At 34.9% G+C, this 72,089-nt stretch overlaps 3 protein-coding genes across 3 annotated transcripts in view; 1 reads left to right on the plus strand and 2 right to left on the minus strand.

Annotated features, from left to right (window-relative positions):
• The window catches only part of LOC107187568 (fasciclin-3-like), a 55,005-nt gene extending 51,140 nt beyond the window's left edge, over positions 1 to 3,865 (plus strand). The window contains exons 4-6 of the mRNA XM_015575693.1: positions 1,409 to 1,542; positions 2,878 to 3,112; positions 3,683 to 3,865. Of these exons, the coding sequence (XP_015431179.1) occupies positions 1,409 to 1,542; positions 2,878 to 3,112; positions 3,683 to 3,759 (446 nt within the window). The 3' untranslated portion in view covers positions 3,760 to 3,865. The remainder of the gene's footprint in view (positions 1 to 1,408; positions 1,543 to 2,877; positions 3,113 to 3,682) is intronic.
• Positions 3,866 to 4,845: 980 nt separating this feature from the next.
• LOC107187566 (prefoldin subunit 5) lies at positions 4,846 to 5,807 on the minus strand. The gene is made up of 2 exons (XM_015575691.1): positions 5,519 to 5,807; positions 4,846 to 5,387 (listed from the first exon to the last, which is right to left on the minus strand). Exons 1-2 carry the CDS (start codon positions 5,721 to 5,723, stop codon positions 5,107 to 5,109), a joined length of 486 nt encoding a protein of 161 aa, XP_015431177.1. The 5' UTR covers positions 5,724 to 5,807; the 3' UTR covers positions 4,846 to 5,106.
• A 15,845-nt stretch (positions 5,808 to 21,652) lies between these two features.
• Positions 21,653 to 49,752, minus strand: LOC107187457 (probable muscarinic acetylcholine receptor gar-1). Its single transcript, XM_015575562.1, is given in 4 exon segments — positions 21,653 to 23,697; positions 24,461 to 24,658; positions 24,813 to 25,015; positions 49,655 to 49,752. Coding segments are annotated over 4 exon segments (2,544 nt in total).
• Between the last annotated feature and the right edge of the window lie 22,337 nt (positions 49,753 to 72,089).

Below are 72,089 nucleotides of genomic sequence, written 5' to 3' on the forward strand. Positions count from 1 at the left end.
GGGATAATCCAAAAAAATCCGGAATCTCCAGTTATGTAACTTAGGGTGGGCGCATATTGTTCGAAATGGAGGTCAGTATGCAAAGTTTATGAGGGGGTGCGCAGTCAACGGACCTCCTCATAAGTGGGCATTGTACGAGGCATCCTCAGACTGCATATTACAATAGTCGGTTAAATAATAAAATTCCGGACGGGACAATTGGAATACGCTGACCACATTTATATTCCGTGGACAAATAGAATTCTATTTCTGAATTTTTAAATTGTTTTAGAAAATATTTCCGATTTGATTTAATCTGCTTCAACTTCAATTTTCAACGGATTTTAATTTGTAATGTCGTTGGGATCGTCTTTATATAAATTATATGTATATCTAAATGTATGACTTAATTATACAAAATGGAATTTATTTTGTAAAAATTGAAATAGGACCCACTGAATATTTATTTGAGTTCTTCACTCATATATGCAACAAATTTTAGTCAACTGTTAATTAATGAAGTTTCAGAACATTTCAAATTCGTTACTTTCCTTTATACATATGTATACATATAATTATATGGCTATGACATTTAATTTCTCTCTCTTGCTCTCACTAGAAATAGTATATCCAGTACAATTTGCTATTAAATTTTCGAAATTCTATGTGAAAGTTGTAATCATGATTTCATCATGCGTATATTACTATTTTTTACATCGATCGTAACACACTTCATAATTTGAAAAGATTTAGTTCGACAATGATATGAAAACTTGCATGTTACGAAACAGAGATTTAAACAACATTGCATAAGGTTACTTGGCCCAAGAAAGAACGTAGAAAGAAATAAAAGAAACCTGCACGTGCTGTAAGTTTTTTCCAGGAGAGTGAAGAATATTTTATGAATTCATTAAAAAGTTTCTAATTTGCATATAAACAAAAAAACAATTCTAAAAAGAAATACGAAGCAACGATATCAGCTTCCAAGGAAAATGTTCGCAAACACAACAACAGTCGTAACTAAACCAGGACAATTGTTCTGATTCACTAATTCACTTGCAAAGTGATAAAGTTATAGTCGTCACAGTTCTTTTGTTAGCTTACCATATTTTTTTGATATTCACGATTAAATTGAATGTATTTTCACGACCAGAAACACGAGGTTAGTCCGCTTTATAAATATTTTCGACCCATTCGTTGCTCTTGTTTATCGAGGTCACTAAACACCGCAAGGATCGAATTGTTTACGATGGCTGTTTTTCAATGCTGTTGAACAACAGTCTTTATTGGAATATTCATCGACGTTAAATAAACGTAACAGAGGCGCAAGAGAAAACGTAACAACTGACCAATGTACGAACAAAGAGAGTAGCTGTGTCGCGTGGTTCACCAGCTTTCTTCCCTTATTAAGAGTTCCAATAAATTTCAGGTCTTCCAAACGGCGAGCCTCAGGTAAGAGTCGAGAAAAAACGTTACGCTGTTGGCGACACTGTTCGTGGAAACTGCACTGTTCCTTCGGGAAACCCACCCGCGAATGTGACGTGGACTGTCAATGGAGTGCCGGTAAGTTGATGGATGCATAAACTTTTGGGAACGGTGGTCTGATAGTATCGATAAGCTGTCATTATTAGAACGATCAATATTTCAGTACCTTCGCCTCTGTTATAATGCCGAAATTTTTTTTTTTTAATTAGAGCTTCAGTTACTCCTTTTTAATTAGAGCTTTAGACCTATGCGTGAACTACGCAAAGAATATAATAATTATTAGATCATACTTTTGGGATTTATCAGTATTAGTAAAATATTATACTGTTAGGAATTAAAAATTTAATCAAATAGTGAAAAATACTCTGCAAAAATGAATAGATCTCAAATATTAGAATTCTAGAAATATCTTAATTATTTTAGTGAACAACAACATTGAAAAGTGTTTATAATAAAAGTATATTGTAAATTTTACCGATGAATTACTTTCTGACTACAAACAGTCATGTAGAAACGATTAAAGATCGATAAAAGTAATTGAATATATTTTGTCATGGTACAGGCACACATGCAATGTGATTTATGTTATATTTTGTGTTACTGAATTTAAGTTATGAGAAATTTAAATATAAGAATACATACTTGGAGCAGCAAGTAAAGAAACGGACAATTAATCGAAAATGTAAGGAAGTGATAATTTTATCTGAAAATGAAACAATAAATCAACAATTAAATTATGCTTGGGAACTGTATAAAAATAAATCGATTATCTGATATACGTTGATGTATCACAATACCGTTATGAATTTGTGGTCGCGTGGCTCAAAGGATTATAAACAGCTACGGATCATTGATGCATCGGTGTGTTTCCAATTCAGACCTACTTCATTTAATCCGGAACTCTAAGTTTGATGCAAGCTAGCAGTGTAAAACGGTTTACGGATGTTCCAACAATCCGATAAATATTATAGTTATGACCGAATAAACCGCAAATCATTTACAGCTTCGGAACGAGGCGTAACCGCGTAAACGGGAAATAGGAAATAGTAAGAGTACTGTGCCTTTTACCATTCGCCTGCCTCACTATGGAGCAACCGTAACAACGGAACAATAAAAGATACGATGCAACTTCTGACTTTCAGTGAATTAATATTTAATATACAGTTCGTTTGTTCATGGATCTAGTAAAAATGATAACTCGACTTTTCTATGTTAATCACTTTTGGATCACTGTTCTCTGTATACCATACTGTGAAATTATTATTTTACATGACTATTAAATAGAAAATTGCAGCGTGTAGTGACAAATTACATACAGTTTTTTATAGTATTAAAGCATAAATAGTAGTTTGGTCTTAGCATCTGATTTTTGCAAACACTTCGAATTTTGTTAACAGAGATTGTTTATTGCAGGTGAACGCCAGTTTCATGATGAATGTGACGGACAAGCTTGGTGACAATCAGCAATTAATGACTATCGCAGGACTGGATTTCGAGATTATACCAGATAGTTTTAGTAATAGCGGATTACACGTTGTTTGTCACGCTAACGTGTTTCATTTGTATAAAAAACAGGCTGATGTTCTTTTGATCGAGGAACGCCCACGTTTGGCATCTGTTCTGGGAACTCGAGAATCTTCTTATATTGGTATGTTTTGTAAATGGTTTCGCATCTGCAGAATTCAACATGAGTAAATACTTAGTTTATTGGATAAACTATAAATATTCCTGTAATTATGTTACATTTAATAATAAATGTTATGTAATAATAAATTCGATGCTAGCTCAAAACTAACTTATCTCACTCAGATTCCGAATTCCGTAAAATAAGTTTAGTGTATTATAAATTATCATTGGCAAAGAATATACGTTTCAGAAGTGTCACTAAACCCTGTAACTTCAACTTCTTCTTTCATTTTTAGGGACAGAGTACATTTTATATTACTTAAACATATTGACAGTACACATTGATCTTAGTTGATAGCTATTATCTCATTTTTTCCTTCGAAGATATAGTATAGTCTGTCTGCATTTATAATTTCTAAATGCCTTCGGAAACTGTGTAATTATCTCTTAAATCATTTTTTGACGTTATATTAATTGATGCTTAATATTTATAGTTTTGAAAGTCTAAGTGAAGAAAAATGAATATAACAATAGTTGATACAATAATTTATTTATATTCATATTATTCATAGGTATTCCTGTCTTATTTCAGGTAGTGCATCGAAATATATGGAAGGAGGGTTCTACTTTAATGTTGCAGTCACGTTGTTGCTGTGCAGTTTGAGATAACATCAATGAACTAATCATTCAGAGTTTGTGGATGTGACTGTGCTGAAAAGGAGAGGGAAAATTGTTTGTAAAATTTTGAAATTATTAAGTGCGACAAAGAAAGGAAGGGGGGAAATCTTTCGTTAACATAAATATCGACCGTATGTTATTCGTGTAAATAGGATAAAAATTTAGCGAATTATCTACGTGTAATTGCGATCCACGCAATCTCGTTGCAAGCGAGATGAATTTATAATCCGAAATAATATGTCATAATATTATTAGATTGAAGATATGTCGCATCAGGTATTCGGGAAAATTATTTGAACGATAATACACCGTGTTTTCTATCCTCCGACGATGATTTTGATACCTCTTCTGTAACGTTATAGCTACCGAAATGTATGTTACAACATTTCTAGGTAAAAGCTGTTATTATTTGAGAATGAAATTTTGCGTAAAAGAATAAATAATTCACCTTCGTTATTCTTGTCTCTTTACTTCTTGAAACCTTTTACCCAAACACTCCTTTCTAAAACCGTATCTTCAATTATTTTTTTCATACAGATTCCGCCAGTACACAATATAAATATAAATTATAGAAAATGGGTTTCTTCAGTTCATTGCTTAAAAAAATCAACTTTTTTATATTCTTTATTCTGTAATTGTAGACATTCCAACAATTTTTAGGAATCGTAAGTTGGCATTCGGGATAGTGATGTATTTTTGTATTCCTTAAATATCAATGCAATTGAAATATGTAACAGCTACTCTTTTTATGCCTAAAAAAATTGCAGATATTCATGAGCGTAGCCAGCTTATCAGTCAGGGGGGACAAGAATATTGACACATCGACTGCCATAGTGAAAAAGGCTGTACGTAACGAGACACTTTATTTGGTTTTAGTCATAAATTGTTGAAAATGTATGTTTTGTTAATAGAGACTGTTGGTCGTGTTTCAAATTATACTTAAAATTTTCGTGTATATATATATATAAATGTAAATTTTAATATTAAATAAATTTATAGTTTGAAAGTAGAGAAGGATTCCAAACTTATTGTACCATATATAGCACTGTAAAATGGAAGTTATAATTTATTCAGATTGATACTGCTGTACAAAATAAACTATTATATCAATATGTAAATGAATGATATCCTTTCATATGATGTAGAACAGATAATATTACAAAATACATTCCGTATTTTGATTTACATCTAAATTTACTTTCGCCTTACAATGCATAATTATTATTAAAGTTCAACAATAAAATGCAAAGTGATACAATTCAGTAATAGCGGTGATGTGAATTAACATAAATGACAAAGGAAACACATTTAAACACTGAATTTATTAAGTTTAATGTATTATGCATGCTCCGGGACTTCTTTCTGCATCTGACTTTGTAGTTTCATTTCTATCACATCCACTGTTGCGTCTCTTACTTTGCTTTTATCAAGACCTAGCTGCTGAATTTTTTCCATTTGTTCTGTAACATAAGCGACTCTCCTGTCGAAGTAATTCTTTGCATCTGGAACACTCTTCTGAGCATAATACCCAGTCCCAATATCAACTAATACATTAGTTGTGTCTGCTAATTTCCCAGCAACATACATCGAGCCAGTCAACGGTACAAGAATTTCATTGCCTATAAGAAAATCATTTAAATAGAATCATAATAAATACAGCTCATAAAAGTTTCTAACCTCGATAAATATACAGGAGCAAAAAGAAATAGGTTAAAAATTACGTTAAAAACATTAAGCAACCAAACCATACCTTTCATAGTAGGAGTAATCTTCTCCAGACAAGATCCAGACTCTTGAAATTTACTTTGAGCAATTTTTAAGGTTTGCAACGAGTCGTGAAAGACACCCAGCTCCCGATCCAGTTGCTGCTTCAGAACTGTGAGTTGCTGGAGATTTAGGGTTGTTAGATCAACTTGTTTCAGGTGCGGCGATTCAGCCATGGATATTTCTGACATTTTGTTTTATTTATTAGAGTCCACGTTGATTCAATCGCAATGCTCGCTTGACACACACGATCCGGCACAATAACCAAAAACGGTCAACGCTACACCCATGAATTCGTGCAGTAAACAAAGATAGAATATCATGTGATGATTTAAGATATTTGCGAAAGATAGCGCCACCACCCACGTAGGCTGCTACAGATTTCTGTTCTACGGAAATGATACCACCGACCAGGTATAGGATAGACCTATCATCTTATGGGACTTCGTGTCTCATGTTCTGAAATACCGATAGTGTAAAAAGTCAGGGAATTTCTGCTGCCCTCTACGTTATGAGAACGATCAATTTGTGAAGTACTGCCTGGTTCCTTTTCGCGCACAAAAAACTTATTGCCTTTAATATTGTTTTTATGAATATGTATATGTATTATTATGTACATTTGAGTAAATTATTTTATTATTCCATTGTTATTACAACAGTTCAACAGTGACAACGAACCCATGTATATTTTCAAGTATCGGACTAACAGTATATTTTTATTCTATATTATTACATATAAGTAAGTAATACGTATCAAAAACGTAATCGAAACAGATTTTTATTACACCACAAACATCGCATAAAAGATATTTCGTTATATTGACATTTGTAATAATTATGCACGTTGCGGGGAAATCAATATTTTTGACATTATGGAACATGTAACGAAATATCACTGTAACACTTAAAAAAGCTTTAAAGTTCCATTTATATCATTGTCCTGTGAAAATGTTCATACTTCCAGCAGCATTCATACTCCAATCAAAGAATTTACAGAATAAGGAAAAGGAAAATGAAGTAATTTTCAGTAGTTCCATACATCTTTATCTCGAATAATTTTCTAAAACATTCAAAGTACTAGACATTTTTACACATTGAATCTCATATCGATTTCTAGAATAATCCTTGTTCGATGTAATATAGAACGTGATTTTATGAGATAGATTCAAAGCAGCCATTAGCTCGATATTGTCTTCAGTTTACAGTACTTTACCGAAGATAATACCGATTGCCCAGGCCTCACCACGAGGAGGTTGCTGCGAGTGGAGGCCCAAGGCAGGTAGATGGAATCATAAGTTCTACATCTACCTACCTTTCACAATGAATCTTATAAATAACCTAAATCTTAACTATGTAATACTATCGGTACTAACGTCCCTCGGCGGATGACTTCTTTCTTGAGCCTAAACCTATAAAAAACTAAGTTCCCTCGTCGGTTGTCTTCGTTCTTCCGCTTAGAACTAATATTATCTTAATATTCTAATTAATACGAATTAATGCTATTAATACAAAATGACTTAAACTAAACGCAACGTAGTCGCTAATACTCAAAGGAAAGAGATAGACGGAATAGAAAAAGTTCCATCGATCATCTCATCGATGTTTCATGACTGTCATATTTATTCCTTAACCTTAAACTGAAGCATTCTAAATTTTTATTCCCGTCAAATCATATAGATACACGCAATATGAATGGAATATATAACACTTCATTTGTGCTAATAATACTCAGAATTCATGATTTATCGTTAACGTCGGGTATTGACACCAAAATGGTAACATTGTTACGTGGCCCTATGAACGTGAAACAGAAAAAAGCATTGAATGATAGGTCTATTCTATACCTAGTCGGTGGTGTTACAGTCGTCGTTTAAACTGGGGTGGTGCACATGTTTGTTCCCGCCAAATCGTATTACTCGAGGATATACCGCTCTGACCAATCAGCTACTCGGGATCTCCCGAAGATAGCCGAATGAACCGCTCGGGACCGGCCGAATGTAACCGAAGTGTCATTCGTTTCGGAGAATTTGGCGGGATAAGACGTAGAAGCCGTTTGCTCGTATCAAAGTGAGTGTTTGACATTTACCTTTCATCTTTATTCATATATATATTAATTCCTAGACCTTCATTAGCTCTCTATCGTTACTGTCCTTAAATATTTATCCAATTTAGACTAAATAATCCCAAATTAATTCGATATCGTAGGTTTCGGTTTACTCTTCGGTTTCACTGTGTAACAATTAATGTAACATTTACATATTTCTGATCCAATTTGCAATCTTCGCGACACACCACGAGTTCAATAATTCTTAATTTGTAACCTAACTATTCTTAACGTAGTGTAATTACTTAAAGTTTATGTTTATTTTCTGTTTCAGAGTTTCGGTTTGGAAGTACGCACTACCGACCTGAGCATCGCTGAGTGCCTTCAAACGGAATTCGGCAGGAAATTGGTGAATTCTGGTAAGTTATTATAATATTTATTATAACATTTATTATGACAGCAAAGTGACACTTCATTACGTATTTTTATATTGTTTTTAACCGTAAGTGAAATAATCGGGATTTCGTGGTTTGTGTTAAGATCAAATGAGAATTTTTTGGAGCAATTTTTTTAATACATATTGTTATGTAGTTGAAGCATTCAAAATGGCTTCCTTGAATGTTACAAAATTTGAACTACAATACTTTGAGACATTCAAATTGGAAATGTTTGTAATTTACGTATCTCGGTCGTGAAATTGTATTAAAATAGATTATAGATAATTTCTCGTGTCTTTCCATATGAGATTATTGTATTTGCATTTATATACAGTTTTTGGTGTAAATTTGATTAATACAAGCTGCATAGTTTATCATGCTTTTTATTAAAGCATACATAAATAATGCAACTTTGGTACTTGTAATGATTTTATAAATATGTAGAAAAGCGGGACATTGATTAAGTAAAAAACAAACATGATTGCAGCATAGTTATGTATTATGCTACAATGTAATTCATAAATATTATAAACTGAATAATTGGCGTGTCATATTTATCAGTAATAATAATATTGAGTGTAACAAATTTGTCTTGTTTTTTTTTTCAGTTTCTTTAAATGTTGCATCACTGAACATTAAATCGGATATCCTGATGTGAAGTTCCACCAGCAAAGACTGTAAACCCTTCTATCATCGGGTGAGTCCTTGCATGCCTTTTTTATTACTCCAGTCCCCAATTATGCCATAGGATGATTAGTTCAATGTGGCACAGGCAACTCATTGTATATATGCTAAATTTGGGGAGTGTAGTGAACGTGGGTATGCTATCATACCTTTGAGTAGGTAACATTGATCAATTGTATTTCTTAGCTAGGGTAGGGTCTTCTTATACATAGTATTTTCTACTACTGATACAATTAATAAACATTTTATAATTGGACAAAGCAGTTTTAATACTCTTAATATTCAATGCATATTCTTGAGTGCATTGTATATATGAATTTCTATAGGCTAGAATATATTGAATACATATATGATGAATGAAACATTAGTAAGGGAATGTGACCTCAGACTTCTTCTTTGCATAAACCAAATAATCACACAATGATAATACAAAATGGTATCCAATGAGAATATCACTGAATAGCTTGATCTAATTTCATATTTTGCATGATTGATAAATATGATACTTTGCATCAAAATATAGTGTTCCATACAAACATTATATTACAGATCATGTATAAGAAGACATTTTGCGATGGATAGGTTTCTGAGTCAAAGTAACATGTTTGCTAGACTTATGTTATGTGTCTTGCAATGGCTTTGACAATGAGATCACCCGTGGGTTCAATGTGTAGAGTCAAATATCTTATTAAAGAATCATGCATCATTAGTCTTTTTGTCTTTAAAAATGAATTTCCGTTAGGGTCTTTTTCTTAATGACTGAATTCTATTAAATTAATAAGTATCCAATCTTTGCTTTTCAATTGTTATTAACACAAATTTGAATTATTTTAATTACAGATTAAATGAGAAAGAATCAAAGAATATTAACCTGTTAAAAGAGTAGCAACTAATAATTTTTTTCGTTGGATTTTCAGGATAATGTCATCCAGCAAAGCTCATATTCATCACTGAGTACTCAATAAGATGTCCTCGGGCAAAGCTCCACTTGATTCAACATTCTTGTCTTATACGCAGCCTATCATCGGGTGAGTCGCATGCTTTTTTATTCCTCTGGTCCCCAATCATGCCGTAGGACGATAGGTCCGAAGCGGCACGGGAGACTGGTTGTATACGTGCTAAATTTGGCGAGTACAGTGAACGCGGATATGCAATCATATCCGCGAGTAGTAACATTGATCTGTTGTGTTCCTTAGCTAGGCTAGGGTCTTCTTGTATGCCATGTTTACAATTAGTAATGCAATTCATAAATATTTTATATTAAAAGTATATTTATGAGTTCAACTTTAAAAGTTTGATATAGAGGTGAATGTGATGCGAACGAAGTCACATTGCTTACTTATAATTTCAATATCGTCGTGTGGTATCATTTATGAATCTAGAATGAAATACGATTTACATAAGGAAATTTGCAGAATATAGAAAATACAATAAATTCACAATAGTCTACAACTATACAGTCAGCTGGTACAAAAATAGTATTGAATTCATTAATGTGTAAAAGAAATTTAAATAATAGATTTGAATATAGAGTAGAAAGAACGGAACCATACCGGTATGTTTAAAATAAAGGGGAAAACATAGTGGTGCCTTCTTAGATGAGCATGTTGTAGCAGTTAGCGCAATACCACGAGACGCGACAGCACGTTTCAAAAACCGGAACCAGTGTCGCAAGACACAAAGGTATCATTCGTATTTGCAAGTTCCATGAATAGTGGAACACGTGTACTGGGAATCGCAATAAAGTATCGGTGCATAAAAAGAAGACGTATTAAGTTATGTCACCTGTGCATCGATATGCACGCCCTAGTGAAAAACCGCGTGTTATGGAACAATTTAACACGTTGTGCATGTATGACCATTGAAAAGTGCATTGCGATTTCCAGTTATCGTGGCCGGTGTTTTCGTTGCCACTGGCAAAGAACGCATACGGTTACGTACACGGGTAGACTACCGAGACGTACTAGCGTGTACTCACGACCACTTTCATGGAGTGTGAGCGTTAAATGCAGGGAAGGTACTACTGTGTTTCACCAGCATGTATTGTGTCCTACAAACATATTTGTATGGTATACGTATATACTCAGAAGGAATGAGTATTCTGTCTTTTATAAAGGGCAGAGCAGAGGTGTCCATCTATTGCTTATGAGCAGCATTCTTTCCCTCCGGAGGTATCCTCATTATGGGTCTTAGTTTGACTCGTTCGAGTTAATCTGAGGTCGGTAGTGGAAGAAACCCACGAGGGGAGGCTCGAACAGCTTGTGGGTTGTGAGCGACATTTGGACACCTCTGTTATAAATTATATTTTTATGATAGTTACTTGTTGCATATTAAGAAAATTTGATTTTACCCATTAGTGTGTTAATTATTATTTTTAACAGTTGTACTGTCACTTGTAGACAAATAAGAAAATGAATGGAAGTTGAATGTATTTACTAATGTAATTAGTAATACTATTTTTTACTACTTACTATTTTATAATTTGATTAATAAATGCAGGATTTAATATGATACCAGACTACTGCAAAGAAGTTTAAGATTAATACTTGTGAAGAATATATATTATCAGATTAAACTACGCGTATTGAAATATATCAGAAATACGTACTCTCACGTTTCTCAAAGACAGTTATAAAATTTAAATAGTGCATTTTGATACACATAGATTGAGCTAGAACGTAACGTTCTGGACAAATGTGATATTACAGACCATGTACAAGAAGGCATTTCGCGACGGGTAGATTTCTGAGTCAAAGTGACATGATTTGTTACACTTATGTTATCTGTCTTATATTGACTTTGATGACGGAATCGCCCGAGGGTTGTTCAATGTATAGAGTCAAATATCTTATTACATAATCATGATGTATGTCGGAATCGCCCGAGGGTTGTTCAATGTATAGAGTCAAATATCTTATTACATAATCATGATGTAGAGTCTTTGTCATTAAAAATGAATTTACATTAGGATCTTCTTACTTGTTAATACAAAGTCGAGTCATGGTTGTTGCAAATGAAGTGAGAACCAATAAGAACAGATTAGACCGTTAGAAGACCAGAATTTTTGTTCGTCCGAAGATCACATGGAAATTCCTCCTCACGTGACGATCATCATTAGGCCGTGCAGACTTAAAAAATAACTTGTTTCGTTGCACATGCCGTAACCGAATGGTAGGCGGTGTTAGTGCGAGGGTGCTGACATGCAGTCAAAGTAGCCTCCTAGAAATAAATCGTGACAATCGGTATTACACTCGATAAAGTATTGTAAAATTACCAAGCTATAATTACTTCACTTTGCTCGCGAGTTCTTTACACGGACTTAGTATACGGCGCTATGACGTGTAGGTATACTAAGGCTGTTTACCGATCCCTCTGGAGTCTCCGGAGAATTCAGACATCGGTCGCGTTTTGCCTTCCCTGGTGTAGATGCATAAGTATATTTGGATTGAAAGATAATCGTGCCACATCTGTTAATCGCCTCTCGGGAGATTGGTGCCCTACAGCGGAGACGGTTACGGTCTCAGCTTCTCCCATCGCAGATCGGTGTCCATTATTGGCTCCGGCATACGCTTTGGTTGGTCGCTTGGGCTTTAATCGGTCGAGTCATTCACCAAATAGCCAGGGGGGATTTAAGGGGTTTTTGTAACCAGGTTTTTGAAGGCACGTTTTGAATCGCATATTCTTTACATTTTCCTTTCAGTTTACACTTTCATAGTCACAAGTTCATATGTGATGTTTGATTTTCTATTAACATTTAAAATCCCCGTTGGGATTCATTTCTGCAATACAAGATGATATAATATCTTAATTACATTACATATGCTCATTGAGTAAACTTATAACATAGTATGTTCATATATATCTACTGCAGTTTACACTTAATAATAGCTTGGTATTCGGTGTGTGAATGATATGATGAGTGGTAACTCTATTCCGATAAGCCCCTTCGTTTGAACGTGTGTTTCTGCGTTGCGATTAATTTAAGTTATTGTATGTGTGTGTGTGTGTTCGGCGCGAGCGTCTTAAGATTTAAGTTGATTATAACCAGACCAATTGTAAAAGGTTGATAGACGTTGAACTTGTGATTCCGTCCATCTTCCTCGGGTCTCCATTCGCAGCAACCTCCACGTGGTGAAACCTGGGCAATCGGTATTCGATAAATATACCTAGCCAATGGCTGCGAACAAGCTATTATTATTTCTCTTTGCTCGCGAATTCTTTTCACGGACTTAGTATACGGCGCTAAAGCATGTAGGTATACTAAGGCTGTTTACCGATCGCTCTAGATTCTCTCGAGAATTCAGACATTGGTCGCGTTTTGCCTTTAATGTGCCTAATAATAGCTTGGTATTCGGTGCGTGAACGACATGATCAGTGGTATCTCGATCCCGATCATCTTCGTTTGACTAGTTGCGTTTAGTGTATGTTGTCTCGTGTGGATGGTGCGTAATTATTATGATTTAAGTTGTTTAGAATAGGACTAATTGTGTGTGATGACACCCAGCCAAAGAATGCGACTCTGAACGTCTGATGTACGTAACGAGCTATTATTAGTTCACTTTACTCTTGATCATCTCGAATATTGACTGAACGTTACACTTTATGAAAATGTTGAGGCGCGGAACTTAAATGATTTCAAGAAGCACATCTTATAAGATATGTTCTTTTTTTGTGGGGACAGGCTTTGCAGAGATCACCTTGATTTTTTTTTGGCGGCATAACCTTTTTTTGTCCAATAGCTCGTTAGAGTATCAAATTCTAAGTAAAAATGTGTGGGGCTTTTATACATCCTCAACCTAATAGTTACCGAGATATTTACAAAGTAATTTTTAATACGTACTTACTAGGTATCTGCAAGTTATATGTAGGTGCTCGAACTGATGCCCCTCAATTTGAATACACCGACTTTAATACAGTAAATTTATACTACAAAATAGGAAAATAAAATTGTAATTGGTATTTTTTTCTAAATAGAAGGTACTGCAGCCATTAAAGCAAATTTAGTGTGCACGCGAATGTATAATGATTCCATAAAAAATTATGAATTTATATTGTTTATTTATGGCAACGTACAATGTGAATTTCTGAGTTAAGATGTTGTAAATACACTGAAGTTATAATTAAAAATCAGAATCTTTATAAACGACCATCTACAAAGTTGTTATACGTTGTATACAATACATGCACGGTTAATTTTTGCATAGATTTCTCAAAGTCCATATGGAGTGTAATAATTCGTTATTATTTAAAACTGTTTACATCATTTATTAAATAAATAAAATTTGTTTGTTATTTAAATCTGGTGACATATTTAAAGTGTTAAATTATTTTGAATAACTTAACATAAATGAAGGACTATACAATACATTTAAAATAATTGACGGTCCCATGGGTCACTGATATTTCAACAGTAGATGTTGACAATGATATCACATCAGTTCATTTTATTGTAGCTGCTTCTGCATATACCCAAATATGCATCAATGACTGGATACATTATCGCTTATATCTAATGCATGCGCACTGTATGGGCTACGTGTACAATGTATTATACAAAAAAAATGTTCGCTAATTTTATTATTGATGTTTATCTTATTGTACCTACGTCTACGTCATTTACATCGCTACCGTTCGAGTTGTCAATATCGAGTCAACTATATTTCATTTGCCAAGAGTGAACCGCATAAATTAAAAATTATAAAGTTCTGTAAAAACTGCAGAAAATATTACAAAAGCAAAGAGAGTTTGTTGCCCAAGAATAAATTGAAAATGTTTGATTAACAGTATACTCGCATATGAAATTCCAATTTTCTTGAGGACGTATCTTTCAATAACAGTGCCTCATTCAAAGAAAATAATTTTACGGTTTCAATTTAACATCACGCACAAAATCGCATCAATTCGGTTCCCATCATTTGTGGTGTTGTATTAACGTAATTCCAGCGGAAACATTTCTCCAGCAGTAAAAACTATCTGCGTGAAAGTTTAGAGTGTTTATTTACTGTAAAATTCGATGCCAGAATTTAGCAGAATGTACGCAACGTACATGTAACAGCGCAAGATACAGCAGTGTGATAGTAACAATTTTTCGACGCTATTATCATTTACCATAGATGCGTCAGTTTTTTTATTCCTTTATATAACATATATACGCATACTTTATTTCGATATTGGTTTTTGCTAATATAACATTTTTCTGTGACTAACAAGTTGTAGTCTCTTCCTATAAAATTTGTTTACACCTCTGATACTTAAGCGCTTCTATTAGATTGAATGACAGTTTTAATGACATTCTGTTCTGTAGAATGATTTAGGTCGACGGCCTAAATAAATGTCTTCAATGCTTTAAACATGCATTTTACAGAATATTTGCGATATGTTTTACTTGTTTCAAAATTATTCCGCGTGTAATGTGTCTACTAAAGCGAAATGTTGTTATTTATATTATCGAAATTATAGTCTTTGTAAACATATTAATAAAAAATTTTTATTTTATACATGCGGTATATTCAATTAAGGACATCAGTGATTTTCTGGAGAATGAAAAATTCTTGAAAAAATTAGGCCTTCCTAATTCCCATAAAGCATAAAAATTAGAATCAACTTTGCACTTCATATTGCTCAACATATTGTTGAGTTATATTATAAATTTTGATATTTTTAAATCTAATATTTTCCGAAGACGTAATAACATTTCCAATTACATTAAAGATTTATTCATATTGGAATAGGAGAATATTATAACAGAACAATCCATGCTCTGCTTAAACATTTAGAACAGTGATGACCACGAGATTTTCATTTCGCACTCATGTAAAATTTATTTCGAACAAGAAATTTCGATTTTCTTTGTATAATATTGTTTCTCAATGTACTTCGTCTAATGCAAATATACCCTGACTCTTACGATTGACACTAATAATTCGCGAAATAGAGGAATTCTTTTAATATTTTCGGCTCTAGTATTGTACATTGTATATATTTTATTGGTAGACATATATCTGTATATAATATATAATATTTTGTTATTGCATCCGTGATAAAATTATATTATTTGATTACTTTATTCGTTATTGGAGGGTTGTTAGAGTTCAGATTGTCGAGCGAGAGCACGCATAGTATTGACTACAACTTGAATTATGACAAAATTCTTTTTTTTTGTTGATCCCATGGTAATCAAGAATGTCTACGAAATCATACTGTATCCTTATTTGTTTCGTAATACATGTATGAATATCAGACAAAAAATACGTACTTATACAATTTTTATACTTTGTAAGACACATTTGTAGTTGACAATGAAGAAACTACTATATTTTATAATATAGTTTAAGAAATATTCCATTTATAACATAACATATTTGAAATTTTTAATTTAGAAAAATAGGTGATTGTCAAGAACTTATCAATTCAAATATTGTGATACAAATATTGTTCGCACAATAGCATTTTCATTATTGTATTGAGATTTACAGGTCGAGTTCACTTTAGCGACATACAACCCTTGGCAAAAAGTTTCCGATATTGAATAATGTTACAAAATGAAGCGTTGTCAATTGCAAATGTGTATGTATTTCTACGATATATCTACGTTTTTCTGCGTACATTGACACAGCTGTTCTACAAATGAACAGCAGACATTTTAAACTGTGACAATGTAAAGTGTAACAAAACAGATTATTTAATTATATCGAATTACCATATATGTATATACATGATCTAATATCGTAGCAATAAGAGCGATAAATGTTTTTTAAATAATAAATATTCAGTTTAATAAAAAAAACAAAAAGTTTTATGTCTCAATTGAAAGAACGGTATAATTGCTTCTTGGTTTTAGACGAAATTGTCGTTCATAGACCAATGTGAAGTATACATGAATACAAATGTGGATACAGTACGTATTGCACAAATGAGCAACACGTTTCGTAATGAATCAAAAATCAATTCGCCGCATGACTCTCGTATTTTTTTTTTGTATAGAGGACGAGTTGCACATCTGGAACGGGTTATACCTTCTTTCTGTGAAAAACAGGGAAACTACTAAAAGAAAAGTTGTATTCCATCGCGTAGTCTAACTTTCCATGACCCTATTTTATTCCCAGGTACGACGACGCATCTCCAAAGTGCAGCTGCACACACACTCTCTCTCTCTTTTTTTTTAAATGCATCTCCATATAAGTTTTGCCCCAAGGAAAGAATACTTTAAGAGATATCTAAAATTATTTTAAAGTTCTTTTTTTACTGGAATCATATTATATACGTAAATAACTAAGACAGTTTATATATTAAAAACATATAATCAGTAATGAACAATATACTGAGTCTACTCTTGGTAGAATAACAAGATATAAATTGCCTTTAAATTACTCTATAAATTAAGAATAAATTACTTACAATAAATTTAACGTTATACTTTAAAAGAATAAATTACTGAAGGTTTAAAATTTCAATGCAAGTTAGATTATCTTGTAAAATATTCATTTTAACAACTGTATACTCGATCCATGTTTTAATCAAAATCAATTTCTCATCGAAAAACATGTTACTAAAAACCTTCAGCTCTTTGTATCACGAGGAATTAATTTATTTAACAGGAGTCAATCTTTCTTTCTATTTTCAAGCACAAAAGAGGTACAACCAGTTTTAATTACGTAACTCCTCCCATACGTATATTGTTTTGAGGTAGAAAGATTGGAATCCATTGGGGTCATCCTCGTGGAATAATCTTGTACGGGAAACGTTCACTTTTAATTGCTTCTCGATCCCCGCTGATTGAGACGAAACGCGAGGTTTTCGTGGCTCGTTCTTAACGTCTTATAGCTCATTACGGTTCCCGTCTTTTTCTCCTGTCGTTAATGACTCTGCTTCATTGGTAGGCGTTAATGAAGAACGTTACAACGAAAGCTTCGGCACGTAGAATGAAGTACAGTGCACAGACACTTACTCTTCTTCGCGAACAATCAACTAATTATCATCTAAGTTTCATGCGTGTTTATTCATTATTCGTTCGATATTATTTCTACTTTACTTTAACGTTATCGTGATTATTCTCTAAGTACCTCATTGTCCATTGATTTAACTACACATACTTACATATATTCGCTACGTACTAGAGCCCAAATGCAAACGTTTTTTTGATTTTATGATCGAATCATCCGGTTGTTCGGAAACGTAAGCATGAACGTAAGATTCTCTTTATACATATATGAGCACTGAAACGAGGGATGATTGCGTACAAGTCTTAGACCATTCGTTATAAACTGTTGGTTTTCTCATATGTTCTCAATATAGCTTCAGTATTTTTACTTTCAGTGACCATTCAACACCACGATTGTATTTAATGTTCTTACAAAAACCTGAATTGACATATTTTTACATAGTTTTTCTACAATAACCTTATATTTGGAACATCCCACGAATTTCAAATAATTTGTGAAAATAATAAACTATCAACAATTATTGCTTTAATAATACTTACAATAGCGCTTTACATTTTGGAAGACATCTCATAAATAAATAAAACACATGAAATGAAAAATATACGTTTGAAGGATTCTAAAACAAAGACGTGGTTTAGGAAAGATTAAGTAGTCATTATTGTGGGTAATTTATACGCATGTGTAAATGTGACGGTGAATAAGAGGGCAAGCATTTCGACAAAATTGATATCTTGCATTTTACACATTATTTAATAATAACGCTGTTTAATATACTGAAAGGGAAATTGCAGCGCATATTTATCGCGTTGTATTATTGAATATACGAGTTCAACGGACTGCAACTCACGAAAGTGTTTCTACACATGCGATCAACATACGTTAAAATAAACTTTTCATATCAAAATGGCCTAAGACTTCAAGAAAAATATTACATATCAGTGCAATGCACGTGTTATTTTTGGAACTTCCGTTTCACTTTTGTGGAAAATTTGACATGTAGACATGTTACACATTATTTCTACATATCTCTTTCAGTTTTCAGTTAATAGTGATTCTTCACGTGTTCTTACTATTATATATTATGTCCATGTGTCTTGAAGAAATCGAAATCGAGAACGTAAATACTATTATAACGCATACAATTCTTCATCATAAGATTTCATAACTTCTTTTAAAATTGTTTTTAATTAAACGTAAATAATTTTCTCTGAAGCCTTTTAGTTACATAAAACGAAGCTATCGGTTGTGTAACAAAGATTTTTATACGGAATAGGAAGAACAATCGATAATACTTCACGGCGGCCTTAGAGTAGTGAGAGTAACGGAAATGTATGTACAAGATGACTATGGCCATTGGCAGTGAACATTGAAGAATATAAACAACGCTAAATCGATTAAACAAATTTGCTAATTTCGTGTGTCATTACGATGAAATTGTATTCTGATTTTTCTCTGGAGTTATAATCAAATATTGCACACTTATTAAAAATCAGAATAAGTATAGAAGTTATGGTAATTTGTAAACAAAGCAATTTCGTACGGGTGTATTGAATACTTTCTGGAGAGCTACATGTCGAATGAGCAGTTATATACATGTATAAATAAATTGCATACCACGTATTTTCATAATTGATAGGTACAATAGCCGCTGTGGAATTATTAACATTCATAATTGAAATTTAGTGTTGTGTAACCAGTAATTAATGTCTGTTATGTGAAACTGATACACTGTCTAGTGTTATATAAATATTTGAAAAGTTGCAAATAATATTAAATTTCATTGACTGCAAATACATCGGAAATATTATAAAACTCGATAGTTTATAACATACATTATATTTTTTTCCTATAATGACATAGTTCCATGCAATAGTTGTAAATTTTTCTCGTTTTTAAGCCATTGAAAACTATACCCCCGTTGCTAATCTGATACACGAAAAAAAAAACATTTTAAAAAAGCTTTCGTTCATTGATCAACGATTGTATCAGAAACGTCGATTAATAGTATAAAACTATACGCTGTTACTAAAATCAGTTTAGAGACACTATTTCACCCTCCTCTGTTAGTGTCTTCAAAAATATATCTTTAAAAAGCATGTTCAGTCAGAATGGTAAAAGTTTACCTCATTAAATTGTTCAAAACGTACGAAAATGTGTTCCAATCATTTCTTACGAAAGAAATATTAATAAGAGATTAATATATAAATATAAACAAAGTGTGGCGACAATGATAGCATAACCGTAAATATGGCGGATTCTTGTGGAGAAATCAATCGGAGACGTCGAATAAAGTAGTTTTACGATTGTTTTGTAGGTTAATGATTTTTAATCGATCTCTGGCTATACTATAACTGTATTAAAACTTTAGTTTGAACTGATTCGGTAATAACCCCTTTCTAGAGATAGATGTAACTATAAACAATCAATATGAAACTCGATTTTTGTACAATAAATTCTCAAGATTGATTTACTTTCCAACAAAGTGTTTTACCTTAATCGCGATTCTGTTATTATTGTCACCACAGCTTGTATATAATTATAAAAAACTAAAATATCTCGGTATTTCCTTTATTTATTATGGTAATTGACTTACACAGGATGCAACGTTAACTCTTTCAGAAAGAATCTTTCAAAAATGTAATATTGGTATTAATGAAACTTTCTTCCAATTTTAACTGCAGTGAAAGTCGTATAGTAAACGCAAAGAAACTTTTTTATATGAGACAGGAATTTCCTGAAAGAGTTAACGCAGAATCTTTAGTATTAACAATCCTCTGTTTTTCCGATTATTTACGATAGCCAAGAAGGTAGTTAACGAAACGAGGTTTCAATACCTGAATGAGTGACCTTGTTATAGGCATTTATCGTTAACACGATATTAAATTAAAGACTGTATAAATATATAGGATTGTAAACTATATTCACGAAGCGCGGTTCATTAATCATAACGTTAGACACTTTTTTTTATATACAATTTCGTTCCTTTCAAATGTGTAAGTACACGCAATTATCGGGTCAGGTTACGTTTCTCGCCCTCTGTATTTTCTGAATCTGGAACCATCGGATTATCAACTCGTTTACTTTATGAATACTTACTTAAACGATCAAATGCTAAATATTTTCGAAGAGACGAGTAGCTGTCTCGTAGAGTTTGTTCAGCCGCAGCACGAAGAATTCTGTATTCCGTTTGCAAAGTAATTGGTAATTCATGAGAGTTATATAATTCACAAGGACAGCGCCAAACGAAACAGAATAGGAGAAAAAAAGGCCTAGTGTACGAGTAGGCCACTCCAAGGCAGTGCGTGCACGGATAACGAAATCCTTGGTAGGTCTTCGAGGCGAGTAGTTCCAATCTGGTTCGTTGCTCGTAAATAAACATTTCCCCTTTGTACGAAGCATAAACATCAATTTATACCGAAAACTTGCGCAAAAGTGCACCGTATGATCGACTAGTGAAATTAATACGAAAGAAGCCCTCAAGTCCCTAAGGTTGGCTCAAAACGTAGTGATGTTTGTCGATGTCTTGGAACGTTTCACGTTTTTGCCTTCCTCCCGAACAATCCTCTCCATCGAAACTGGGAGAATGTATATTTTAAACCGACACTTAAAGTGTAATACGTTCCCTCGTCACGTGAAATTTCATATCTCGAAACGATTATCGGCGCCGATTATTCCTACAGTACGCACGGTTACCTAAACCTAATCATACGTATGTATGTGTTTCTATGCGGTGCGTGCGTCCCTGCACAGAAGTTAATAAATATTCATACATATACATTATATACAACCGTGAATGGCGATCTAACACTATATCAATGCATCCTATTCCCTATGTACATAAAGCGCGCGCGATACTAAACTCCTCTGTGTCTCGTATCGCCAACTGTTTACTACGTTATTGTCCAGTTTCACCAGAAGCATGGCGTCGTGAATATATAATTCGATATTAACTATGGAAGGCCTTCTTCTTCATTTCAACATTCGTTCCCGAAAATTATCTCCGTTCTTCTTACTTACGTCATGTGCAAATCACCTTTCAATATTCTCGTGAAAGTTTTCTTGAACTGTTGATTGGCTAGAGCGTAGCAGAACGGGTTCATGGGGCTGTTCGCGTAGCAGAGAAAATACGAGAACATGAACAGGTGTCCATTTGTGCACGGTGGGTTCGAACAGAACCCTTCCACCAGCGCCAGAATGTGATAGGGTGTCCAACAAGCGACGAACGCACCCAGAATAAAAGATATCGTTCTGAACGCTTTTCTTGCTCTGTTCTCCGTTCGTGATTTCTGTCGACCAATCAGATGATCCCTTCTCTGCGTTTTACTCTTCAAACGTTTACCAATTGACTTCACGAAGTCCTTCCTAGAGCCGCCGTCTTTGCTCTCGCGTGTATCCTTCTTCTTCGATTGTTTCTTGGTGTCCTGTTCGTTCGCCGTTGTCCCGGAAAACGTGGGCACCATACTACCGCTAGAGGATGAGTTTTGTGGAGGATTGGCTACCTTAGCGATGTGATCTGAAAATTGATCTGTTGCAACGTTGAACTCTTCTACCACGGGCACGTTGACAACCGTGGTAATCGGTTGTTGCTTGGCGTCCTGCGCTTTCACAGTGACCTCCGTTTGCACTTTGCTGACAGTCGGCGATGTCTGAGACGCTGCGTTCGTTTTGTGCGTGATGAACACGCGAGGCGGATGCGTTTGACTGGAGGCGTTCGACATCACCGGTAGAGGTTGCGTCTGTTTGCCCTGAGTATCCACCGATTGTTGATTAGTCGCCTGTTGCGCTGTGGATCTGATTAGGGCAGCTTGCAGCAAAGTGGTATTCGGCGTGGAAGCAATGTTATCTAAAATCGGCGACGAGGGTGTCGTTGACAATGGATTCGCCAGACTGCATGAGAAAGAAGACGGTGGACTCTCGTAAGGGGTACTGGGCACGATCACCGAGCTTTCGTCCATGAACTGCAAGTCAGCCCCATCCAAAACAGTCAGAATATCGAAAGTGCCCGGGCCATGAGTAGTTGTCCATGTATCTGTTGACTCGATAGGCTGTTGCTTGTCGACGCCATCCCCATTCGACTGGACCGACTGTTCAGGTGTTAGGGTATGGCTACTGGATTTAACCGTGTCGCAGGATGGACTGGTGGGCAGAATTTTCCTAGGCACCGGCACGTTCAATTCCGCTTTTACGGGAACGTTCCCATTCAAGCGACCGTTCGTCACGAAAACTTGAAGAGCACCGGATTGAGCAACCAGGTCCGCGACAGAGGATCGTTTTTTAATGTTGCTGAGATGCTGACCCTGACAGAAAGTGCTTTCCTCGTCGGAATCGAACGCTGGGCTACTGGAACGTTCAGACTTTTCAGTTTCTGTTGGCGCCGTGCTCACGCCAGTTTGTTTTCCCCCGGAATCGGTCGCGCCAGTTCCCGATGTCTTCGAGGATGTCTTTTGTCCTGATCCGTCAGCTTCTCCAGCATTCTCCGCGGATGCGCCTACTTTCTGTTTATCCTGACTCAAAAGAGTACTCTGGGTTTTCGACATCCCTATACCGGCTGCCATGCCAGACATCGCGCCAGCGCTGAGAGCGACCATCGACTGCATCTTTCGCTGTTTGGCCTCGCTCTTCTTTTGCATATCGTACGCCGTCTTGTATATACAACCGTACAGAATGAATAAAACAACAAGCGTTGTCCAGTAATATCCTATTATTAGAGCAGTGTTGAAAACAGGATCCGTTAGAAATTGTACGACGCACTGGCCGGGGATCGAGTCTCTGCGACCGGTGAAGTATTCCCAGCCGAAAATGCTGATGAAGAACAGCAGAGCTGGAATGATCCAAGTGATCGTGACCATCCAGATCACACGGTTCTTCGTCCGCCAGCTACGATATTGAGCAGCTATCTTCACCGAACAGAACCGATCGATGGTGATCAGTAACACTGTGTATTGAGACACCAGACACACGGTGTAGTCTACGGATAGCCATAGATCGCAGAGCAGAGATCCGAGATTCCAGCGTCCCATTAGCACGTATACCGTGTAGAATGGCATCGACACGGTACCTGTTCAACAATTGTATCACGCATAAGTCTATTTAAGTCGAAATCTGGTATCATGTTCTGTGTACGAAATTTCTGGGTTAATTTAAATGGAAATTGAGAAAACAATACGGTGGCAATGAGGAGGCAATATTTAGAGGTTATTCCCATTCGGAATGTTAAATTTAGGATTGTTTTAAAGAAAATTATATGTACTTATGAATTTATATCTTAAGAATTCCTTGATCTTAAGAACCATGAGGTGTACTGTAATTATGAAAAATTGATTGGATTTTAATATAATTTTGTGTAATTAATGTGTTTGAAGTGTACAAAATTTCCATGGACATAGTTATTTCTAATTTAATAACGTATGAAAATAGGCAAATGGAAAGTTAAACAGAGATGTTTGAAGAAAGTACACTGGTGGTCAGAAGACTGCTTAAATAACGACTCTTTTTATTTTTCTAATTTCTATACTTCTCATTAGAGACTGTAGTCTCGTAAATGTATCATGATAATGACAAGATAATCTTAATATATTTATTATATTCATATTATTATCTTGAAAAAGGTTATAAATTCACGTTTGTTTTCTTAAAACAATTTACCAATGGAAAAATGATTTCGCATCTAACAGGGTTTTCTAAAAGGGAATACATATTTGAAAATATCAATTTCAAACTTTCTTCTGACTGCTATATATTTTCAAACATCTCCATCCGGCATTCCAGTAATTCTTAAACTAACAGATTATTAAAAACTGCAAAAAACTGGGGACACTTACCAATAAGCATATCGGTGGCTGCTAATGATGCGATGAAGTAGTTACTCGGCTGTCTGATAGTCCTATCTACGATAAACGCCAGAAGAACGAGAATGTTACCGCCGACAGTTAACAGTATACATAATGCAATGCAGACAGCAATCAGTATCGTTTGCCAGAGTTATTTCTTTTACAAATCAATGGAAACATTTATTTCTTCTAATATTAATACCTTACCAATGTGTTCGTCGTGGAAAATATAAAGTTGACTTTAAATTAAAATGTTAGTCTCTATTTGTAAATTATCGAATTTTTCAATGGGACATGTTTAAACTTCGATGATACTATTCGAGGAAAAATTCAATAGAATTACCAGTCGATAAAGCTGTTGTGGTGCCTGTTATCGAGCAACAGTTGGTGTTATTTGTCGGGAACAGGTCTGACAGAAGTTCCACATATTCTCCGCTGCTCCAGCGTGGATCATCCGGGTCAGGCCATGTTCCATTAAACTGGGTGCATTCCGTTAAAACCTGGTTGTACATACGACAAAGACGTTCTCGTTGTCTCTCGCGTTTCCTGTAACAATATTTTACTTCATTTTTCCTTTGCATTTCACGGGTTCAATAAAATATGTCTGTAAAATGAATGAAATATTTCAGCGGAAACTGGAATTTCAATAGATTTAACGCACATTACAACAACTTTATCGCTAATAACGCTCGAGTGTTCGTTTATACTCGTTAAAACGAAGCACGAAACATTTGCTGCATAAATATTATTCATAATGCACTTGTCATGTCATAGGACATCGGTGATAAACATCATCGATTTCTTGTCAAACTCCGTAGATTACTTTAAATTGTCCTTCTTAACTCATGTCATGGAAACAAAGAAAGAAAAGCAGTTCGTAAAATACGAAAAAGAGGAACATTGCGATAATATTAAAATTTCTCATTGAAGAATGTAATCAATACTATACCACTCGAAAATCGCGTGATTTATGAAATCACTTCGTATGTTGTTATTTCTTCCTACTTTTACAATCTGTGATAACATTCTGACAAATGTAGATTGCAAAATTGAAGTTGCAGAGTGTAAAAAATATACACCATAAATGTCCCATAATTTGGTAAACTGGGGATATTAAAGAAATAGAAAACAACGAATGTGATAAGTCCCTCTCCGGCTTCTTCAGGAATGTGTTCGTTAGCGTCAAAGAAAATGTGACACTAGTATTTCCTGATTTTAGCTAGTGACACGTATGCCTCTTGCTTTCTATGAAACATTGCTCCAGTGGCAACACGAGAAGCAAGTCAAAGGCTGAATGCGCCCGACGCACAATGAGCTTGAAATAAGCATGAATGGAACCACATCCATTTCCCGCTTGCGCGTCCCCGTCGCCGGCAGGGAAGAAACGACCGCCCTGTACCTTAAAGAGAGTGACTCGTTTTTAAATAATTCAGTCAGTCGATCGTGACTCCTCCGGGTTAAACGTACCGTCGTGCTTCACATTTCCTGCCCTCTTGCACATGCACCATAGGATTACCATTACTCGTACACGATTTATAGAACGATCCTCTAAATTCTGCTTTCGGTATTGTTCAAATGAAAGGATAACTGCTTGTATGGTCCTCCAAGATTAATAATGATTTTAACACTAGTGGAAGAAGTGTGTTTTCTTCACAAAAATTTGTAACAAGAGCAACTTTTGTCAACAAAGATCTTGTTACAGTAAAACTTCGCGTTTATTCCATTATACAGGGTGGGTCAGAAGTCGCTACCCATTGAATGGCAAACTAATACTTTATTGACATTTCAATAGGCATTGATATGGGCAGTAATTTTTGGCCCACCCTGTGTATTAAGGTTGCACCTTTTCTTAACCGACCCTCGTCAATGCTTCATACCTATACCTATCGAGAGGGATAAGTAACTCGGTGTTTCGATTCCGACGTCAAAGATTAGCAAGTCAATGAGGATCGTTCTAAGATTATTAGAACGGCCCGCTACAAGCACAGACAATGAAGCCACGCGAATAAAAGATAGAGAGATGAGATCCATTGTTTCAATGTTCTCGAGGGTAAATACTTGTCCTCGTTATAGCGAGCTTTCTCTTGGTAGCTGCATCACCGTGAAATGATTCGTAAATACTTGACCTCGTTATGGCGACAATTCTTTTTTACGATTTCGCGTCGCGAGTCAAATGATTCGTAATGGAGTGGCCAACTATCTGTAATTAGCTGGAACTTAGGCGTATAGCTGTTACTGCTGAAAGCACGCGTCAGAATAGTGTAGGAATATGAATATGCAAATTAATATACTTTGTAAACCATACTTCGTAAAGATTGACAACAACATAACCAGACGATTTTAAACATCAAAATAACGAAAACAGTAATTCTAATTAAAGAAATTCTAGTGTTAACACGCTAAAAAGTTTCTTAAACCCTTATTAAACGATTGTATACAAATATACATAAGATTTCAGTATTTGATTTTTCATTAAAACCAAATGTTCAACTTATTGTCATTATAAATTCCCCACCGTATAAAAACTGATTTAAATGCAGTTTTATACATTCATAGCCAGCTGCTCGTGGTGCTCGATCATAATTTTAAAAGTACACGTCCCCATTCTAGCGATAAGCTCAATGATATATTTTATATAGAATAAGTTTGATGAAGAAGTAGCTTCAAGTAAAGTACTGGTACTGTAGTTCAAAAGTAATTTATAGCTTTAATTCTACACTCGACCTACTAAAACTACCGATAGAAAAAAATTACACGAATGGTAACCTTTACTTACTGATCGATTTCTTTAATTTGATATGATGAGATTTTTTTATTAACTCCTTAATATATTTTTTATTACTTTTTTTTTACATTAGACTGTACTTATTAATAGATTGATCGATGGAATTGAAGTTATAAAAATTTACTCAGATGCTTAGAGAAGTACGAAGAGCGTGTAAGAGACGAACGTCGAGGCGGAAGGCGAACGGCAAGGGTGGTTCTAGTGTTTCGGACGAGGAGAAGGGTGCCCGATGGATCGCCGCAACTCGTGCATCGAAAACAAGGGTAAAGTGCCCGTTTTGTCTAATGAGTTGTGATGCCTCCTCATCAAGGCCGTTCAACCGTAATCCGAACAGCCGCAGACACCCTCTTGTGAGGGAGGACTCTGAGCTTTCCATTCCTCTGCATTTCAATATCCTCCGAGTGACGGAAAAATGTTCGAAAATCATTCAATGTCGCTAATATAACATTTAAATACGGAAAATCGATAGCGCTTGTAATGAAGCCCGAGGCCCGTCGAGCGTGTCACATCTATAATAATGATATTTATAGAACGTACACGTCGACGAAGTTAGCTTATTGGTTATAAATTGGCACGAAGTCGATTGCGTCACGTGAAATTGTTAAAGCGTGATGCTTTGTTGAATTAGACAAGCGTGATGTGTGTGTATATAGACAACGTTCGATAAATGAACGATTATAGTTTCGTTAATAATAATATAAATGATTTATTAATTTTGTTGGTCAATAACTAAAGAATTTGTGGTATTTGTCCTGAAATTCGAAACTTAAAAATAAAAATTGACAAGAGTGTATTAAGGGAAGCCAAGAAGCGTATTTGTCACGACGAATATGTAGGAAATATTTGCGGTGTAACTACAAGAATGCTAGTCGCTTCAGTGATGACTGCAACAAATATTCAGGGCGCATGAATCAGACAAATTCTTAAAATACATTATTCTTCTTACCTTGACAGAAAGTGAAGATACATTTTGTAGAATTAGTTTGTAGAAGAATACTGAAGTTCAAAAAACGAAGTTTTAAGTGGATTGTCGTTTCAGATCTCGTAATTCTTTAAATTCCAATAAGGTATTATTATTACTTCGGTGTGTTATATAGCATTTGGGTAAACTTTGCAATATAAATAACAGTGTTTACTGCAACGCAGTACATGTAAACATATCTATTGCGCAAGCCTGATATAAAAGTTTACTTAACTTCTCGCCATAAATACCATTATTTTGATGTTGAAATTCTCTTTTAAGTTTCATTATTTAAACTTTCAGTAACATTTATGTTTTTCAAAAATATGTACGTGACCATATATGGTATTTTGGTTTATTTCGAATACCATTCTAGTGTATAAACTGTCTCTCGGAAACATTTTTATCGATTCATAAAAGCTATGTATAGGGGGCACAAAAAATCCAAGTCTTGTTTTGCAAACATCAGACGTCCTCGAAACATTGCAAAAATGTAGGTTTGCAGTGTCTCGACTTCGTTGTCTTTCTGACGCGGAAGGCTCGAATCGAAAGTTCCGCGAAAAGTCACAAAATAAATGTTACATATTTGACACGTAGTGGTACTTCTTTCGATGACACAGCCCCGTAGTTCAATTCAACTGCACATAGTGTACATTTCTGCGCTGAGGATTTACGCGAGAGTCTCTCTTCCGAATGAATGGCACTCACGTGGCAGATATTCAGTTCCTCTTGAATACTTCGCGATGAAAAGAGAATTCAACGAGGAAATGTTTGAGGGAAGCGAAATAGAGGGCAGAGATGTAAGAAGTGACTATTGACAATATGAAAAAATATTGCTTGATTATGGAAGAACATGTAGATTTTCCGGGCCACGAAATAAGCCGGAATAAATTTTAAGGTTAAAAACGGAGCTGCAGTTCCGTTTTCAGGAACGTTTTAATTACCTCCACTTGCGCATCGAAATATTTTCGGCCGGATTTACCTCGTGTGCCATTTAATAATATACACACACTTTATTGAGCACTTTACTGAAAAAATTTTCGTAATAAAATATACGTTTTTAAAACAATACATTTTCAACTTAATGTCAGTTCGATATAATAATAATGTTACAAAACATGGAAGTTATATTTCGAATATGGTTTAGAGAAACGCATATTTTTATTGTTCACATTTCATGTTTCGCTTTTCGCTGCGCCAACCCATTAAGGACCAATGTTCCGTTAATGCAACATTTGAATTGCAATTTTTTCCAGTCAATTTACATGCTTGAATTCTGTTTATTAACGTCCTTAAATTATGAAAAGGAATTCCAGAGATTTGCTTCGTAATTTTTTCGTCACTATTTCTCCTTCCACCTAGGTATGTAATATCGTAAGAAATAAAAAATTTTCTGCGTGAAAACAGTACCCATTCTTTCACAGCTTGGTCTTTAACAGGTTAAAGAAATAATGAAAAGAGATTGAGGGGAACCGCCTCCAAAACCGTACATAATAATACCTGCATACAAACGGGAAATGGATCCCACATACGTGTGTCCATTTCATCGAAAGTTTCGATCATATGAGGACTGGCGATAAGTACAACGCCAGCAGCGGACGATGCTTTGTCCAGATGTAGCATGTGTAACATATCCGTCCTTCGATGGATGTGTGTACGTCTGTCCGGGGAACGGCGAAGGGATAGCTGACACATAAGCCCTGTTGAGCCGCGGATCATCGCCGTGCAATGGCACGATCATACGGGCGGACGGAGGGGGGAAAGATGAGCGAGGGAGGTGAACCGATACGACGACGCGCAGGGGTGGGAAGGGGTGCTGCCGGAGGAAAGAGTTGAAACGAACCGCGAGGGAAAAAAATTGCGAGAAAGAGGGAAGCCAAGGGTGGAATTCCGAGATCCGAAGTGAACGGTGGCAACAAGTACACTCGGTCGGCATCGTTCCAACATTTCCTCTAAATACATAAGCTTCGTAGCTTCGGCTCTTCAAGGATGAACCGAAACGGGCGGCGGTTCCTCTGTCGTTGTATCGTGTCACAATGAATGACGTCAAGAATATAAGACGAACATCGTCGGTTTTACCGCCCCGCGCTCTATAGCGCGTCATATGAACACAAAAGTAGGTAATGTGATTAGAATACAATAAATTATCGATGAGTGTTCGAAGGCTCCTCGAATATTTTTTTAATAATATTTAATATCTTGAAGACCCAAGACATAAAATGTTTCATATTAATCAATCTAAAAGAAATGTACCAAATTGCAGAAAAATAAACTACTTCTCCAAATGATTCGTATTCACATCTTCCTGAAATAGAAAAGTTTTTATTTATTCTATTTAAAACTGTCAGAATAATTCATAGTTAATTCCGCAATTATACTGTTAAGGAAGAAAGAAATGTTAGGTAAGAAATCATTCTTATGTACACTTTATTAAATTCGAGTTCAGTTATTCAGATTGTCGTATTCACTTATGTTGATTGTGCACAGTTCACTGCGTTAGAAGTAATCAAAATGGAGTGCCGCACTGTGAGATAAAAAAGTTGTTCCCCCGTAAGTTCTCACACTTTAGCCGAGCAATTTGTGTCATAAGTGTTTAAAAATAATATCAAGCACTTCACCAGCTCCTTCGTGTGTTTAAACACGCCGGCAACCACATCTCTCAACGGTAAATAGGTAATAGGGATCCATTCTCTACAAGATGCCTGTGAACTACTTCAGCTACGGTTATGCTTGAACAATGTCATTGAGGAGAAGTTTTCCGATAAAGTTGTTGATCTTCTCTATCGGTCTTGTTCGTTCATCTATACATAGAATGTATAGCTGCTTCTTTAATATTTGAGTAACTATAATTCGGACACAGATGTTTAACAGTAACTAGGTGTTCTAATGTTATTAACACTTGTTAATAGTTAATCGCTCGAATACGTTACGCAAACAGAACACACAAATTAGAAGTAAGTAATTGAATAACAAAATAAGAAAATACTTTTTCTTTAGAGTATAAGTAAGTCTTCGTTTTCAAAGTAAATAAAATTAAAAGCGAATGTTAATAAATTATATATTGAATTTGTAGTAGAGTGGTTCAATGTATGATATTGAGGAAAATATCTTCAGATCTTAAGAGCACTGCATGTACTCGGGATAAAAACTACCCCATTGGTGCGTTTCTAAGTAGACCACTCTGAAGACATACATATTTCATTAAGAATGATATAACGATGCAAGTGCTTTAAAAGAACATATTATTGTACTCAACCGATGGATTATACATGTGTATTTATAAGAACATATTTTAGCTTGTAATAGAGTTTTTTTTTCTGATCCAAATATGGATGTCCCTTTTTCTCAATAAATCAACACAACTTTCGGCCACAACCGTCACAGCTGTAATCAAGATACGAACGCATATCAATCTTTTTTGGTTCGAGCGCTTGGTGGTCGACAGCATTGACGTAAACTGGTCTATCGACCGTGTAAGATTGATGAAAAGGTGCTCTAAAGCTATTTCTACCAGCAACTACTTACATGACGTTAGAATAATGATCGTATTTAGAATGATCTTCACGTAGGAGGGAAGCGTGAAAAATGTACTGTAACAAGGTCCATAGGGTCTTCAATTCCATGTCAATACATCAAAGACAACTTATATCTTCTATCGCTCCGATGTTCCTTTCTGTCACAGTGATTATAATTTATAATGCATTTTTACATTTTATATTAACGCATTTTGTCCATATGTACATTTCTTGATAAAAATGTTAAAATTCTTACAAAATTACTCTTTAATAGATGTAAAAACATGACACACATACATTTTTGTATAATTAACTATTATGTATAAATATGCAACGATAACATAGGGTATGAGCTCCTTTATATTAAATTGTCAATTGACGTGGAAATTATAGCTTCTCGTTCTTGCATTTAAATGTATATAGTGATCAATAATTTTACCACAATATTTTTATATTAAAATATTGAAAATACTTAACAATTGAATATGCCTACATCTCTACCTTAGAAAATAATTCATCGAGGTAAGAAATTTCCATTTAGATTCCATTTTCATAAATTACGCCATTAAAATGTGAAAATGCAGAAAAACCACGATCAACTCATTAAAAATATTTTTTTCCTCGTTCCTACTATTCTTTGTTCGATTTATCTGTAATTCTAAATTACCCGGTACATTTAGGGAATCCGTTAGTGTATTATGTGAACCAGCTAGGAAGATTATCAAAATAGTAAACCCCTGTTCAGAGGCAACAAGCAGGAGGTAGTAATGACGTAGAATGAAGCGAGGCACAATGTCCGCCAGATTAGAATGAAAACATGAAGCTCCCTCGGGCTTGATATTTGTCTTTTTCCGTTGGCACCACGTTCCCTTCCATCTCGTATTGCCCATTTAGGCTCCATTCGCCGTCTGCGAATTAGAAATCCGAGTACCCTGCGACGGGAAATGTTACATGTTACTGGAGTAATAAGGGGTAAAGTTTTAAGAGAATGTGGTTTGCTTTACATGTACTTCTTTCTTATTTATTTATATTAGTACCGCGAAAGTATTCGTACAAAAATATTAAAGTTCACAGTTACAACATAAATACATCATTCTAAGGAATTGCAATTTGATAGTGATTTTGGAAAGTAAATTTGAGACAATTAATGATATAACAAGTTTCTTTAGTATATAGTAAATATTATTTAGTAAATAGTAAATGATAATGTAATGTAGCAGTATAGTAATTATCTCAAAATAGTAAATTTTATATTGGTTTAAATAATCAAATTCTACTTCTAGTAAGCGAAACGGATAATTTGAAAATTAATATTTTCGGACTAGGTAAGAAGAATATTTGTTATGCATATAATATGTACCTATATACTTTGAATTTAACCCATTAATGCTGACCAATCCGAAAATGTACCAGCTTATAAATATTCCCTTTTGTGGTATCAAATGTCAGTTGTACCAATTGTCCAATAATTTGAAATCGGTTAAAAAAACTGAAGTCAGCACTAATGGGTTAATTTCATATTCCACGTGAGGGAATGTTAAGTAATGTTTCCAGGTGAAACTAACTGACACATGACGTAGTAAACTGGTTTTCCATGTTTTGCACCGTCACGCGTTTAGTTTGTCCTAACGAACCCAATTTGCTTTAAACTGATAAGCTTTTCCGAAAGGGTATCAGACTTCAGCCCTTCGAAGGTCTAAATCGAATCGATACTTTCTCCTAAAATGAGGAAAGATCCCTGTGCATCGCGTAATTACTGGAAATTTGTACGCGTACTGCTGTGCATGACGCATAGAGAAACACTGATAGTGTGTACACGCGGATGGAACGTTTCATCTAAGCGATGACAGCGTAATGTTCCCTGTCAGAAACGTTTCTGTGCGTCACTTAATTATCGGCCTTTGTCTCGACATGAAACGTAGAGATCGGGGAAGACAAATAGCGATAGACAGAAGCGGAGCCAGGGAACAAAGAGATAGAGGTGCATGTAACGTTAGTTAATTGTATGTCAACAGATCGCAGAAGTCACTGATTGATAGGAGCATACGGCAAATTAATCCGGGAAAAGGGATATACGGATCACAGTGCCAGTACAAGAGATTCATGAAGTAGATACTATACTATCAAAGATCACTAGAAGGTCATAAAAGAAATTATATTCTGTCCTTACAATGACGAAAGATCTTTAAGCCAGACAAGTCAGAGAAAACTCGTGTAATGAAGCTACTTCATCCTATTGTTAGGTTTAATTTTGACACCTAATACTTTCAAAACTAATTGAACTAGAAGAATTTTAATTTGCTTAAATAATAATGTAAGAGAACTACTATGAACACTTCGAAACTTAAAATTATGAAAAAATATAAATCATCAAAAGGTGACTCTAGAAGAAATGGAACTTTATTCAACATCAGACTTTGTGGCATTATTATGTTTAGAATTAAATAATGTATGTGCATAAATTTGTTGTCAAAGACACAGCTGCGTTGTAGTGTTTCTATGTTCACTAAATATTCACAAATGCAGGAGTCATCACCAGGAGTCACACGCTTTAGTGTCGACTAGATAAATAAAGGACGCTATTACCGGAGTAATAGGCTCCTGATAAGAACTTTAATACCCTGGTATTATAAGTCGTGGAAGCCTGTAAAAGCTGAATAATGGATAAAACGAGCGATGGAAGAGTAGGCAAAGTATTTAGAGGACAAGAAATTTCACATGTTGAAAAGTATACGTGTTCAGCCTTGGACCTGTTCCGAATACCTAACGACAATTTAATGTCACGGATCTGGCTATTGTGATATCTGGCATGCGAATTAACTATTGATGAATGAATGGCACCGTATTTTTGTACAATACCTGCTTATTATTCCGAAATATAATAACATGAAAATGTAAAGAAATATTTGACATTTGGCGATTGATGATTTCAACAATATTCGTAAAATTTATTTATAACTATATGTATACAATAAATGTATACAAAATAATATAAAATCAGGCTCAAGTAAAACTAATGAAATCTCTAAGATACAACTTCTAATAATTTAACATTTACTAAATTTTTAAAGAATATAAAATAATGAAATACTGCAATACGTATGACATAATGTGAACAATTTGAATGAACTTAACTGCAGTATAGAAAAAAATAGATCTACAGGAAAGTCATTTACTGGGAACAAATTGTAAGGTTTATAGAGTTTACCACACATGATAAATGACTTACCCTCGCGTTACCTGGACCTTGAAATAACGGCTCGAGATTGGCTTAAATGTTACAGGCAGTGAGGAAGATAACAGCGTTCCTTTCGTAGTAAAGGAACTTTTAGAAAAAATGTCAATCATAAACCTATACCAAACTCATCGTAGTACATGACCATAACATTATGGTTCATCTATTTCTTTCTTTCAAATACTTAAATTTATAAATATTTTACAAAACATTTGCAAACTTCGGATTGACGTGTATCAAATTGTAGCCTGTAAAAATAAATATTAATGCAAACCTATATACAAAATTTAATAGAAGCGTTAGTAGTGAAAAAGTTCACTTCTAATACGTTCGGTATTATAATTTACATTTATAAAATACATAAACATAATCTACAAACATCGAAAGCAAAAGAAAAAGAACATTATCGATTACTATGATTTATTATCGTATAGCATGATGTAATCTTTGATGTAGAATTACATTGAAAATCTGAAATAAATGTTTCGAACATACAGGAGACACAATAAGTACGTCTTGACTGAGGTGTCTGACTATTCCTCGTTATTTCCACTTGGTCTATAGTGCAGGCATTCTCACGGTTGTAAGACAAACTTTCTCGAAAGTTTATTATTAATTACCTGTCTCCGTTGAATTACTGGAGCATACAACAGTAAACAATGACACATTCCATACGTTAGTGGAATTTAATATGTTGTCACTCTTTTGTCATAAGAAGGTACATTGTCAAATAAATAAGTTCCCCGAATTTTCTACCATAGAGGGCAATAAGTATAGCCATCTGAAACACAAAATTCAAAGACAGTTTTAATCTCTAAACTCCTGGCTATTTTCCGAATTGCTATTTTTCAAATATCGGTCAACTTCACGTTTTGCGGTCAACAAAACCATCGATTTTTTCTGTAAAAATATAAAAAATTTGTTCGAGACCTTGCCACTTTTTAATTTCTCAATACTTTTCTATTATCCTAGTTTAGACGATAGCCACGAGTCTAGAGATTAAGAATATCTTCGAATTTTGTGTATACAAACTGCACCGTCTAGTATTAGGCCTACCTTCGCGTTGGTCCTATTTCAAGATAAATTTATATTTTTCCTTATAGAAAATACTTTTATATTTCTCAAAGATAATCAGATAAACCCACAGACTTGCAGAAGGATCTATGCAATACTTGTTTCTTTTTTAAATTCACGTAAAAGTACATTTTTTTCAGCCATCGCACTAGGGAGACCCCTTAATCCTTCACAAAAACAGCCAGGTGAAAATTACTCGCGAAACTAGCCGATCGTCGTAGTGTTAAAATAGGTTGAGTATACATCCAACGGATGTTTGTATAATAGAGCAACTAATATTTCCAGCGCATAAAATTGAATAATGGACGGCAATTAACGATTCCCCTTAGTTAGAGAAAACTCGTTTGAAACACGGACATTTAGCTACCAGTTGCACGCGAGGGGTCGCCAGTACAGGCGTATCCTGGATTGTCAACCGTGGCAGTGATTGCACGATTTGAATAATACTCCGTAGGTTGGCTACCGATTACATTGGCGTGAATTTCCTCTCGACTTTCCCAGAGGGTCCCAGGCTCGGCCGTTGGATGGTTTCAGTGTCATGCCGTGGGCGATCGTATGCCAGCAGAGTTATTAAACGCGTTCGTTCAATTCCCTCGAGCGATTGAGCTCTCTCCCTCCGTAAAGTCTGCTACATCACCGGCATCAGCGCGTCGCCGTAACGTTGATATTTATGGGACGCGCCTAGCCCTCCGTCCAAGTGTAAACCTAAATTGATCTCCGCCTATATTAAGCTCCCAAGAACTCTTGAATCAAGATACTGAAATGCTGTGCTGCGAAATTTAGCGCCATATCTCACGGAGATATCTGCCTTCGACAGAATTCCCCTAGAAGCTGTCTAGATACTCTATAATTCAGTACTAATTGAATAATTCTGATATTTTTCATTGTTATATGAAACTATTGGGTTGTTCGGACAGTAATTTCATATTTTTTTCTGAAAGATGTCGTTAATCGTATTAGTAAAAAAACAACTTCATTCTAACTTACAAAATCATTATTGTATATTTTAACAACTGACATTTTAAGCTTCAGTTAAAAAAAATCATTTTTGAATCTGTCAAGTCGTTTTTGCTTGTTGTCACATTAGAAGTGAAAAAGCATTTTCGGTATATTTTGCTTTTTTATTATCGTAAAAGTATTATATAATATTATATAATCGACAGTAAGTAAGATAAATAATTTTGTTGAGTGTGAGGCCATTATTTGAATTACTTTTACATAGGATGTAGAAATATAAGAATACTGAATGCATTGAACACCTATAAAATTCACTTTGAAGGACTTTTAATACCGTTGTACCAAAAGTGAAAGTAGTTACCGACATGATCCTTTGACACAACAATGGAATCGTCGAAAATTTCTGATATAAGGAAAGTCTTGCTGGTAACAGCTGAAAGTTTCCCACTAAACCTACGAAACCTCTGCAGAAGAATCCTTCTTTGTTTTTAAAGTTACCGACTTCGCAGCAATCTGTGACCTGGCCTTAGTGCCAATTCTTCAGACCACAGCACAGTCCAATCTCACGGAAAATTCTTGCTAACTTCTGCTTTCATCTTCGGACTTCTCTACGCCGAATTTCATTCTCGACAGAATGGACGTAAGATCAACATAGAACGGGGGCAAAGTCAAGGGGATACAAAAGGAAGAATATAACCTCGTAAGCTGCTAAGGTTTCAGCCATTACTCGCTGCAAATGAGCTGAGTTTCTTGTATTAAGTTTTTAAAACGAAGGCAACCTAGGTACGCATTTTCTCTATTGAATAGAATACAACATTTTTTATTGCAATTACGATACGTTTACTTACTCTATGATTGTCTAGAATTTATCTTCCGTACTTGTGAATCCTGATCCTATGCTTTCGGCTATGTATTGATACAAGGTGTCCCGGAACATTGAGCTCTTGTGATCACTACCTAGTACACAAAGTGAGTGGTATCACTTCATACGGGAACGGTCGAACTTTCTACGCCTATGGGCTCGAACTTTCTAAAAGGGTTCCTTTTGCGACAATGGTCTATTTTTCTCGAAGGACGTATCAAAGAATTTAAGGAAACGATGTCGCGGGAAGCTGTTCCGACGAAGAAGAAAGTAGGGTGCAGCTGATATCAGCCCAAAGCTATGGGTTACGTATTTCATGCATGGCGCGACCGGGTGGAGAAACCTTTTGAAAAGCTTCATCCAGCAGAGAAGGAAGAAAATACGAATAAGATTTCCCTTGAGGGGATTGCGAGGAAACATCGAAGAATGTATTGCGTGTGACGCGACTTCATTCTTCTAACTTGCAAATTCTTTCGTCCTTCGCAAATGTAATCGCTACCTATTACTGAGCGTATTTAGAACAAATATGTATTTATAATTACGAAGACGATACATATTTCCATACGATTTTTTTTTACTTTATTTACTGATATTCCCTATCGTTTAGTGTGGGCCTGTCAAGGACATCATAAATACGTGTCAATGAAAATTAAAAATAATTTCATAAGGGACTCAGAATTGAAATGATGACCGATGAAGTGTGTATAAAGTATCCTATTAAGTTGTTTTTAAAATGAGGTATGTTATCATATACCAACAATTGCGCTGTAATTCTTCATTGCATTTGTTGTATGCGTGTTGGCTTTCTTGGTTTCAGATTATCGTTTCGATCTCAAATAATTTCTCTATTGTATTCTTTTATCACTTATAAATTTTCCTACTTCATTATCCACTGTATCTGCTGCTATCTACCCTCATGAATACACCGGTTACTCAATGCTGGTACGTCTACAACTGGGAACATTAACATTAATTGTAAATTACTGAATACCTCCCTAGTCACCAGACAATTTAGGTTCCTTGTAATACATTGGAAACTGATTAAGATTACAATTTCCTCTGTTTTAGTATGTATTGTTATAATATTCAGTTAATAGTAGCAATTATATCATGGATAGTGTCCACTAAATAGGCCCAATTCAATATTCTAACAATAAGACACTGCAAATTGATAGTCCTAAAGTTTCGACTGTGTTCCAACGTGACGAGTGAATAAGTCGTGTTTAGGATGATCGACGATAATCACGTAATTAAGATCTTAGCTTACCGAATTACATCCGAGAAGATGTCAACCTAACTCCGGGCACTAATACGTCATAAGCTCCCCTGTGCATGATAGTACATCGCATACCCTATCTGTATTTATGACAGCAGGAGCTCTTGGGTTTTCCTTCGTGTCTTACAGTGACATATATTACTTGCTGCGTCACGGAAACTTTGCTCATTGGCTTCATTACCAGGAAAGTTCAAATAAACACTAACCAATTAGTGTCTCCGCTTTCCTGTAGGTACTCAAATGAAGAGGGATTAAACTAGAACAAATGTTTCTTCTCTCGATGACAACTGAGATTTTTAGTGAGTTCTAATGTAGGAAATTTATGTCGTATTTACAACCAATCAAACAAATAATATACGTTCATGGCTTGTTACAATTTTTGTGTTCTGAAAACAAAACTATAAAAATGTTAAACCTTGCTTTTAACGTAAATATTTTTCATTTGTTTATGTTCGTATCTTCTCCAATACAAATATCAGAACTGGTTGTCACCACTTGTATATTTTCGAATCGATTTTAGCTTACAGTGGATTGAATGTTTCATTTAAAATGTTACTTGTTCTTTATGGAAAATTTCAGTTCTGTTGAAATAATGTATAATGTATTCTATTAAAAAGAGAACGAGTAAAGCATTTTTACAAGAATTTTGTTGTTAGTGCGAAATGTTTATAAAAAATATGGCCGGTAACACGTTAACTGAATCGTAGTGTATATGCGAAATCCAAGTATTAGCGATCTGTTTATCTTAATCACTGTAAAAATGTAGATAGTAAATATGATAACATACAATATATTTTAATTTAATGTACGTCAACATTAAAGTATTAAACTTTAAATGTATTAAAACCTAAACAAGTACAAAATATCAAACTACTGCAATTTTTTAACGTTTAATAGTTTGTTTGCATCAATATGGTACGATTCGTATACATTGCAGTTTTCAATCATTATTTCGGAAGAATTTATAATATTTTTTTAACAAGAATTTATTCTATAATTGTACCGAATGTACTCTCAACAACCGTATCGTGGTTTGTAATAACGGAAAAATTACGATACACTGTACATAACTTTAAATTTCTAACTCCATGCATCCGCTAAGTAATTAATCACGAACAGGGTAGCAAGTTGGCCGTGAAGGATATTTACGGGAAACCGTAGCAAGCCCCGATTAAGAAAGTGCGCGAAGTCTGGAATAATTGAGTTAGCGAGAAACGAGAGCTGCTTGTCGATTTCTTTTTAGTGTATATACGCTTTATCAAGGATAGCAATTAATAAATCATGCAGTATGGTCTGCCTACAGCGTAACGAGGTGCTTCCCTTAAAAACATTGTGCATATCAGTATACTCGTGTTTCCAGTTTACATTACAGATTTTAATTACCAATTAATGAAACGACGACAAGACTTTAATTTAATTTAGTAACATAATACATTTTAGGTACGGAATATTGATTATTTTTTCACGCCTCTTAACAGGTTCTAATTTAACTAAGTTACAGTCGCCGTTATGTTACTGAATCACGAACCTCTAGATTATGTAACGCAATAGTATAATTCATAATTTACCATTTATCGATTGACAACTAAACCTAGATTGCATAGAAAATATTGTTATTTATAGAAGCATGTCACACGAAGCATTTATTAAATTAAAATTTCTATATCAATGTACATTTATAAAAGATAGATCAAATAATATTAAATCCAATTTATTTTCCAGTCTATTTGAAATTTATTTTTAAAGTTTTTTCCTACATTTGAAACATACATAAATAAAACTGTGATGTATATTGAAGGAATAGTAAAAGTAATGTCAACCAACTAAGCTAATTCGTGTAAATGGACAAAATTTTTTATAACTGGCTTAAATTTCCTTTAATCCCAGCTGCTGTGCTATGCTATACAAATGTCGAACAAAGAGATGCAAAGAATGCCCTGTTACTCTGTGAGCCAAGCCTCGTATTTCACATATGTCTACGAGAATTGTGTGGCTATCCATCTCCTGTAGTTAAATTAAATATTTCCTGAATTTCGATGCATATTCTGAATGTACCTCAACAAAATGAATTTCTGGAAGAGATACAAAAGGAACACGCCTCAACATGCAGAATGCACTTTTGTCTCGATACTCTATACGGAGCAATGAAAATTCGAAAATCAATATGCCCCGTATCGTTGCAATGTGCATACGTACTACGGTTCCAGTGGCCTGCTTATTTTTCTTCACTATGTTTACCTTGCAACCATATGTCCCACGACAATGTAAATTTATATTGAAATCTCCACAAAATTATTTTAGTCATTTTTTACACGTAAGAATATTAACTTAATACTATCACGAATTACTATTTAATTAGGAAATACTATTGCTAATATTATAAATATTTATTATTTAATTAAAACATAATATTATTAATATTGTAAAGATATACTGTTTAATTAAGAGATAGTGTTACTAATGTTAAAAAAAAATGAAGGCTAGTCAACATACGTTATGTGCTTTTTCAATGCAACAATAAAATTTTCTAAATGATAGTGATGGAAAATTGCTATAGTATGCTATAGGAAGTTCCATGCTGTAGTATAGTAGTAAGCAAAATGAATAAGGACTTCAGAAACTACTGTCTACTATTTAAGTTAAATGGAATGTGCTGTTCAATACGAATTATGTACGATTTTTTAAGTAATCTCTGTTCAGAAATGGGTTGCATTCTACTTGTTGAATCGTATATGTATTGGTAGCACTCTGTTTACTCGTCCATGGATATACCACATTCTACTTGTGTGACTGTATACAGACCTCGTTCTACTTGTCTGGCCAGAGAGAGTCATAATCCACTTGCGCAGCTACGAGCGTGTTACAAATAGCTTCGCTAATAAAGAACGGAGCTATTCCACTTGCTGAATCTAAAGTGATGTTATACCACTCATTACACTAGAATTCGATGCTTTTTATATCACTAATAATATTTGACGTTATATAACGTTTAAACTAATATGTATACCATAAATAATCAACTTAACAACTATTTTATGTTATTACAACTAACGCACGACATAAATAACGCTTTTATATAGCATATGCATATCGCATGGTTCTACAATGGATCATCCACGTCCCCGTTTTACTTGGTTCGTCATTTTTTTTTTTTTGTCCATAAATCGATGGACACCTATTAACGTTATATCGAAAAAAAAAGAAGAAAGATAGACGACACAACTGAAACATGTAGCAACAATTAAACGATAATACAGCAGTTCCCGATCGATGAAACAACGCAGCCATACGATTACCGCGTCATCACGACGACGGACCGTAGCTCGGTGAAAATGTCTAAATTGTTCTTTCGAATGTGTCCCTGGAACGTGCAATTTTGATGACAGCCACGCACAAATCGCCCAAGCAAACACGGCTCGAACAATGGGGGGATTTTTCTGGTTAGGCGGCTGAACACGATCCATTCATTCGGTGCAGATAGCGTTTCCATTTTTTAACAGACCTAGAAATCAACTGGACGAGTCTGTTTGCAGTACTTCATTAACGGCTGTTTAGGTCAATCTCGCTATTCTTCGTGCCCCATTAGGGAAATGTGCTGAGTTCCTAATATTGTCTGCATTTATGGAGGCAGTATATTTAAATGTCGGCTGTACATGTGGTGAGATTCAGTAGACAGTTAACGTGCAAATTACCGTAGTTTGTGGAACAGGTAAAACGAAAGTGATTATGTGCTCTGAAGTAAACTACACGTGTATCTGACTGACATATTAAGAATTCACAGAATATAGAACACTTTTGCATTTATACACAATAAGCCACGATGATTTTCTCATCGTCGGGATTGACAATAATTTTATTTCTAAAATGGAAGTGAAATAGAAGGGGTTTTAATATATTAATGAGGAATATAACAGTAATTACTCTCCAGCAATTATTAGAAATACTTGGATTCAAAATTTGTATATTTATAATATCTTCTTCAGTATTTATCAAATAAAATACTTCGTAGACTGTATTCGTCAAATAGTTATTGTATTTGCTGCGTAATCAAGTTTTTATTGCGTTACGGCAGATCAAAGTTAATTACACGAAACTGAAACGAGTTACATAAAGTATACATACCCCGTCACATGAAAATCATACTGTATTTTACATGTCGCAAGTGATATGCAGATGACATCATTGGAATTGCAAAGACTTTTGCTGGTTCGTGACGGCTTGGATACCGATATCATGACCTACACATAAATACAATGGTGCTTCCTATGTCCCATATCATTACCTTGTGTTTTTTCAAAAGAATTTGTACGTAGAATTGCTTTCAGTAATCCAAGAGCGAACTTTTAATTAATGTTCAGTCCAATCGTGCACGTGAAATTCATTTCACTTTCAATTTTGATTCAGGCAAACACTTTCGACATTCCTTTTAAATGGAATTGTTGTATGTTTATTTATAACAATCGATACAGATATGCAATTATAACCTACGTTATGATATCGTAAAATCCAAGCTGTCGGACGTATTTACAAAAACGCGTAAAAGATATTTCTTGTTAACCGACACAATAAATGGAAGTGAAAGAAATAGGTATAAATTTCAAAGAGAGAGAGTAGGGCGTAAAGCGTTCAAGCATACTAATTATTGAGAAATAATTAACCTGGATGGAGAAACTGGGTTAAGAGTGCCGGTTTTTATGCGCTTCGTGTGGATAAAAAAATTTGATCGTTCATATTTATTTAACAAGACACTGTTTCTATCAGAAAATTAAATTCGCAAACGCCGACATATCGGGAAGCGTAGGAATTCCCAGTTTATTACGTTTGTATATGTGTGTTGCAAAAACGCTGAGAATTTTTCGCGTCGAAGTTCATCAGCCATTTCGTTCTATCGAATTTCAATAAGCCATGAAAGAAATGACGCAATGATACCAGATGATACGATGTACAAAATGGTAATGCTCAAATACCCGTGTTCGATTCCGTCACTTGTACACGATAAGAACGAAAGGATCCGAGCCATTCTATCAGCTGACCTGAATTCGATCGAGAAAAGGTTTTTACTATGAAACGGGTAAGATAATGATTACATTATCCTCTGTTCGACTTGGATTCAATAAAATGGATCAAAACTGATTCCTCGCTGCATTTAATTGGTTAAACTGTCGACTGATTTAACGGATATTTATATTTTACACCGCAAAAATCAGATTCCAGGAGGAATTTTTATTGTACAATTTGTATGGAAATATTATATAATATGCATGAAATATTGCTTTGCCTATTTTCCTCTACAACATCATGAAAATTATATCGTAATTGTGAAAATCATAAAGCTTAAATGCTTATTATGATCACTGTTCATAAACCTTAAAAGATTAACATATTTTATACTATCATCATAATACATTTATTGAATTATATTTGTTAAAACAAGCAGTGAATCGAATTCAAATATGATTACTGATTTGCATGAATTCAAACTTGTAAATCTGTAGAAAGGTCTTAAATTGAAATTTATAAAACTTTGTGTTAGTATTAAGTCAAGATTATTACTTAAAAACCTTTTCATTCAGCAAACAGACAGTGCTTGAAAGTATCTTTAAAGAATGGGTTTGAATTTGCAAGATATTTTAATAAAATTATACAATGTTTTATCACACTTTTAAAAACATACTCGTGTATTTGAGGCCGAAATGAAACAGACTAAAATTTTATCTAATTCACAGCGTCACGAAAACATCGGTTAATTCATGAGTAAAAGCTAGCAATAGGTATAGCAGATCTACCTTTGTGCATACATTACCAAATTCTATGCAATTAAAAGGAGAATCATTCGACAGAATCGCTGATTTTATAGAAATTCCAAGCGTATGCGGGCGACAAAGGTGCCAGTTTAATTATCAAATTTGCAGAGCGAAATTAAATGCCCCAAGCGTTCTGTTGACTCTCCATTTCCAATACACAGAGTAACTTTTGTATATATAGCACCAAAATTTTTAAAGTAATCGATTTCTATAACGCTACCGCTATTCTATGACCCAGTTTATTGTTCTCGGCTACGTGAAAATCACCTGTACAAAGCTTCTGGGGCTTTAAAATCATTTAGTGCTGACAATTGTCTATATCTTTTATGAAATATAATCAGTTAATGATCGAAACATTTAATTATTTAAAAAATTAACTATTTTTGTTTTACTCTTTTACTGAAAAAGAAAGAAATATTTCATTTTTATTTTGTAAAGTAAAATGTATACAATACATGAAACCAATAGGCACTTGCACTGCGGTTAATATACACGCATTCGTACTTATACTTTATCGATAAACTCACGCAAAAATTCACATATTTTGTCGCGTGTTCGAGCAGTTGATCGACACTCTAACGCGATTCGCGTGTTTCAATTCTTCTGCACGACATCACGTTTCTCTCTTATTTTTTTATGAAATAATGGAGCCAGCACGGACACGTATTCTCGTATTCGAGCAACTAGTCCCATCAGCTGAAACTCACCTATTCTCTTATATACTTCAGCACAACGGGATACGCGAATTAACATGGCTAGGTCAAGGGTGCAATTTTCCCCAGATTGGTTTTGCAGCATGCCAGCTCGCAGCTACGCCTGCTTCCTACATTACTCTACTTCCTTGAAAAACCTTCTTGTCTCAAAAAGCCAATAGTCGGGCCATCCTTCGTTCGGAATTGCGCAGAGTGTAAACGATATTTGGTTATTCGAGTGTAAACGATTTTGGTTATTATTAGAGCTGAATTCACAATATTTTATTCCAATTTTGTTCACATCTATATGTTTTTCTCAACACAAGTAGAAATTTAGAGGTTAGGAAACAAATTTTTTAGTACACACGTAGGTTGTTTTTATTGTAGAAGTGCAGAGTAAAAGAAATGATCTAATGAAAATTACAAGTATTGGAAGAATAATTGAAACACTTTATTATCGATCTTTTACAATCCGGAAAGGCTCGTTTTCCATACGTCGACATAAATCCTTAAGGTAACACTGATTTTAATCAGGCACATCGTTTCGGTTCAGATATATGTATTTTTTGTGGAAATGGTTTCAACACATTTAAACGATCTTTATCGGAAAACTGAACGGTTGATTAAAAATAGTATAGATTCATTTCCGCGGAAGGGTAGATATAAATTTGAAGTCTTCCTCACTAATATTGTATTCCTCAAATATTCCAACGAAATTAAAACAGTATTTTTACTGTACAAAAGTTATTTATTCGAGGAATAGGAGAATGTATTTTGATCAAACAAGTTTTCCAAAGTGGTTATTTATAAACTTAGTTTTGCCAATATCTTTTTACACGTATATAGATTTCATTATCAGGAAACAAGAATTCCAATTAACGAATTTTTTCCTAACTTGATTGTACTCCTATATTACAGTTACGTTAAAATATGTAGTCGTGCAATAATGCTCTTTGTTGGCATTACGACAAATTTGAAAATAATCATCATCCAATTATGAAACCGCAAATATTGAAACGTTAGAAGAGAAAGATCAAAGAGTAATTTCACTATTTTATACATAAAATTCAGCGAGTAGGTATAAGTGGAGCCCAGTAAACAATGAAGCTTCTGTTTACTCTAATTCTTTATCATTGTTTAGTACGTATGCGCATGAATATTATGGAATGTTGAACAATATTCTGTTATTCCCATATTACCACAATTTTGTTTGGAAACGAAATAGGATGTTATGCGACCCGTACGTAAATCTATTTTCAGAGAGCGCTGCATTTCAGGAGCTGGGAGGATGTTGAATAACATGTTCTCAGGGGGTCCTTTAACAGCTACGAGACACAAACGAACATCTATTTACCGCGTGCATGGCGGTACTCATTAACCGCAGCTAGAAGAACAATGCTGTCTCGTAGAGGAACAAGCCCCACACCCTGAAAATTTTTGTCTTCGTTTTAGTCCCCCGTGAATGTTCATTTCCTTCAGCCTTGGTGCGTCTTGAACATGCACATAGAAATATTGACTGCGTGAAAGGAACTACACGATATTATTCTTCGATAACGTGATAGGAAATTGAAACTCTAAGAAGTCGAATAAAAACTCGAAAAAGTCATTAATATTAACAAAATTGTTGCCTTGAATTTAGTTTAATTTTAAACGTTTTAAATTGCAGAAAAATAAGTGTATTAAGTGTGGAAAAGTGAGAAATTTATACGATCAACAACTAATTAGTTTGACTTCTGAGAAACTTAAGTAATGAATCCACTGTCACTATAAAAGAGTCATATTATTGAATAGATGTCATATAATTGATAGAATACCTGAAGATTATCGTAATAATGGATTTAAGTGTAAAAAGTAAATCTTTTTTTGTACTAAATAATAAACTGTTTCAAAAATTGTACAATGAACAGAAATTTTGTAATGCTTATTGTACAATTTTCATGTACCAAGTTTATTTATACATTAGTTAAATGTTATTTTAAACGATTATGTAATACAATTTTGATTTATAAACAATTGTGCATGGTGTTAAATTACTTCATGATATTATGTTCTTACACGAAATAGTTCGAAAATTTCACGCGTTCACAATACTACCTGCTTACTTGATCTATAGTAAGCCAAGTAGTTCACCGAAGCTGATTACTCCACAAACATACACTACACCTATCTGGTGTGAGAAGTTTCACTCCAGGTTTGATTATAATGACGACGAAAATTAGCGTTCCGGAATCGAAGTTGCGAACCGTACAAGCATCTAACATGAGTCACGTTTCTAGATCTCTAAATATTCCATAATATCATGTTATCATATTAAAAAATCATATTTTTATTAATTAGTCCAGCAATAATTAAAAGTTAATCAATGCAGCAATAATTAAAATCAATCATGATTTTCGTTAAATTAACTTCATATCAATCAATCATTAACTTAATATATACAATAATACATCTGTGAGTGTAAAAATAGCATTCAATTCAGTTGAATTGAAAATGTATCATTTAGAACTTTATACGTTTAAAGACAATGAAATTCAATGAAACTTGAAAAAGAACCTAAAGGAATGAACCAGAAATATGCTAAAAGTTTCAGAATAAGTTACTATTTAAGTCCTGTTATTCCATTCACGTACACGGGGAAGCCATCACTATAAGTGACAGAAAGTAATTGAAAACTGTCCACCGTACGTGTAGAATAATTCCTTCTTACCTATACATATATAAAACGTAAAACATAAAAGAATAGTTTCGGAAATATGACATCAATCGTGTATATCGAACGTGACATAAGTTAGCTAGTCGAAAAATAAAGTACAATTAAACTAGGTAAATATATCATAGATTTAGAAGTAACGAAATTGCAGGACCATTATTACAATTGGAAGCACTTAAACAAGTTGATAAATATTACCGGAAAATAATTTCGATCAATATCGGGTACATCAAAGTATTCCCCTCGATGGACTGACTTCATTATGGATCTTTTATCGGCTAAAAATTCAATTATTCATTTTACGTTGAAGATACTCTTTTCTTATAGTGAAAAGTGCGGGTAAATTCGATTATTTGTAAGGCCATGTGTAATTGAAGTATACCACAGAATGTATAAAATGATTAAATAACGAGTCAAAGGGTAGAAGCCTCTTCCCCATAATATTCTGACATTAAAATATTCAATATTATTGAAAACTCATTATTCCATTTATATAAAATTGAAAATATCCTAAAGGAAACATAATTCATAAATAAAAAAACGATAATACCATTCACTTTAACTTTTTAGGCTCAATTTTGCAAGAATAAAAAAGATACATCTTGCCCGCACAATTATTACAGCTGTTAATGGCTAATTAGAACCATACTATTGCATAATAATGTTCTAACCTTATGTCTATGTACTTTACAATTTGAGTGATCGTGTGAAGCCATCAAACGGAATTTTGGTGATTGTCAATAAGGGATACGTTGTGTACCTGTGGGTGACCCGTTACATGCGGGTGGTTACCTAACTAAATCGAACACTTGTAACTAATTAAGCATAATTATCATCACCTCCACAACATCAAGAATCCCTTCCAAGTAATCGGCTTTTGTAAACTCAATCAAACGAGTTTCAGTTTACCGCCAATGTGACAATTTGCATCCTTAAAAACTGAATATTCAGCTTTCATCTTTGCTTGAATTAGACTTCAAGTGCAGTGTAGAAAGGCACCGTGGCATTAATAACTCAAACCACAAATATAAAATTATATAAAAAACTATATTAATATACATAGATATAATTTAAGTATAAGATTGCATAAGACAAAGATATGAATGGATGAATCTTATTTTGTAAGCCAAATCACATTTTGTACCCAATAGTCAAATATGAATTATAAATAATAGTAATGAAGAACTAAATTAATGTACCTGCGTTATAATTCAAAAGATTTTGCAAACTTTGAAGACTTTAAACGGATGGACTTTTGATTTACGTGGAAATATTGGGGATTCAATTTATCACTCTACAAGTTTACGTACTCACCATTGCGTCATGTAATGCGTACTAATGATGAAAACCGGTGACGACGTACGATTGGTTTCGGTGCCATTCTGGCTAATGTCAGTCCCGTTCAGCTCCATCCCACCGGGTAAAGTTTACGGTGGCAGTAACTTGCAGAGTCACTGACACACCTTCGCCTTAATACTCAGTCATCTTTCGAACATTCTGTAAGCAACGCGATACAATGTCATTACATTAGCATTTCCGGTAACAAATATGTATACAAGGTGCAGGTATATTGATGGTGTAAATGTATACGAGCCGATGCCTAGTACAAAAATAAGTCAAAATCATAGAACGAACTCCACTTTATACCAAGTTTGATTTTCGGGATACATTAATTTCAAATGTTCGTTGAATATTTGAAAAGAAATCGACGTGTCTGTCCACTACTAACTATTTCTACTTACAAATAGTGTAAGCGTAAATGTAAGTATACTGGACAAATTTTAATATTTGTTGAACAAATGTAAAGAATTTGGTAGAAGAGTAAATAATACATGTAAAGAATGATATATTTTAATTCTTTAAAGAAGGTAACTCTGAACTTGCATTAAATCTCGTCTCAAATATCTGTAAGCTTCTTGTACAACTCGTGGCATTATAAAAGTATTAAATTAAGTGACTCACGTCCTAATTAGTAAATTTAATTACAGTTACATAAACTGGAAATTATATTTCAAAAGCAAACAGTTTCTACAACAATTTATTGAATGTCCACCGAGGCATAATGAAATTAATAAAATTAGCTTTCCATTAGAATTATTAATATCCTGGAAAGTTTTTTAGATTACAGAAAATCCAGGCGGTAGAAGTAAATTGTAATAAAGCCCCTTATATGCGCTACGATATCGTGCTTGCGCTAGACACAATTTAATGCGCGACATTCGTGCCCGATGGTAAATTCTTTTTTGTAGCTGTAAAATCATGAAGGTCAACAGAAAAATATGTAGATGATTTGTCGCGTGTCGCATGACCACAAATACCTTACTTTATTATTCTGTCGCAGAAACAAACTTGCACGATGAAAAATAATTCTGTTAAAATCTCTCTTCTGATTCCATTAATCTTTGTCAGATTTGTTTATTGTTGTGAATGCGTTGTCCATTATTTACATATATTATTATAATTTCATATGACCCCATTGAATTTTGTTGTGGCAATTACAATTATATAGATAATATTAAATTGAAATAACACCTCATTTAATCGTGTCAAAAATATAAATTGTTATATTAACAGTGTTAAACAGCATATAACAATAATATTCGAGAGGAGTTTGTTATAAAAGGAATCTAATGAATACAAACACACAAGGTGTGCTACAGCGAGAATGTAATTTAACGTAGAAAATGAAATGCATTATTTATAAATGCAAGCATTTACAGTAAATTAGTATGAAAATTTTATTGTAAATACTCATTTGCATAAATAACGTTGTATTTGAGCAAGCCAATTGCTAATACCGGTATTTTACGTTTCGGTAGAAGTCCCTGCTTGTAAACGCTCGACCACCAATCATGTGCGAAACAGTCGACAAGTAATATTAACCACGCCTATCAGAAGCTCTGAAAAACGTGTCGGACACAAACCTGTCGGTCTAGTTCCACGTGTCTCGCAAACCACATCACGAACGCAAGCCTACTCTTGATCCCGTACCAATACGAGAATAGTTCCAAACCTCCCACAAATCACATCGCAAGTCTTGATCCCAGACCGATACAAGTCGAGTACCAAATCTCTCACAAATCACGCCGAGACTTGATCCCCCAACCGTTACAATATAATTCCATGTCTCCTAAAAACCACATCGATGGCAGGCCTTGATTCTAAACCTCACAAACAGAGTCTTGCAACTTTCAGTTTTCCTTTAACCTTCAGGCTGCCGACATTTTTACATAAAGAATGTGATCTCTTTCAGCAAAAATTCTATGTATATAGGGTGTAACAAAAGTGTTGTAGGTCTCTGAAATGGGTCACCCGTGAAGTGATTTGGGACAAGTTTGGCCGAAACGGCAACGTCCACAATCGGATCAAACAGCACCGCCGTGACAAAAAGAGCCGAACAAAACACAACGAGACCGAGTTGGACAGAGTGACGTCGTTAGGATCTCACAAACTTCAAAGTAACGCCGCAGCGTCTCGGAGTATTAATCATTGGCCTGCGGGAGCGTCGCAGACGGATTCATACGAAGGGAGCCGGAGTACCCCACTTGTCACTGTGCAGTCCCACATGCCAACTTTCTCGCTCTATACGGTGTATAGGGTGTTAATAAAGATGTGGAACATTTTCACAGAGTTGATTCTACAATCCAAATTAGGATGAATATCGAGAGTAACGAAAGTGCGTTCTAGGCTTCGTTTCTGAGTTATTAGGTAGTGATAATACGGGCCAAATACGCGTGAAAAATGATCCGTTGTATCAGTGAATATATGTTTCAGGATGTAAAATAATTATATTTTCGTGTGACATGACATTCACTTTATACAAATAATAATTTATGTGTTACGAGTGTGATAAATTGTCTGGTATTGGAATTGAAAAGGAGTAGAATTAAGTAGAAATTATCGTGATTTACTACTTTTATCTGTTGTGTTCGATTTTTAGACATCGGTTGATGATGTATAGTACGAAGATACGAACGGATTTGTCACAAACACCGGTGAATGCTCCAATTATAGTGTCCCATTATAAAATTGTTCACGTAAAATTGTGCTATTGTTTTGGCGTTGAAATGGAACATCACTCCGCTACAGCTTTCACGGTTATCGCGAGTTCCGACGTTGAATCCTCTTTATGCACGGAATATAGAGATATAGTAAACAATTTCTAGATTCGGTGATAAATCGGACAAGTAGCACAACAAAGGCAGACACGCTAAGAAGTACTGAATAAAAATCAACGAAATATTACAAAGATATACTGTAATACTCAAGATGTTCTATTATACTTCTAAAAGTTTGTAATTACTTCAAAATATTTCAAACAAAATTTTCAGTTTATAATCATCGTCATTGATGTTATACGTTCCACTTTATCTTACATACAAATGGAACTTATATTCTTTACACATTTTGCTAATATTAGAATATGACAATTTATGTCACGAATTCTAATACTATTATATATTAACTTTCGTTTCAAATAAATTTTAACCACTTACCAGAAATTTATTGGATATTATGTTTTAGTACATATTTGTAGTAACCGAATCTTTGATCGAGACGTGACTGACACCGTGTACAATATCGATTTGACACAAATGGTTATTAGTTTGGAATGTCCTGTTTTTAAGCTGAAGGATTATCGTTCTCGGTCTTGTCACCTATTTAAACAAGACGTCGCGTAGTTTCGAAAACGTTTTCATTAAGAGTCTCCGAACTTTTTTATCTGGAAGCTTCATAGACGAATAAACACCTACCATACTTCTTCTAGGAAATAACATTTTTCAACCGAATATATACGTGTCAAAATATTACAGATTAAAAGATATTTAAGCATGCCAAGTAAAACTAGATTCATTCCCATTCAGACGTATTAGGACAACCACTGTTTCCGAAGAAAATGTAATATTTTGTAACGACTGTTAGAAAGTTAAATTTCATAAAAATCCGTGGTGTACTCTAATGGCCCCTTCGGCCTTTATACAAATTTGCGAAAATTTGGTATCTAAGGGTTAAAGAAGCACGTCACGTCAGACCTTTCCGAATCCCTTTCTCAGTACGTCTCGTCTATCCGTACTCCGTGTTTCATTTCACGAGCAGCCAAACACGGGAAATATCGTGGACCTCAATCTGGCTGTGTGTCTTATCGTCGCGTACGTCATATTCGTGCGGACTCAAGCGGGTGATACACGTACTTTTTTCCCATCCTTGCAGATCATAACGGCGGTGTTTCGGGGCCGGGTAAGGTTAAACGAGCTTTCGCGGCACATGTCGTGGGCTCTCTGTGTGTGCAGACGATGCGAGACGAAACCGGAGATAATGAAAATGGAACGCGCGGCGAAAACCGACCAGCACAATTCTACTCCGTGGCGGAAAGTGAGAAGAGTCTGACGTGTCGGAAATTTCAAGGAACGAGTACTTTAATGATCCTAAGACCACGAAAGACTTCCACGAACTTTCCCGGGGAGAATTAGCCGAATCGGGTCCAGCAAACATGAAGTTCGTTTGGTGAAAGAATAACGAGAAGACACTTTTGGAAAATGAAGCGAACTTTATCACTGTTATATTCTTATTTGATGGTAGAAATCGGAGATTGCGGAAAGTCTAAAGGAAAATAGACCAGAACCTAATTACATAAGAATTACACTTAATATTGATGCTTGAATAATTTGACTCGCAAAATTTCTCAACAACATTATATCAACTATATAAATATTCTAACTTGAAAATATAAAAAATCATGAAAAAACGCACGTGTTACAATAGAAGGTTATAGCAGGATAAATATGAAGGGATAACAATGTACATAGTTTCGTTTCGTGGGAAAATTTCGTTGAAACCGGCTCATGGTCACGTGAAATGCAAATCCATTGAATTTTCGAAGCTATAAATGCGGAAGAAATCGTTCGAAACGAACGTAACTTGTGTAAACGAATCGACGAATCAGTTAACGATCACGTTTCGGTGTGTGTTTTTTTCCTCTGTCGAACGATACGGACTATAGCCTGTCCTTCGAACAAGCTTGAAACTCTCTGAACAATTCCTATTTTCTCTCCATACGTTTTGTTCGGGGTTTTTGTTACTTGCCCACTGAACCCAAACGATCTGCGACTGAAATCTTTGTTTCCGCGTGGTCGATACGATCCAGGGCTCCTTTGCATCTATTTGTGGATACGTGCACGCTGACTAATGGACTGGATCGATTACCAACGAACCCGTTTTTCAATCTGTTAGTAAGGTACGAGGCTGCGTAAAAAGGATATTTCGTCTCATATTGTGCGATTGTGCCCGCATAAAATGGCTGGCACGTTGAGTTTGCAAGGTTATCTAACCAAGTTTACCTTTAAGCCCGCCATTATGGACATGTGTGCAAAACAGTTGGCTGAATAAATATTCTTCATGACTGTTAATGTAAAAGAAGGAAAGTCTTACAGGTTTTACTTAAATTTTGTAAGAAATGTTTACTGCAATCACTTGCCATTGGAATTTTTAATGTGTAGTAGTCTTGTATATACACTTTAAAATGGACGGTATTCAAATATTACATTTAATATAATCAACTTTTAAAAGTAAGTCACAAATACATTCTTGACGAGAAATAGGGAAAATATATTCCTACATCAAGGATACTTACCTTACTGATGGTAGGTGCATATAATAGAATTCGATGAAGCAATTATAGTACTATATCCAATCCGTTAATGGAATAATCGATGGCGTAAGTTGAGAGTTGAGCAACAAGACTACATTCGAATCGACGATATTTAAGTACTAAATGCTGTTCATTTTAAACGCCGATTGTTGATCAAATGTAAAATAGATATATGAATAATATCAAATGAAATATACAATAATTATGGATCTAATATTATTATTAAAATCCAGAGATATTCATAAGGATAACCCATTTAGATAACTACTTAATTGATTAAAGGTAACCAATTCAGGAGGGAATCAGTGATTTCCACTGTAATAGCCATTGGAACTTAATCACCGTGATTCATATAATACTAATCCGTAAAATTCTCGTCGTTTCTCGTGAACAGTTTTACATCACCACCGAAGGTACCGGAGAATTTTGTTTTACACGACTAGTGAAAAAACTGTTCATTATTTAGTTTGAACGGGATGGAAGTTGCTACTTCCAGTCAGCTGATTGAATATCCCTCGGCAGCGGAGATGGAAGTCGCTGCCGTTTGGAATTAGATCGATATATAACTACACAATTATATTTTCTCACGGGGGAAAAACTGTCGATAAACCTAGTTTAACGCCTTTTCCCTTCCTGTCGGCTCTAATGAGATTCCCTGCGATTAATCAGAATCAGTCGTTTCGTTCTTTCTTCGTTTCTTCGACGGTATATTTGGTCGATGATGAAGCAAATACCTTTGACAAGTGTGCATCATTGACATTCCACTATTTCGATCAATCAATTGGATGTCCAAGCCAGTAATTAGCGCATCCTATTATTTGGCCATCTATGGGAGCTAATTGATGACCAAAGATTGTGTTCCCTTTTGGAAAATTTACACCTTGTTGCAATTGAGAAAAAATTTACTTGGAAGCATGTACTTGTTTATCACTTATATGTGATTATTTTATGAAGATTAAATAATTACTGTACATGGACACTTGCTGTAACTCGCTTTATAGTATCCGAAATTAAAAACTTTGGTCGGAAGCCGGTCCCGTTTGCGCAGTACCACCGAGGTGAAGAACAATATTGTCATAAATTCGTACCGTTGCGTTGGGTGACTCCCGCAACCTCGGCGCGGTCAAGCCAAACTTGGCCACGTGTCTTTAATTATTTTCAGGCGTGCGTTTCTTCCTGAAGGAACCTTTTCCCCCGCTACGAACCTCGGAACATTCGAGAGATATTCCTACTCCTTCAGGGTTCAACCAATAAGAATTCGTTGTTTAGGAATCGTTTTGGACAAGGCATATCGCCAACGAGGGAGAAGTGCGACGTCAGAAACGTGCTTGTACTTTGTGAATATCAGACTCAAACCAGAACTCATCCGGTAAACATCACACATACACGCACACAAACCCACACTATCGGAAATACAGTCGATTAAGGAACAATCAAAGTGCACTGTATTTTTGTTTCATTTTGTAAAGATCGCGGAATGGTTCGGTGATTAAGTGCGAGCATTTGTCGTCTAGTGAAGTGTAAATAAAGTGTAGTGAAGTGGTTGGGGCTCCGAAGATTTGGACGAATTTCGTTGGTACAGAGTTAGGATACGATACTCGATTTTATCCAAAATATGAGAGAAAATCGTATACAGTAAATCTTCGATGAGTGTTCGGAGGTTCCTCGGCACTGACAAGGGGAGGCCCTTACGTACAACTCTGACTTTTTAATGAGGTTTAGTTAATATGACCATTAGTTTATGAAATATTTCATGTTCAGTGTCGACAAGTCTTCGCACACTCATCGAGGATTTACTGTATGATGAAAACGTGGCTGTGTCGAACTAGATCCGAAGATCGTAGCAGGATTAAAACAGCTATTTTTCTGCACTTTCCTTTTTCCTAAAAGGTTACACGCAAGGTATTGTTTAGTGAAGAGATTCTTCCAATAAACCACAATTTCAATTTGTTTCTTATTTGATAAACGTCACAGTTACAAAATTTTATTCTCCAGGTATCGGTTTTACTCCAGTCTCATCTAATCGTGTACGGTATTCAATCAACTGAAATTTAGGTGTGTATTTTGCGTCGGCAAGCGTAGTTTCGCGATGCACGCGATATATCGAGTTTGTATCCCTGCTAAATGCAGTAATCTATGAAATCGAGCAAACACAGCAGCGTTGTAACCGAATATTACCCGGCGAAAACAAGTGGCGTTAACGCGACATATCTGTTTCTGAATAATACTCGGGCCAATCGGAAATCCGTGGGTGTCGATAGAATCATCGTATGTTCAATTCATTCCGTACCAAGAGACCACGGTCGAAGAATCTTTTATACCTGCGCTTATAATACAATTCATTGGATTACCGTGCATAATGTGCAGTCGTGATTGTTTCCACGCAGCCACCGTTTGTTAACAGAATTTTTGACAGCCATTTGCATCCCCGTCGCGGGGGATATGCTTGGAGTAGATCGAATACAGGTACGCATTAGCATCATAATGATTCCCCAATACGTTCCCACATCATGGGATAAGCCCCGACAAATATATTCTCCTCGATGCACGAATTTTATCAGTTGCGTGTCAATCAGAACAAATATTTTTTACGACCAAACAAATACTTTTTGGAATTTAAAACTTTTTGGCAAGTTTAGTAGGAAAATGCACTGTAGTCGTCAGTATGTGGATGTTTATTAAAATTCGTGTTTCCGTTAACAGATATAAGGAGGATACAAATAAGGAGAATATTACTTTATTTTAAAATAAAATTGTTTATTTTAGTATATTCTGCGCAGTCAGATTTGCTATTCACGAGTGAAGTCCATAGTCCCATTATAAATGTAATTGTGAGAAGGTGCTGAAATTGCACATATAAATTAACACTGTTCAAAGGTTAAAATATATGATATTATAAGACAAATTTATCAGTATTTATCTACTGTTTTATACTGTGTTAAATGAAAATATTTCGCTTGCAAGAAATATATATCAAACGAATGAAACGAAGAGTCTGAAACTAAATAAATTGGAAATGTACAGTATTGTCTTAGTTTTTGAATAATTTTTTATTTATAGAAATTAATTAACATAGATATGTCAATATGTATAGACACATTAACCCCATAACAAAATTTTCAATTCTCAGTAGAAAATACAAATACTTTATTTTATCGTTGTAAAATTTCACCCAAACGGGTTTCATGTCACTAGCATTCTATACGTTAGATATTTTTTTCAAGATAGTTCTCATTTTCGCCGCGGAAGTAATACTGACTGCTTGAAGTAGCGTTCGACTTTAAAGGGATATTAGTGCCTGCCTCGAAATTCTGAGTACGCAGAAAATGTAGGATAAGTAGTTGAGAAACAGGAGAGAGTCGGTCACTGGTAGACACCTCATTTCAATCACCACATTTACCACGGTATAAGAGCAAAATTTTGTTTTATATACCCGTCTTTCTGATTATTATCACGATTATTATATAGACAATATTTATAGATTTTAGAATTCCAGAGCGATAAACTATTATTAGAAGTGTGATACCAACTTTGTTTTGATTTATTATAAGATTCTTGAACAAGTAACTACAATATCTTACCTTCTACTATTCTGTCAATTGTTTTCAAATTTGTTCATTAATTGCCATACATTATGCGCATTTTACAGATTTTAAAATTTTATTAACCTCTGAACATTGCTTGGATATACGAAGCATATTCGAAACGAGTAAATATTAACTTTTGATATTCTTCTGTTTGTTTTGGTTTTTAAAGTTTCTAATACAATAATATGAAATTTCGTTGTTAAATGTAAATAGGTAAGATGTAAATTCTTACCGACGAGACAATGACGGCATACCCCCACGCCAATCAAGAGATTAGACAAACTACATATATAAGAACTCTCGCTCAACGACAGAATGCAATACATATTCAATATTCGATATTCACTTTTGAACATTCAGTTCAGCTCTAGACAATATTCAGATTAGTTCTAGACAATATTCTGTTCACTTCCAGGCAATATTCAATTCAGTTCTAGACATTATGTACATATATAGTTCAGTGAAGACAGTTCGGTGTACCTCCAGAGGGAAGATTAAAAACAAGGTGTTTTTTTTTAAATTGACCAACCGTGCAATTTCTTCCATAACATAATAAGCAGACGATAAAAATTGATTCCTAATTTTCAATTTTACTAACCGGTCTGGTTTTACGAAAATAGTGCAACATAACTTCTTTCATACTTCATTTTCAATTTTTAATAATGATACCCGAACAATAAAACTAGTACTTTACTTAAGAAAAAATATACAGCTCACGTGGAAGCTTAATATTCCACTACATTCTGAGAAAGTGCGAAATCACTGTAGTTTTTGTTCACATTCGAAAACGCAATTTACATCCGTTGAGTATTTCGTTCCTAGAAAATTCACCTGCATGTCTTGACGTTGCTATTTATTTCAAGCCAATATACTGTTTCCTTGCGTAAAAATTCCTAAGCCAGTTTCCATTTGCCGTTGCAACTGCCGCGGCACTTTGCCTCTCTGTCTTTCTTTTATCGCTCATTGTCAGACATTCTTTTTATCTCTTTCGCCCCCTTCAAGCCTACATTTCTCCATACATTTTACAAAACTGAACACGATTCGCTAATTGTCCGTTACTTATCCGCCGTCCGTTACACACATTTTCATTCCGTGAAACATGGTAACGGTTTCTAAATACGTTTTAAATCGTTTCACGAACAAGAAAAGAGCTTGTTTCCTCTACAGTTCAATATTTCAGTAACGCACTTATACTATTTCTTATTCGTTAAAAATTATGTTTTGTTGTGGGAACCAAAATATTTAGGGTGCTGAAAAGAGAGATTTAAAAATTTTCAGATTCGTAGTATTCACTCTAATGAAATAAAGGATGCTCGATTACATAGATTCAGGAATCAATATTTCCAGAGTAAGCAGTGAGTTCATGTTGTTTTACAATCTCCTGTAAAATACTGTTAATTGTTTTATAAACGGACATTGAGTAAAATGTTACTACACTACCTCGTGAAGTTTTACTGTCACCATTAAACGTAAACTAATGACTAAACTTTATATTGCTTAATGTGCTGTAAACACAAGATTCATAATACTGTGCTATTACTTTGAAGTTGACGATATTAGATTAAATATCTATCTGTTCTTGGCTAAAACTATTGGGTTGATGCATAAATAGTGGGAATTTCATCGTACGAAAACAAAATTTCTTATTTACACACGAAACCAGTTTATTTAATTAACCATGTATTTTCCAGTATGGGCCATCTAATATATCATTCCAAGAATGTGATTTGCCTTCGGAAAATTGTGATCACCGTAATATAAAAATATCACTTTGAGAAGTCCCAATACGTATGCATCAACGCAATATTTACAAACCTAGCACTAAGAACTTTTTATTATATTCTGTTATTTATTATATTTCCTGACGACAGAAATATTACGTGTCAATATCAGGTTTAAAATTAAACCTCGAGATAAATTTTTCGTGCGCTCGTGCAACAACGTCACTAGAACGACGATTTTCCTGAAAAACTGTTCCACTTTCGAGTCGTATGCAAGCGACAATTAGACCAGTGAGGGTAGAACACAATCTTTTCGTGACTTTCCATTCATGGCATCTGTGACACCTGCCAAGTGACACGAACGACACCCCGTTCCCCGACTAAAAACGAAACAAACTTTCATGACTAGCCGGTACTTCGGCCATAGTCAGCGATTTACGACCTCTTCGAAGAAATCGATCTAATTAACGTCTTTGTGAAATCAATTAAACCTTCTACGGTATAAACCAATAAATCCTTGCGTTCCGTCCTCTGTTCAGTTTATAAAAATATTTCGACTTTGTGAGCGTAGAAAATTTAATTTATAAATTTCCATTGTCGTGATTCTGCAGGTCCGAATTGTCCCAGCAACAGTTATCTAGAATGAAATATTTGTTTCACTCTTAATTGTTGCTTCTAATGCAATTTTATGGAATTTTATGGAAAAATTCCTCTGAATAAGTTAATAAATTAATTGAAACAAATAGAACCAGCGGGCGTGGACGGGGACGACCACGCAAGGACAATACGAATTTCTCGGTTATTACGTTTGGAAATATTTCAGTAAAAGAACCAGTACTTGTAATGCAAGGATAAACGAATTCAATACTTCATTTATCGATTTGATACTTGACCATGCACTTCAGTATTCAGTTGGAATAAAATTGAGAGTAAGAGAACTTGACTTATCGTATTCATCTAATTCTTTACAGTTTATTTTGAGTTCTGAGTACATACTTCTTCTCGAATGAAATAAAATTTCGTACTTTCTGTATGAGTACTTTAAATCTAATAACTGTTTAAAAATATTTCAACTGTTATTTTCATATTTATTACATTCTTATATACACATGACAAGATTTGATTACTATTTTCATATGACACAGTACTTAATGATTTTTAACTTATAAATTTAGATTTTTAACTTATAAATCATTTATCAACTTGTACCTTAAACTCTAGAGTTTTCTAACTGAACAAGAGATAACAACTTTTCATAAACAAATTGCAGTAAAATTGGGCCACATTAACGAAGTTCCATTGTTTCGCAAAAAGATTTTCGTTTATCCTAAAACGTTCTTCTCGCTAAATCAATTTAAAGTGTATACTAATAAAGTGATAAATATATAATTTGATTTAATGAAAGTAATATATTCGTACCAAAATTCACAATTTTCGTAGTACATATGCTGGTATTGAGCAGGTAGTGTTACAAATTCTAACATTACCTCATGATTTGAAAGGTAGATACACAACCCTCTGAACATATTTCAGTTGTAACATCGAATATTCAGATATAATTAAGCTCATAGTCAACGTTCAGACTGCAGTCGGTCTTGAAGCAATCAAGTTCCTATAATAATAGGCACCTGCAATAGCAGTTGCAAATACAACTGACTATTCAAGGCCACTTCACCGACTGTGAGTGACATCAGTAACTGCCAACTCTATTACGGTAACACTGGTACGTCACTCTATATTTGAGAGATAAAGAGCGCGTTTGCATGTAGGTTTACGTGAAAGGGGAGAAGGCAGATGGAACAGCGGAATCTAACCCACGATGACCTTGAACCGCCACTTGAATTTGATATCCAGAAACAAGGCTACAAACGAATTATAGTTTAAATTAATTTAAAAAACTTTTCAATGACTACTATTATTAATTTATTACTTTCTTGATGGTAAAACTGAAATACTATAAAACTGTATATTTTCCAATACTTGTGGCTGTCCTTCGAATAATGTGAACTCCTTATTAATAGCGCTTACGTCCAAGAGGAAATTCAATACTATAGAATAATTTTAATACTTAGTTGTACAAAATTGCATTATTAGTACTTCCTTAGTATCCTCCGCCTGTTTCGTAACAGAGTATATCAAATTAACGGTCTTTTTTAATAAATTTGAGTTTCTTAAATAAAAGCAACACATCGTCTAATGATGTCAAAAACTTGGTTAATTTCTCGCAGGACGTTAAATTACTTTCTAAGTTGCATAGTCTGTACTGCTGCGTCGCTAATAACCTCGTAGCTGATACGACGTTGAACAGAATATCTGATATAATTAACAAGAAATAACAGAACAAACAATACTATCTGATCAAATTATAATTAAGTACTTACTGCTTATTCTCTAGCCATACATATTTTACATTGGAAAACTGAATAGTATTTTAATATTATATTAAGTTTGTTCATTTTTCAAAAATAACGTGTAACGAATTGTTTGAAGATTTGACATTTTGCTTCCTTATGAATTACAATAACTAGATCAGTCAATTATTAGGAAATTGTGTGAACAATTTACGAAAGTTCTGAACACGTTTCTTTAAGCTCGATCGAAAGAAACGACATTGCATGTCCTCGAGCTTAGTGGCGCAAAGGAATTGTATTGGTACTGCAAACAAAACTTTCGGGGAAACGCGCGGAAATGTTACTCGAAGGGGGTCAAAAATATTTCAAGAGCGAACCACACGCGCTTGATACTTATTACTCAAGATGTTCGTGACGGTTTTCCCGTATTGGGTTAAACGCAATTCACGAAGGGTGGCGTGTGCCCTGCAGGCTCTCGTGCTCTTTATCAACTCTTTCGTGAAATGTGCTTCGTCGTGCTCCGTGATATATTGTAGTAGTCACAACTATTTATCTGGGAATTTTTTTTAATGCTCGCCACGTGCGTTAAGTGGATTCGACTGGAAATCTCGATAAACTTCACGTCGCGTTACGGTTTCATAAAGGTGCCTCCTCGTAAAATCATTACGGAAACGGAAATTTTCAAGCACCATTAAAAAAGATTTCGTTAAATGCTTGTCACTAATTAAAATCAGAAATACACGAGTATAATATTATATACATGTTGCTGATTTATTTGGAACATATATCAATTTGGACAAAATGCAGTTTCATTTAGCTATATGTTTTTGTACATCTTTAATACTTTGATTGCCACGTCATCCAAATATGGGTGACACGCACATTGCAATGAGGCTGGATTATTTAAATACCGTTACAAACTTTTACATAAAATTAATTTCACAGGATGATTTAAAACAAGATCAACAGTCTCTATTAACTGATATCATATATATTTGACGATTTATGACTTAAAACACGAAATAAAGTGTGTCTGGCTAAATATAGTCTTTTTCACTGTGGTAGTCGATGTGTTAACTGAAGAAAGATAGGTTTCATTTAATTGCATTCCGTCCTATTAATACGAATCTTTTTATTATAATATGATCATTAAATTATTTTATTATTATAGGTTTTCCATATTATGTATTGAAAAATGGTAGCGTATATAACTTTGAGGTTACGCTGCTCTAAGACTTATTTTCGCTTCAATGAAAAGGGATTTCCTCCACGATTGTGTGTACAGAGTGCTTAGTGCCATATCACTTAAAAGACCACGATCGCACACACTCTTATTGTTCATGCGACGACATTATTACCTCACTACTTTCAAAGTTTATAAACCTAGGGGATGATGCAGAAACTTAATTATTGAAGCTCGATTTCTTTTAAATTGACATTTATAAAATACCGTTTCTACCTATACTCTGCATAAAGTAGATTACAAGTATTTTTGAATGTCATTGATTGTTTAAAAAAAAGGTATTAAATAGAATACGAAATTGAGCGGTTGAATTTTGTCATTATTTGTACAGAATATGGAAACGAGTTTTTCTGTGCATGTAGTTCGTAAAAATATAAATAAATATAAAACATATTTAGGTGGAAAATTTCAGTGATACGTCATTAAATTATTGGTGGTACAATATAACAGAAATTACTCATGTTTACAAAAACACGAGTAACCAAGAGAAAAAGCAGAGTGCATGTAAAGTTACAGTATAATTGTTAAATTAATCAATTATTGGAGGCCAGTGTGAAGGAAAATGAAGGAGGTATAGTCTTCTCAATGTATGTAACAACCCCAATCAATTGAACCAATTGCTACAGTCACTCCGTTGAAAGAACTATTTTTAGAGTGTTGAGTTACAAGCACTTCCAAATTCAGTTACCTATTGCAGCAAAATGCGTATATTTATTACTACAGACTTTAGGTCGGAAGAATGAAATATTCTTAAAGTAATCGTTAAAACTATATAACGATTTTATATATTTCTTGTAATGATAAATGAAGAAGTTAATAACAAATTGAGTATACATTATAAAATGTTCGTTGAAAGGAACATCTAAGTGTGACAAAAGTTAAATTACTCTAACTTTGTGTACAATTCTAAATTAAAATTTACTTATACCTCCTCAAAACCATTATTGTTGCGAACCGTACATATTACCTATTGAGCGATAAGACCATGACAGGATAATACAAGTTTCTTCATACACGAGGAACTGACCAATCGATATTTATCGATTGTCCTTTGGAAACCCAGCACAAAACGCACGAACAAGGATCCTTTCGCGTTCGCTGCCGCGTTAAGTCTTAAATTCCCACGACGAGAATATTAAATGTACTGATTAACTAGAACATCAATTTAGATTTTCCGCCCAATAAAACAAATGAACGTACGATTATGTATGTACTTATAAACTCTGTAGTAGCAAATAATATCGCAGTGATTTTTTAAAACATTCATGTTCTGTAGAAAATTATTTGTAACATGTTTCGTCAGTAAATTAATAATACCACGCTTTAACAATTATTTAATTAGAAACGCATTAAAAAATAATAACATCATGGTACTGGGAGTTTTTTTTAAATGAATCTTATGGGTGTAGAAAAATTTATAGTGCATAAACCTTCGTTCGTAATGTTTATTACAAATTATTCATTTCCTTTTAGAAATTGATTCAATCACGTATATTTGACAAATTTTTAGAAATATCTCTAACGTTAATTGATCTTCATATTTTTCACATAGAATTTTATACATGTATATAATTGTCTTACATTTTCACAAGTAATTGTACTTATCAACATTGTATCGAAAGTTCAAAAGTGAATCGGTGTAAGTCACTCTTTACTTAAAAATGACTTGTGTCGTGTAAATACATTATCATTGTATATGTATGTATCCTATACATATGAATCACTTTTTATTTGTAATAGTGTATATAGTTTGCATATATTACTTTTTACAGTCAATCTTCTAAACAAATACCTCTGTTAACTTACTTTGTGGCTTACACTGATTGGCTTCTGAGACCTGCATATATGCTTAAAATGAAACAAATTCTGATAATGAACAATTAATAATCAATATATCCCTGAACAAATGCCATTCGTTGTTCGCAACAATGTTCATTACGTATAATTCAATGTTACTTTGTCGTCTAAAATAAACCAAAATCCATGGATCTATACATCACAGACAAATGCTATACCAGTGTTCTTTTTCACGACGACGGTCTTTCTACCTAACCCCCAGACCTGTCAGTCATGGCCTCAGTACCGCCTGGTCGAGCGGAATAAATGGATCTGGGGACCGTTTACGTCGGGGTTGGCACCACTGGTAACCAATCGGAATTTTCACCTAGACTCATACTATGTGCAGTCAACGATTTTCGAATCTGAATAAACTTCCATATTTTTCGCCCGGCCGAAGCTCTCTTCTATGCACGCGTATTTTTCTTTCTGTCATCGAATCTGCATTTTGTTCACCAAAGAATGATCGTTCGACTGTATGTGCATACAACATTTTTCCCAATAATCAATGGATACATTCACGCACGCATAATGAAAAAGAACGAAGCTATAAGCAAAGTGTTTTCACGGTTCGAGAGAAACGAATAAAAACTCATAAATTTTCAAAATAGCACTTGCATCGAATTTTCCATTACACAATTTCTGTAATCAAATAGATCCTCGGATAAAACGTGAAGCAATTATAAACCCAGTGATAGAACGCAGGTTCGTGTAAATATCTAACTTCAAAATCGCTCGACTTTACTTCGAGTTTGTAATTACTGTTTCTGAGATCACTTCCTGTTAATACATTTTCCAAGACTCTTCATTAGACCGTATCTTGTAAGACATTAAACACGTTGTACGAACTTTCTGTTATAATTAACACATTCATCGTCACAGGTGATCGACACAGGACTTTCCATTCACACCATATCGGTCACCGGTGACCGTCGTATAATAAAAATTCCAATGGCAATTAGTACAGTCGACGTGAACAGAGAGTCGGTCGAACTATGTTCCACGGTGAACGGTGTTATAATATGTAGATCTCTAAATCGTTAAAACAAAACGGGATTCTTGTGGAGAAATAAAAAACAGTTAGTTTAAAAGAAATGAAGTGGTATCAAAAACAAAAAGAGAACCCAAATAGAAGACAAATTATTCGATAACGAATCATCGATAAATATTCGATAACTGACCTTGCATGCCCTCCGAAGCGAAGAACTGCGATATACCGACCACGTAAATTCCCAGAGCTTCAATTCCCGATGTTACACTTCGACATGTTCGGTGAAGTTCTCATGTTCCATCTTCCAGTGCTTCGAAGTTCTAATAATCAGTGTAAAGCTGTCACGTAGTAACTTAACGATCCACAGGAAATAACGTCGCGAGGATATCCCTCTAAGACAATCTTTCAATTTCTCAGGACCGACAAAGTTCTCCAACCACCTGACAGAATGACACAGACGTCACATAAGCTGAGAGTGTTTCTCCATTGATTAAATGCGGCCGACTTGTATCGAGGTGTCCCTTGCAGTTCACTCCGTACTTTAGAATCTGATACTACGTTCTCCAACACGTTCCAGGCGTTACCAAAACTTATACAGAGAAGTTTGTTACCGATCAATTAACAGAAAGATCATACAGATTGGATCTTTCTTTGTCTCCTAAAGTAGCCATTGTAATTTCAATATTTCTTTCCTAATATCCGCTTCGACACTTTCTCCAGGTGGTTCCTTAGTGTTCAGAGGATCCTCCTATATCTTACCAACGATTTCGATCGGAACCAGCCTGATCACGAAGCGTCTCCTGCCGTATCCGCCGTGGCTTCGCGCAGCCAGTCCACATAATAATCTCGCTGGTCGCAAACAGTTTCCACTGTCTTTCTTTGTCACTCGCGCACCACATAACTCTCGAGCAGGTGTGTCGAGGCGAGAAATGTTGTCCGATCCCCGAAATCCCCAACGATCGGAAAAACAACGTGATCTCGGTGAACGCTGGTTCGATCAGCTCGAATATCTAAAAAGTCATATCGGTCTTGCTGGACGTATGGGGACCAACCATCGCGCAAAAGCCCGCGACTTCCGGCCTGTGTGCGCGGTTCAAAAAGATTCTCTGCTCCACCGATTTTTGCGGGTACGACGGCGAAGTCGGCCGACGGACACGCGGCGAGAAATTCAAGTGAGCGCCGGTGAGCGTCGCGACGCTGTGCACCGTCGTCAACCTCGTTCCAAGGACGACGCTTGCGCACACCAACGCCACTGTGCGCCCCTTCGACGCGACGTCCGCGCAGGGGGATGAATCGTTCTCTCCGTTCGCGTTGTTATCAATTCACCTAGTTTTCGCCATAATCGCCAGGAACCTGCGGCGTCGGTTAGGTGTGTGAATTAACAATGAGTCACTTGATTGCGACAACGACACACGTGGAACGGGTCTATAGAGTGATCCCGACGAGGGTAATCTGCGCGTCGAAGGGATGACGGCGTGGTTCCCCGATCGTCGCGAAGTCCTTGAGCAGCATTTCGTACCTTGGTTCCTTCGTGTTGTAATATGTTCCTTCTTTAGACCTTGCAAGTCCTTTGTTTGAACTTATTACCATGCTGCTTCTGTTACTTATTATCTATGTGCTTCCCTTGTGGTCTTTTTTTGTAATTCTTTTGATAGTTCTAAAGTCGCTACAGTGTACTTCTAAAAAATTACGGAATTTTTTATTTTTTTCCCGAAATTTTAATAACATAGGTTAAGTGAATGTTTGGCAGTAAATGTTCACTTGTTTCGTTCTTGCTGGAATGTGGTCTTGTTGTTTGTGTGACAAGTTAGCTGACGTATCAGAATTAATTGGTAATCCTTAAGGAATAGAGGACAAAACTTCGATTGAGTCTTATAAAGTTTTACTTTATTTCTATCCCACTAAAACCTCTAAGAGCTTAGAATTTTTGGTTTTTACTCCCGTCTTTATAACTCACTTCATAAATTGAAATTTTACATAAAAATCTGCAGTCTGATTATTATAGTTTCTAAAAAGTATAGAAATAAAATACAGAAAAAAGACTGAAGTATTGTAAAAAGCGTTATTTATGCGTGCATCATACATTTTACTTAATTGCGATGATTCTTTCGTAAGAAGATTGTTTGTAAGCTTAATCCTTTCGGACGCAGCATTCTCTCTGTTGATATATTACCAGATTGCGGATTTTCTGCATTTATATCACACGTGAATATGCAAACACTAAAGCAAAAATGTTAACGAAATCCAAGAGTAAAATCATCGTTCTGTTATTAGCTTAATGAAACTCGTACTATTTATTATTTTTCTTGTAAACTTACACAACCATCTACGTCTATTTGTTACAATAATGATCTCTTACACGTACTACATTAACCCGTTCACTGCATCCTTTGGTACCTAAGTGATATAGTAGGCGTCTACTGTAGTAGATAAGTGCAGTCAACCAGTTGAACCTCTGCAAAAATAATTCAAAACAAACCTTGATTCACCATTTCTAGTAAAAGGGAAAGTCCATGATCGAAACGTACCGTCTCAATTCAGTGAGTCGAAAGCCATAAATGTTACCACCAAGTATCTTATCGAGGGAGTACCAAAGGGACTCGAGTAAATTGAATCTTCGTTACGTGCCCATGTACCTAAGTTTTCAACGTGTTCCAAACGGCTGGGGCCACGGTTCGCATGAATTCGCGTTTCGTCTTATAATAGAGTCCAACTAATTGTATGAGTTTACATCACGGGACGGGCGTGATCGTGTCGATCAGCGTACAGCTTTCGGAGATACACGACACGCTGCAAACTGTACAGCAGCAGTGTAGGTCAGCGCATGCAAAGCTCTATCGGTGATCCCAATCTTCTGCTTTGACGAGGATGTGTGATCAAGTACAGTCCAAAATTAACACCGTGCCGCAGGATCTACGAGTGAAGCAACGTAGCGTCACGAACAACACACTGGAACCAGTTGATTCGCCCCTTTGCTGCGTGCCCTCCCAACGATTTGTCTTTTGAACTGGGTCGAAAAGATATTTAAACGAACCGCGATTTATATACGCGCTCTTCTCTACGATTGTCAAATATTTTTTTTTTAACAAGACTGAATACTCCATCCGATATGTTCATGAGAATTTAACAAAAATTTAGTATTTTAAATTTTTTCTTAGTATTTTATATTCTAGGACTGATCAGACCTGTACTTCTATTCTTTTTAATAAATAGAATATGTTAAACCTCGTAATATCGAGTCTTTTTTTGTTCCAAGGAGGATGTACCTTATAAAAATGTATAATATGTTACACAAAAATTATGCTTTGAACATATCTGGCAATAAACTGTTTAAAAGAAAATATTCCATTAAAAGAAATTAAGTATTAAATAATCAAATATTGTTATAATAATATTTGAATTAATTAATTGTTAATTAATTAAGAATACAGAACTTACTTCAAAATGGAACTTCAGTAATATGGTGAGCATGAAGTACCCTCATTCATCCCTTGGTATGTCGAAGATTAAACTATTTAATGGAAAAAATAGAGCAACTTATATAATTGGTATGTGAGACCTATTTACATTCTAAAGGAGCATTAAAATGTAGTACGTAACAAATAAAAAGCTTATGCAGAATTGATACAACTATCAACATAAGGAGGTATAAATAAATTTTGAAAGTGTTCATAATACAGATTAACGTAAAGTATTATAGTTCACACGTACTGAAAGCTTAAGTTCGGTGTAGTTTGTTCCGTGATTAATAGTAATTCTTCGAAGTGATTAATTAATTATTATTAAAAACAATAATACCTCCTGAATCTAAATGCGTAGACCAGAACATAAGAATGATGATGCTTTTAGAACGCTTTTCTTGTTATGCAATATTTAAAAACACGTTGCCTTCGTCCTGTAAGCAGACACTGCAGAACGTTGCACAAAAGTCCCTTGTTCGAAGAAACCGGACCGTAAATTAGAGTACCTTTTCCGCCATCCGCGGGCTTACGATGCGTCAATTGCCATTGAGAGCAGTACAGCTGGACCATTTTCCTGGGCAACTTAGCTGATTCTTTCCAGCTATACTAAAGTTTTTAAAGGACCGTACACGAACCAGAACAGCGCTAATGGCGATTCTCCACATGAAATCGTCTTCTATTCAGTAAATCAGAGATACATACTGTGCTAATCTAATAAACCTAATTTGTCTAAATATTGCTAGAATTTCTCTAACTCTTTCGATTTTCGATAATTTGTGTACTCGAATGAAAATTTTGTCACAATCGCTAGATATATTAATTAACCTGTTACACATTCCATTAAAACAATGTGACTCGGTTGTATAAGTGAAGTAGGAGGTGTGAAAAAATCTGATACGAAATGATTCTATATGCAAATATAAATCGAAAATTTACAATAACAGTTTTTCATGTGGAGCCTAGCATTTGAAAAAATCGAATTTGATTATTCGTCGTAGTACGTGCTTACGAGTGGGTACGGCTGACTAGTGCGTCCTACCACCACTTATTGTTTCTACTTACAGTGGATCGGTGGTACGTATCCATGTAATCCTATTAGAGCTGTTTGAGTACTCAACATTTTTTTATATTATGTATAAATAATTCAATAAATATTAGCAAGATGCATTTGATTACATATTCTATTTACTGAGGTAAACATCCCTAAATACAGCTTACTTTTTTCAGCCGTCAAAGTAACATGATCTCCTAAAGAAGTCTCAACAATACTAATTCTTCAAGTGATCACATGAATTTCATCCACATAACAATTATCCCACAGATGTCACGGTAAAAAAGTGTGATTCGCTCGGGAACTGGAATCGGTATGGATCGCCTCGAGCGATACGGTTGAAAAAGACGATTCACGTCTGAGGCGTAGGTACTGAAAACTTCTCGTAAGAACGGACTTAGTCACGTCTGAGTAAAGGCAATATCAGAGAGGGATGTGTTCGGTAATGTTTGAAGTGGCAGGAGCACAGGTAAAAAGCAGGCCTTCTTCACAGTAGCGTCGCGACGGCTTGCCCGGGAATGTATGGACAGGCTGGAGTGTCGAGGATGGTCAACGGCAGAACGATGACGTGAAAAGGGGGAAATGAGAAAGAAAGTGGTAATGGTGTGGGTGGCCCTCATCATCCTCCGCTAATATTTACACGTGTACACACAAAGACCAGACTGGTCACCCAAAAGAACGATCTCGTTTGTACACCCTGATAAAGATGCACGGAAGTCGCTGTGGCGACCGCACGTAACCCCTCTTAATACGACGCTGGATATCAATCTCCTATCGCGATACACTTCCCTATACGGAGATGAGGATCAATTAATAATAGATGATAACGTTTAAAGTTGGATGCACCGTAGATTACGGG

The sequence above is a fragment of the Dufourea novaeangliae genome, unplaced genomic scaffold (genome assembly GCF_001272555.1).
Source record: "Dufourea novaeangliae isolate 0120121106 unplaced genomic scaffold, ASM127255v1 scaffold89, whole genome shotgun sequence".
Taxonomy (NCBI): Eukaryota; Metazoa; Arthropoda; class Insecta; order Hymenoptera; family Halictidae; genus Dufourea; species Dufourea novaeangliae.

What these genes read in the sequence shown, in the direction of transcription:
- LOC107187566 (XM_015575691.1), bottom strand. Translation starts at nt 5,723, where the DNA reads ATGTCAGAAATATCCATGGCTGAATCGCCGCACCTGAAACAAGTTGAT. An exon ending in GATTACTCCTACTATGAAAG is followed by an intron (nt 5,388 to 5,518) that starts GTATGGTTTGGT and finishes ATTTTCTTATAG; the next exon opens with GCAATGAAATTCTTGTACCG.